Genomic DNA, 72,089 nt, shown 5'->3' on the forward strand with positions numbered 1-72,089 from the left:
CATGTGAGGTGCTGGTTTTAATCTTCAGCACCACATAAAAATAAATTAAAAATAAAGGTATTTTTCCATCTACAAGTAAAAAATAAAAAAAACCAAACACCATAAATGCAAAATGCACCTTTGTGCAGAGGAGGGGTGCTGCACTGTGTCCAAGCACTGTGAGTTGGGCACCTTGAGGTTGTAACTTGCTCTTGTCTTAGGATGGGCATTCCAGGTCTTCCAGCTGGTGGATCTTGCCCAGCAAAAACTGACCTCCTCTTGGGGAAGACTTTTTCCCAAGCTCCCCACCTAGCAGTTACTTGGCCTCCTGTCCACTTAGGACATCTCAATCCCCAGATCACCTTCTGCCACCTGTGTGGCCCACCCTGTGTGTTCTCCATTGACCAAGTCCTGGGCAGCTCCCAAAGAAGCCAGGGTACCCTGTAGACACAGGGATGCTTGCTCTTCAATGCTAAAGTGACTCTCAGGTAGAGTGTGCCCTCACCTCTTTCACCTTCAGGTAAGAAAACAATACCACTTTATTTACTGAACCTCTATAGCTGCAGAGGAGCCTGGCTCCCCTATGTATAGTAGAAAAAATGAGCTTGGCAGAGCTCCTCCTGGTCAGGGTGAAAGGTCAGAGGGGTTCAGTGTGGTGATGTGTGAATAGGCTGCCTGCTCTGGCAGGTTTAACGGAGGGATGGGGTTGATGTTCCCCCAGGGCTCACCTTTGAGGAACCATCTGGGAATAATCTTGGGCCATGTGAGGCGGGGTCTTTCTCTCTGAGGGTACTTGCTCTGAGATAGTCCAAGCTTAGCCTCAGTAATCCCAAAGGGCTCGACAAGAGAAACTGTCCCTACTGCAGGTTCCTGTGCCTCTTTAAGCTTTCTGAAGCCGACTGTAGTGAAGCATCCAGGACTTGGGCTTTTAGAAACCCACAGTGGGCTGGGGCCAGAGCACAGTCATACAGCATGTGCTGAGTATGCATGAGGCCCTGGGTTTGATCTCTAGCAGTGTATACAAAAATAAATAAATAAATAAATAAATAAAGAAGCCCCTGGCAATCCTGCTGCACAGTATGCTCACTCAGGACCTGCTGGGCTCACTGCTGATCTCTCAGGAGTCTCCCAAGACTCAGCAGAGCCAGCAGACTCTGGCCCTTGGCAGCAGAAGTGCACAGCTTAAAAGGAATTCCAGATGCCAGCTCTCTCCATTTCAATAGCTGTTGTGCCACCAGAGCACCTGTCTCATCTGCAGTAGCCAGAGATGACACTTTTGTTCCCAAATAAATGCTGAATTTAATCAGGCCACCTGCCTCCTTTACAATAGGAAAAACCACAAACATGTCTATGTATTATGCTTCAAGGCATGGGCTACAGACCTTGCACACCCTCAGCGATTTCTGGGTGTATGATCTGTTGCCCAGTGAGAACAGACTCTATTTGTTTTCAATCATTTCATGTTGCAAGTTAAATATCACTACTGTGGATTGAGTCTGCAGTCTTTTGTCACAAGACAGAAAGTCAAGTGGAAAGAAATTAAAGCCTTTTTATAGTCTTATGCTCTTGACTCAAAAAGAAATCAAGGGAAAACAAAGTTTAAACAAGGCAGTAAACAGGCATCACTCCAGCTGTAGTTAGAACCAGAACATTACTGTAGTGTACACACTTTCCCACTTAGCATCAATACATGCATCTGGGCAGGAAAACCAAGGCACTACAGACCATATGAGAACATCCCTCTCTTTTAGCTTCTACCAGTGTGTAGACGGCATCTGCATAGCCTGCATGTGGATGGGCAGCCACACAACAGCACAGTCATCCTTAAGACGGGCAGTGAGGATACAGGGGCAGTGTGCAGGATGACCCCCAGGTTTACAGTCTAGCATCTGACATGTACATGAAGATTAATGTTCTTTGTGGCTATAGCCCCAACTTCTTTCTCTCCTTGACCTTCCCATGGGTCAGAGCAGCAGGACTCCTGGCTACTGGAGTGAGGATCTGACCCCAATGCAGGGGCATTCTGCAGGAGCAACCCACAGGGGCTGGGGTGGGGTAGAAGCATACTGTTTTGGAATATTGTAGCACTCTGCCTTCCTCCATTATGAGTGCAGATCCCTCAGGAAACCACTGCTATCTCCCAAACCAAGTGGTCAAGTGATCTGCACCACAGCTTTCAGTTTCAATGAACTGAAGAGAACTTCACCAGCAGGAAACTGTACATTTATGAAGCCTCAGTACAGGAACACAAAGCCTGGGTGACAGAAAAGGAAGCTTCTGATCCTGAGAGGAGTGCATGAGAAGCCAGGGACCCCACAGCTCCCATCCCCATCATGACGCTAGAAGTGTGCAGAACCCTAAAGACGAAGACCCATTTCCAATCTTCAAACACAAACCACTACTCTGGTCCCAAACAGCACACCAAATCCTACATAGCCTCATGCCTAGACCAGAGTGAGTAGGCCTCCCCTCCTAATTTCCCAAGGGAGACGGAACAGAAGCAGAATCACTGCACTTGGCATCCTAGTCCTGAGTAAACTAGCACAGAAGGACACAGAGAATTACAATGTATTTTAAAAGCATTAAAAAGTCAGTTGATCATCTACATATTAACCCCATTCTACCACTTGTAAAAGCACTAGTTTGGAAAAAATAAATAAAGACCTTCAAAAAGAAAAAGAAAAAATGATTACCAATTTTTACTCTTTGTCAGCTAGTCTAGTCACTGCAACTTTTCTGGAGGTGCAAGAGGTGGGCAACTCACTGGATGGCAGGAGTCTGGGGTGCTACAGCTCCTGAGCTGACAGGACGTGGCAGGGAGGTAGAGTCAGCTCCTGGCTTTTGGGAAAAAGAGATGCAGCAGGTGTGGGCAGGTGGTGGGAGCCTACAGTCCCACACACTGGGAATGGAAGGATAATCAGAAATGGGGGTCTTCAGACCTGCTGGCTGAAGAGATTTTGTACATGGAGGACCTACTGGCTAGGAGCTGGGTAGCAGACATTCTGAGGTGGGGATGCAAGATTCCAGATTGCACTCAGTAGATGAGTGTGGAGCTTTCCCACTTCAGCTGCTGATGCTGGTTGAAGTTCTGGCTCTACCCAGGGCCACCCTTCTTCCCCTCACAGCTCTCCCACTGGTCAATAATGATGTCTTCCTCCTCCTCCCCTCCAGCCTCACACTGCTCTTCCTCTTCCTCCTCCTCACCACTGTGCTAGTACTGGTAGGTCTGCGAGTCCAGCTCATGGTCAAGTCACCAAGTGTCCACCTTCCAGGAGCAGCAGCAGAAGGGAGATGTCCCCCAGTGAGGGAGACTGTCCAGGGAAAGGGGACTAGGCCTCGCTGGAAGTGGCCTCTCCATGGAGTCCAGGCATGCAGAGAGTTCCTGGATGGGGATGCTCAGTTCCCTCCTTGGAGCACTGTCTCTGCATAGAGTGGGAGGAGCACCAGCCTGAGGCCAGCTCATCTCTGCACTAACACTAGGTTGTATGAACTTCAGTAAGGCCTCACTGAGCCTCAGATTACCCCCTCGGATTTGAGGATCCTAGCTCACCAAGTTGTGTGGTTATTTGGTGAAGGCACATGGACATGGAGGAGCCTGGCATACAGTGCTCTGCAGCCTGGGGCCTTGTCTGCTCCTACCTCCTTTTGGAGTTCATGGTGATGGTCAAGGCAGAGTCATTGCCATCCACCTCATTCTCCTTCCTTGTGTCCTGGTCCCATGAGATTCACTGATGTGCAGCCCAGATATGAAACACCCCCAGGATGATCATAAACACCAGGAAGTAAATGCAAACAACAATCACCATTGTGTCAGGATTCAGGATGACTGTCAAGGAGAAAAAAGGACAAACAGGTCTGCAGAGAGGTCACCCAGATTGATGCTTCCCACCTGTCATTTGGGAAGGCACACTCCACCTGACCCTCAGAGATTAGAAAGCGCCAGGAAGAGCTTTGCATGGTCACAAATTGCTTGGTCACTGTGGCTGTGGACAGGCAATCATTTCCTTGTGTGTGATGGTGAGTGGGAACCATGCTGCCGTGTTCCCAGCCAGGTGGGACAGGGATATCTGCCTAAGCTCTGTGTAATGCTTAGTGTTTGCACCTAGGTGCCTCTGAAGTCCTTCCTGTAAATGATTGAGGACTGAGCAGGTTGTGGTCTGACAGGTAAACAAAGAAAGCATTGCTCAGGGTGAACAAACTGTGGTTGGGCAGCCATGTGGCTGGCATGTTCCACAGGATTCGCAGCATGGATCATGTTACCTGCAGTGGACAGGAAGAAAGGATCACTAGGGATGAGCATCCTGACTGTTTCCAAGAGGAGAAAAGGGGCAGCAGAAGCTGTGAACAATGCTAGTCTGAGTAGTCCCCGGGCCCTGCTGTAAGAAAATGATGCATGTGTCAGTGACCAGAAAAAAACAAACAAACAAAAACAAAACAAAACAAAACACTTGTAAGAAGTTAGAAACCACTGTAAATCTGATGTTGTTCCATGTCCAAGAAACAGCACTTTTCTATTTTTTTTTATTTTTTTAAAAGAGAGAGTGAGAGAGAGAGAGAGAATTTTTTTTAATATTTATTTTTTAGTTTCTGGCAGACACAACATCTTTGTTTGTATATGGTGCTAAGGATCAAACCCGGGCTGCACGCATGCCAGGCAAGCACGCTACCACTTGAGCCACATCCCCAGCCCAGCACTTTTCTAATAACAACAAATAAACAAACAAAAACAAAACAAAACAAAACAAAAAATTTGTAAGCACTTAGAAACCACTGTAAATGTGATGTTGTTCCATGTCCATGAAATAGCACTTTTCTAATAATTCCTTTATAGTTAACTTTATAAAATAATCCATCCATGAGAGCAGAGTGGCAAAGCAACCTCAAGTCCTAGTCACTTGGGAAGTGGGTGGTTTAGACATTTCCCCTGCCTTACCCCAAAACCTAGAAACTGGAAAGCTGACACAATTCAAAAATCTTTTTTCCTTTCATGGTAAAGATGCTCAGTTGCTAATAACAACCCTGGATCCAATTCCCCAGACCACAGAGCCCTTGAGCAATGAGAAAGCCACAGAAGATGCTGATGAAGGCTTCAGAGCAGGGTGGTGCTCTCCCTGCTGTGGTCTGACAGTGACCACTGCAAGCTAGGGCAGTGTTATCCCTGTGTGTGGAGGGTCCCTGCATCAGTTCAAGGACCCAGCTTCACTGCCAACAGAGCCAGTGATATGACACCACTACAAGGATCCTTTAGTTAACCAGCTGCTGTTCTTTATAGAAGAGCGTCCTTGTGTCTCATGTGTGAAAACTTTAGCAACAACCTTGTCTCTTCCTGTGGTATTCCCTGACACTTGCTCTCTATCACCTCCCTCCAGGGTTCCTCAGGCTCTCACTCATAATGCAGCAGATGGTGGAATGGAGCAGCAGCCCAACCTGTCAGCACAGACTGCACAGGTCTAACCACAGCAGGCCAGGCTGAAGAAGGCCACCACTCCTGGGGTAAGCCTCATTTGCCATAATGAGTGTGCTAAAGTGTGTCTACAAACATCAGGGCCAAGAGACAGGGCCCTCTGTCACCACCACAGCTGGCTCTTCTGGGTAGGAGCCCTATACACTCCCCCCTCCAGAGGTGAGGCCCCTCTAACCTGGGTGTGGGTGAGGGAGATCCACCCCTCTGCACCCAGGGGAGAGGGCACTCCCCCCTGGGGGGGGAGGGAGGCCTCTCCATCCTGGGTGTTGGGGTGGGTGGAGGAGCTCCTGCCCCCCACCCCTCACCTAGGGGAGAGGGCACTCCCCAGTCTGAGGAAGAGGCCCCTCCAACCTGGGTGTCGAGGGGGTGGGAGCTCCACCTCCGCACGCAGGTAGAGGGCATTCCTCCCTCTGGGGAGCATGCCCCACTAACCTGGGTGTGTGGGGGGGGAGCTCCCACTCCGCACCCAGGGGAGACGGCTCTCCCGACTCCAGGGGAAGGTCCCTCTAACCTGGGTGTTTGGGGGGAGCTCCCCCCTCCACACCCAGAGGAGAGGGCACTCCACCCTCCAGGGGCTAGGCCCCTCTAACCTGGGTGTCCAGGGGAGCTCCCCAGCGCACCCAGCATAGAGAGCACTGCCCCCTCCAGGGATGCGGCCTCTCTAACCCGGGTGTCAGGAAGAGCTCTCCAGCATACCCAGGGTGAGGGGCACACCCACCTCCAGTGGAGAGGCCCCTCTAACCTGGGTGTCAGGGGGAATTCCCCAGTGCACCCAGGGCACAGGGGCACTCCCCATTCTAACCATAACCGTAACCCTCCTGGGGGAGGCCCCTGGAAGCTGGGTGTTGGAGTTGGGGTTTAGATCCCCCTCCACCCCCTCACCCAGGGCAAAGGGCACTCCCCCCTCCATAGGCTTCATCAACCTGGGTGTCGGGATTGGGGGGGAGCTCCCGCCACTACTCCGCACCTAGGGGAGAGGGCACTCCACCCTCGGGTGGGGAGGCACCTCCGACCTGGGTGTGAGGGGGGTGGGAGCTCCACCTCAGCACCCAGGAGAGAGGGCATTCCTTCCTGGGGGGGAGGCCCCTCTAACTTTGGTTTGGGGGAGAGCTCCCCCCACACCCAGGGGAGAGGGCACCCCCCTCAGTGGGGATTTCCCACTAACCTGGGTGTGTGTGGGGGGGGAGCTCCCCTCCACACCCAGGGAAGAGGGCTCTCCTGACTCAAGGGGGGAGGCCCGTCTAACCTGGGTGTGTGGGGGTGAAGCTCCCCCTCCGCACCCAGGGGAGGGGGCACTCCCCCCTCCATGGGGAGGCCCCTCTAACCTGGGTGTTTGGCAGGGGGTCCCCACCTCCACACCCAGGGGAGAGAGCACTCCCCCCTGTGTTAGAATCCCCTCCAAGCTGGGTGCCCAGGTAGTGGGTAGCTCCCACCACCCACCCCGCACCTAGGGGAGAGGGTACTCCCCTTTCCAGTAGGGAGGCCCCTCTGATCTGGGTGTCCTGGAGGTGGGAGCTCCACCTCCACACCCAAGTAGAGGGCATTCCCGCCTCCGGGGGGGATGACCCACTAACCTGGGTGTTGGGGGGGAGCTCCCCCTCGGCACCCACTGGAGAGGGCTATCCCGACTCCAAGGGGAAGGCCTCTAACCTGGGTGTTGGGGGGGTAGCTCACCCCCCTCTGCAACCAGGGGACAGGGCTCTCCCCCCCTCCAGGGAGGAGGCCCCTCTAACCTTAATGTTGGCTGGATCTCACCCCTCCGCACCCAGGGGAGAGGGCACTCCCCCCTCCAGGGGCAAGGGCCCTCTAACCTGAATGTGTGTGAGGGGGAGATCCCCTCTCTGCACCCAGGAAAGATGGCACTCCCTCTTCCAGGGGTGAGGCCCCTCCAACCTGGGTGTCGGGGGAGCTCCCCAGCACATCCAGTGCAGAGGGGCACTCCCCCCTCCTGGGACGCGACCTGTCTAACCTGGGTGTCAGGGGGAGCTCCCCAGCGCCCCCAGGGCATTTCCAAACTCATAAGAGTAGCATTACCTTGATATTAAAGAGGCAATAGCAAAATGGAAATTATAGAGCTCTCTCTCTTGATGAAGTGAGACTTATTCCAGATACACAACATGGCTTAATATTTGGAAATCATTCAATGTAATATAATTCAATGTTTTATATATTTATATATATTTTAGTTTCAAAAAAAAGAGAAAATCTTTTTTTGTTTTTTAATATTTTATTATTAGTTGTTCAAAACATTACAAAGCTCTTGACATATCATATTTCATTCATTTGATTCAAGCATCAACAAATTTCTACAAACCATGATTTCTACAAACATAACTGAATCAGGTGGACATATACAATTAAAATATATCAATTTTTAAGATTTTTTTGTAGATGGACACATGCCTTTATTTTATTTATTTACTTATGTGATGATAAGCATCAAATCCAGTGCCTCACACGTGCAGGTGAGCACTGTACCACTGAGCCACAACCTCATGCCTTAAATAGATCGATTTTAGGCAAGGAAATAGAAGATGCCATCAAAAGCCTATCAACCAAGAAAAGCCCAAAAGCAGATAGATTCTCAGCTGAGTTCCACCAGACCTTGCAAGAATAACTAATACCAATATTCCTCAAATTATTCTATGAAATAGAAAAGGAAGGAACCCTTCTGAACTCATTCTATGAGGCTGTTAACACTCTGACACCAATTGCAGACAAAGACACATCAAGGAAAAAACTTAAGACCAATACCCCTGATGAACATAGACACAAAAATTCTCAATAAATTCCTGACAAATTGTATACAAAAAACACACTAAAATGCAGTGCACCATGACCACGTGGTGTTCATCCCAGGGATGAAAGTTTGGTTCAACATATGGAAATCAATAAATCTAATACATCACATCAATAGACTTAAAGACAAGAATCATACAATTTTCTCTATAGATGCTGAAAAATATAGAATCATTTCATGTTCAAAACAATAGAAAAACTAGGAATACTAGTATCATACTTCAACATTATAAAAGCTGTCTACACTAAGCCCAATGCCAGCATCACTATAAATGGAGAAAAATTGGAAGCATTCCTCTAAAAACTGGAACTAGTCAGGAATGCCCTCTTTCACCACTTCTATTCAACATAATCATTGAAATTGTAGCCAGAGAATTCAGGTAAGCAAAGAAATTAAATGGACACATAATGAAAAGGAGAATTCAAACTCTCACTATTTGCTGATGACATTTATAAGACCCAAAAAATTCCACCAGAAAACATCTAGAACTAATAAATGAATTCAGCAAAGTATCAGGATACCAAATCAACACCCCAAAATCAAATGCATTCCTATATATCAGTGATGAATCCACTGAAAAAGAAATTATGTAAACAATTTCATTCACAATAGCCTCAAAAATTAAATATCTGGAAAAAAATCTAATAAAAAAAGGTTAAAAAGGCTCTACAATAAAAAGTACAGAACCTAAATAAAGATATTGAAGAAAACCTCTGAAGATGGAATGATGCTCCTCAATAGGCAGAATCAATATTGTTTAAATGGCCATACTACCAAAAACATCATACAGAAATAATTCAATTTTTATTAAAATCCTTATGACAGTCTTCATTATAAGAGAAAAGGCAATTATGATATATTTTTTTGGTAAAATAAGAGACCCAGAATAGTAAAAGCAATCTTTATGGAGAAAACTGAAACAGGAGGCATCATAATACCAGACCTTAAACTATACTACAGAGCTATAGTAACAAAAATGGCATGGTATTGGCACCAAAATTTACATGTAGATCAATGGTATAAAATAGAGGACACAGAGACAAACACACATAATTTAAATATGGTTATCTCATACTAGACAAAACATTCACTGGAAAAAAAGATAGCCTATTCTTTCAACAGATGGTGCTGGCAAAACTGGAAATCCACATGTAGCCAAAGGAAATTAAACCTCAATCTCTCACCCTGCACAAAAATCAAATCAAAGTGTATCAAAGTTTTAGGCACTAGAACAGAAACCCTGCACCTAATAGAAAAAAAAATAAGCCCAAATCTTCACCACTTCAGCCTAGGATCTGACTTTCTTAACAAGACTCATAAAGTGCAAGAAGTAAAATCAAGAAAAAATAAATGGGATGGGTTCCAATTAAAAAGCTTCTTGTCAGCAAAGGAACCAGTACAGTGAGGAGAGCACCTACAGACTGGGAGAAAATCTTTACCACATGCACCTCTGATAAAGCCCTCATCTCTAAGATATATTAAGAACTCAATAAACTTAGGACCATAAAAACAAATAAACCAACGAATAAATGGGCTAAGGAACTGAACAGATACTTTATAGAAAAAGAAATACAATTGATCAACAAATACATGAAAAAGTGTTCCAACACCTCTAGCAATTAGAGAAATACAAATGAAAACTACTCTAATATTTCCTCTCACTCCTGTCAGAATTGCAATCATCAAGAATACAGGCAACAATTAATGTTTGTGAGGATGTGGTAAAAAGCCACACTCATACATTGCTGGTGAAACTGAAAATTGGTGCAACCACTATGTAAAGCAGTATGGAGAGTTCTCGGAAAACTGGGAATGGAACCAGCATTTGACCCAGCCATCCCACTCCTTAGTTTATATCAAAAGAACTTAAAATCAGCATACTATAGTTCCTGAATAGATGAATGGATAAATAAAATGTAATATATATATATATATATATATATATATATATGTGTGTGTGTGTGTGTGTGTGTGTGTGTGTGTGTGTGTGTGTGTGTGTTTCAATGAAATATTACTTAGCTTTAAAGAAGAGTGAGATTATGGCATTTAGTAGTAATGACTGGAGTTGGAGAATATCATGCTAAGCGAAATAAGACAACCCCACATAACAAAAGGCTGAATGTTTTCTCTAATATGTGGATGTTTTTTCACAATAAGGTGGTGGCACTAGAGAAGAATTGTATTACCTTAGATTAGATAGAGGGAAGTGATGGGAAGGGAGGGGAGGGCATGTGAGGCTAGGAAAGATAGTAGAATGAAACAGACATTATTACTGTAGGTATATAGGTGATTACATGACCAATATAACTCTGCAACATGTACACTCAGAAAAATGAGAAATTATATCACATCTCTGTATGACATAGCAAAGTACATAACTGCATTCTAATGTCATATATAATTAAAATAAATAAAAAAACTCATTAAAATTGAAATAGATAAATGTAAGTCAAATAGTAAAAAAACTCAACTGAAAAATTATAATACATCGAAAATCACATAAATGGACTCATAAGAGTTTATAGTAACAAAAGACAGAATTGCTTGAATGACAAAAAGTATATAAATAGCAAATTATAATTCACAGAATGGAAAAAAATGAGTATAAACTGATATGTTAACTGCTACAGGAGAGTTCTTCCTTACAGAATTCACATTAATGAATGAAATAAGACAATTCTTTAAAAAATCACCATTACAATACTGTAATAATTGTTGCAGGAAATGACCACAATGGGTGCTAAAAATAATGGACAAAAGATTAAGGAAAATCAATATATTTGCATGGACTAAAATGAACATCAACCAAGACAATAATTAATTAAAAAAGAAAATGATTAACTTTAAAGTGGAGAATCAGAGGAATCACCAATAAACCAGGCATGGTGGTGCACACTTATAACTTGAGAGTTTGAAGCAGGAGGATCACAAGTATGAGACCAGCTTCAGTAAATTAGTGAGAATCTCAGCAATTAAGGAAGACCCAGCCTCAAATAATAAACAGGACTGAGAATGTAGCTCAGTGGTAAAGTGCTCCTGATTTCAATCTCAGTACCCAAAAGAAAGAAATCACCAGTATATGACTTATCAACATTATATATCCTCTGATATAATTCATTGAGAAGGGCACCATAATCACTATTATGTTATTTTCAGCAGAAACAAATATACTCAAAGTACCAAAAAATACCATAGAAACCAAAAATGAGTGACACAGTCCAAAATATCTGAGCAGGACTTTTTAACATAGTAAGGTCATAAAAGAAAAGAAAAGGAGCCATGGTTGTGGCTCAGTTGTAGAATGCTTGAATAGTATGCATGAGGCACTGGGTTTGATCCCTGGCACCACATAAAAAAATATAAATAAACAAAATAAGAATATTGTGTCCACCAACAACTAAAAAATTTTTAAAAAAGGAAAGACTTTTAGTCCTTCAACTAAATAACTTTTATCATTTCAAATTTTTACAGATTGGAGGAGGCTACAGACACATGACTATTAAAAGTAATGTGGAATTTTGAAACATAAATTGGACATTAGATAAAAAACAAGTGCAATAAAACAAATCATTAAGTTAAAATGATTGTAACAGTATTAGTTTCTTGATTTTTACCAGTTTTGTTAATATTAGGGCAAGTTCAGTGCAGGATATATGAGAACCTTCTTCTGGTTTTACAATTTTGCTGTAAATCTAAAATTCACTCAAAATGAAAAATAAATTAAAGATATTAGTGATACATTAGAATTCCTTTTGACATGATTACAAATGCATGGGGTATGATTTGCTCCAGTTCGTACTAAATTCTTACCCTCATCCTCTCCTCCTCCTCCTCCTTTTCCTTTAATGATTTTTCTATTAGTTACTTACATTTATTTTTCTTAATTACTGTCTTGTGGATACACATACTGTCTTGTGGATATACACTGTATTACTGTGGATGTACACTGTACTATATTAATATTAGATTTTTGAATGAAAATGTAAGAACTTTCAAAATAAAAAATACATATTTTCCTATGGCATTGCTGTTTCACAAAGCTCTAATATGACAACCGTTAGTGATACACTAAGTAGAAAGTGATATGAATTTAAAGTCTTCAGATAAAAAAAGAAAGTCAGAAAATGGGCAAGTAGAGCCATAATATATCTAGTATAAATAGTTAGATGTTTTAAAAACAAATGACAACTTAAAATTAGTCAAACATTTTCAAATTTATTTTCTCCAGTGAAAATCAGAGCAGATTCAGTTTGTGGTAAATGTCTAATTACATCTACTTTCTATCTTATTTTTAAGCCTATAAAATAATCTCAAGTAATGTAGCATTAAGTAAATCACAGGGAAAATAGAACTTATAAAAAAGTATAAAGAATTTTTGTTCACGATTTTTTTACACCATAACTTTAATTAATTTATTTATTTATATATGGCACTGAGTATTGAACCCAGGGCCTCTTGTATATTAGGTAAGCATTCTATCACTGAGCCATAACCCCAACCCATATTAGGAATTTTCTGATATGGAAAAGCACTCAAAAATTATTAATCATAACACGTACTAAAATCAAAAGCAATAATTCAAATCCTCTTACCAATTTCAGCAGGTCTGATTTTGTTCCCTCAAATGCTAAGTTTTCTGAGTCTTGACAGGTTTCTTATTTTCTTTTCTACATTAGTTATACGATTAAAGCGAAGGTAGAGAGTGGTGAGAGAATCTAACCTATACACCACTGAAGGAATTTCTCTCAGTTTATTATGCTGTAAATCAAGCAACTGCAGCTTCTTCATGTTATCAAGAGAGTCAAGCAGACTGGTAAGTTAATTTTCACTTAGAGACAGTGTCATGAGATTTACTAGACATCCCACTGCTACTGGGAGGGACTGCAGTTTGTTACTGTATATGTAAAGTTCTGTTATTTGAGTCAAGTGTTTGATTGATGCTGGCAATATGTGCATAGACCTCTTGGATAAGTCGAAACACACTGAATTCTCTTCCAGGCATATATTGCTCTTTAGTCACTTCTGCTTCACTGGATTTTTTTCCTAGTCCCATGTGCAGGACTTAGCCACTCGATTGTATTATCAACTGAAAAAGCCATCCCTAGTAGGGCAACACTTGAGACTTTTTGTCTGTCTTTGTCATCTTTCCCTTTGGTTTTAGATTCTTTTTCATGACTTTTTGTCCCCAAATCTCCAAAGACCTTTTCCACCTTTTTCCTTTCCTTGACTTATGGTACTTTGGGCTTTTTCTTTTTAGAGTGTTTTATTTCCCTAAACTACTAACTCATGGTGACTTAAACTTGGAAAAAAAACACAAACTTTTACATTATTTGCTAGCAATCAAATTCAAAGATGAACAGACACCTTTCACAACACCTGTCTGTCACATGTTGGAACTAAAAGCACTACTACCATTTCTGACACCTCATTCCAACTAGTAAAATGGTGCTGGTCAATCAATGATTTATTAGAATTTCTGAAATATAATAGAGAATATTAAATTACCTTCTGTTAAAATTTACATTAAGTAAATAGCCTCAGAAAAAAATCTTAAAGTGAAGATTGCTGTGGAGAGCAGTGACAGAGAATGGGAGAGCTATGTCTGAGATTGGGGTCTCTGGTGACCTCATGGCTGTGGCATACCTGTTACCTGGGAATGTTTCTATGCAAAGGTGCCAGAGTCCCAGTGGCTATACACTGCATGAGGAGACTCTGTCCTAGAGACTTACCAGCCTCAATCTTGATCTCAGACACACAGCTACTGGGAATAGAGGAACTCTCTTGCTAGAAAACCACAATGTTTCACCAGTCTGCTGCACCTGGACCTGTGCACCTAACAGTAACTTCAGACAATGGACTTTCTTGAGAACTGCACAAAGCTTCTAACATTGCACACTGCAATTGTGGAATGCAACTGTGAATAGTTGCATAATGTTGCTAGCCATATAAAGATATGAGTACAAAAAAAGATGCTGATGAGGAATATATAAATAAAGATTGCTGGAAGATTTCTTTAGACCTGCTTTTCCATCAGAGAGCAGCATTCCACCAGACCCCAGCTTTATCTTCAAAAACATTTGTCTGTGTGTGAGTTTTTATTTTTCTTATCCTCCTTTGCCCCTTGCTGAAACCTGCTACTTTGGACACAATGGTCATGGAATTTTGCCACCATCCTATTACTTGATACACTATTTACTGAACCCTTTATTATGTAAAATCCATTAAATTAATAGATCAGGCCCTTTCTTCAAGAAATTTGTAATCTAATAGAGGATTTGTAAATTAATATGCATATTAATTTTACATGGATATATATAAGAACAGCACTATGAGATACACACACACACACACACACACATATAATTTTTAGGTAACTAGTTTTTTTATCTTGTAAAAGAAAAAAAAACATTTAAAAAATTTTAAAATGAACAGCATATATCCACAGCCTATATTCCTAACCAGAACCCCAAAATTGCTCTATCTGCAACTAACTATAGCTTTAGAAAACAGGAAGGAGAGGGTCATTATAATACAAAATACTTGTATGAGAATGTGAATTTGGTGTTAACATACCTTATATACAAACAGAGATATGATAAATGGTGGTATAAAGGTAAATTAAGAATTGTATGCAAAAAAATAAGAGAAAATAGGAAGGGTTTCAAAGTTCATAAAAGAATGGACCAGCAGTGTGACAAAAGAACAAAAGAACAAAATGATATAAATAGAAAAAAAGTAAATAGTTCAGGTAAAAGAGTATTAAAGTATGCACTTTAATAAGCACTCTAATTGATTCTCATACAGGTATATTGGAGGGCTCACTCCTGACCAACAATGACAGAGCAATCTCCAATGATGTCTGTATTCTAGGAAACAGGAGAAAGATCAATAACAGGAAAATTACAAAAAGTTCATCGGAGAAGAAAAGGTAGGTAAAACCTTTGTGGAGGGCATCAGTCCTCCCTAAGCATTTTTAAATTTAAAATAAATTATTCTTATTTTTAACTCTTGTTAACTCTAACTCATAAAACCGCTTGGTTGGCATGCATCAAGACTCTGGGTTTGATTACAGGAATGGGGAAAAAATATTGTAGGCTATGACACCTCTCCCACATAAGACTGCAGGTTAGACTGTCAGAACAATCATGACAACTAAGTAACATAGTATATTCATTCCTCTTAGGGTGAAACAAGCTATAGAACTTTTGAGACAATCATTATCAGTGAAAACAGCTGAGAGGATCTTAGGCTAACTGCTGCTTTATTAATGGGGTAGAGTTCAAACAAGGAGAGGTGGGTGGAACACCATGAAGGGGAACACTACAGGACTACAGACCATATGAGGTCTGGGAAGGAACACCAAGGCACTACAGACCACATGAGGACATCTGTGGATATATGCTGTTCATTTTAAATTTTTTAAATGTTTTTTTTTTCTTTTACAAGATAAAAAAAAACTAGTTATCTAAAAATACTTCTGTGATTTATTATCATAGTACTGTTTATACATATATGTGTGTGTGTGTGTATGTGTATGTATGTATATATATATATCATAGTGCTGTTTATATATATATATATAATATATATATATTATATATATATATATATAATATATATATATTATATATATATATATAATATATATATATATATCCATATAAAATTAATATGCATATTAATTTACAAATCCTCTATTAGATTACGAATTTCTTGAAGGGAAGGCCTGCTCTATTAATTTTTAATGGATTTTATATAATAAAGTGTTCAGTAAATAGTGTAACCATCTCTGTGTTACCTTCTACCACTGTCTAGACAGCATCTACGCAGACTGCATGTTGATGGGCAGCCACACAACAGCAAGCCATCCTTAATACTAGCAGTGAGGTCACAGAGGCAGTGTGCAGGATGACTCCCAGGTTTACAGTCTAGCATCTGACATGTACATTAAGAGCAAAGTTCTATGTGGCTTTAGCCCCAACTTCTTTCTCTCTTTCACCTTCCCATGGATCAGAGAAGCAGAACTCCTGGCTACTGGAGTGAGGATCTGACCTCAGTGCAGGAGCATTATGCAGGAGCAATCCACAGGGCCTGGGGTGGGGTAGATGCAGACAGTTTTGGAACATTCTAGTACTCTGTCTTTCTCCATTATGAGTGAAGATCCTTTAGAAAACCACTGTTATCTACAAAACAACATGGTCAAGTGATCTGCACCACAGCTGTCAGTTTCCATGATCCACAGAGAATGTCCCCAGCAAAAACATATACATTTATGAAGCCTCAGTACAGGAACACAAGACCTGGGTGATACCAAAGGAAGCTGCTGGTCCTGAGAGGCCAGGGACCCCAAAGCTCCCATCCCAAACACAACGCTAGAAGTGGGAAGAATCCTAAAGACAAGACCCATTTCCAGACTTCAAACACAAAACACTGTTCTGGTCCCAAAAAGAACACCAAATGCTACATGGCCTCATGCCTGGACCACAGTGGGAAGGCCTCCCCTCCTGGTTTCCCAAGGGGGAGGTAACAGAAGCATTGTCCCTGAACTTCACATCCTAGTCCTGAGTACACTAGCACAAAGGACATGGACAATTCCAATGTATTTAACAAGTAGTAAAAAGTCAATTGATTATCTACATATTAACCCCTTTCTACCACTTATAAAAGCACTAGTTTGGAAAAAAATGAAGACCTTCAAGAAAGAAAAATTGATTACCAAGTTTTATTCTTTGTCAGCTAGTCTAGTCATTCCAACTTTTCTGGATGTGCAAGAGGTGGTCAACTCACTGGATGGCAGGAGTCTGGGGTGCTGTAGGCCCTGTACTGACGTGTCAGGGAGGAAGAGCCATCTCCTGGCTTTGGGGAAAAGAGATCCACCAGGGGTGGGCAAATGATGGGAGCTTACAGTCCCACACATTGGGCATGGGAGGATAATTAGCAATGGGAGTCCGCAGACCTGCTGGCTGAAGATATTTTCTACATGGAGGACCTACTGGCTGGGAGCTGGGTAGCAGACATTCTGAGGTGGGGATGCAAGAGTCCAGATTGCACTCAGTAGCTGAGTGTGGAGCTTTCCCACTTCAGCTGCTGGTGCTGGTTGGAGTTCTGGCTCTACCCAGGGCCAACCTCCTTCTCCTTGAAGCTTTCCCACTGGTCAGTAGTGATGTCTTCCTCCTCCTCCTCTCGAAACTCATGCTGCTCTTCCTCTTCCTCCTCCTCACCACTGTGCTGGTCCTTGTAGGTCTGCAAAGAGAGGGAGGTGAGAGTCCAGCTCATGGCCAAGTCATCCAGTGTCCACCTTCCAGGAACAGCAGCAGAAGGGAGATGTCCCGCAGTGAGGGAGACAGTCCAGGTAAAGAGGCCTAGGCCTCAAAGGAAGTGGCCTCTCCATGGAGTCCAAGCATGCAGAGAGCTCCTGGATGGGGATGCTCAGTTCCCTCCTTGGAGCACTGTCTCTGCATAGAGTGGGAGGAGCACCAGCCTGAAGCCAGCTCATCTCTGCACTTACACTTACTAGGTTGTATGAACTTCAGTAAGGCCTCACTGAGCCTCAGTTTCCCCCCGCTGGATTTGAGGATCCTGGCTCTCTGAGTTTTGTGGTTATAAGGCACAGGCACATGAACATGGAGGAGCCTGGCCTGAAGTGTTCTACAGCCTGGGGCCGTGTCTGCTCCTACCTCCCAGTAGCTCATGGTGATGGTCAAGGCAGAGTCATCGCCATTCGTCTCATTCTCCTTCCCTGTGTCCTGGTCCCACATGATTTACTGATGTGCAGCCCAGATCTGAAACACCCCCAGGATGATCATTAACATCATGAAGTAGATGCAAACAACAATCACCATGGTGGCAGTAATCAGGAAGACTGTCAAGGGAGTAAAAGGACAAAGAGGACTGCAGAGAGGTCACCCAGATAGACGCTTCCCACCTGTCCTTGGCTATCCTAGGTTGGCATACTCCACCTGACCTTCAGAGAGTAGAAAGCACCAGGAACAGCTTTGCATGGTCTCAAACTTGCTGGGTCACTGTGGCTGTGGGCAGGCAATCATTTCCTTGTGTGTGATGGGGAGTGGGAACTGTGCTGCCGTGCTCCTAGCCAGGTGGGACAGGGACATCTGCTAAGACCTGTAGTGTTTCCACTTAGATGCCTCCCATGACATTCCTGCAAATGGTTGAGGACTGAGCAGGTTGTGGCCTGACAGGTAAAAAAAAAAAAAAAAAAGCAGTGCTTAGGGTGAACAAACTGTGGCTGGGAAGCCATGTGGCTGGCATGTTCCAAAGGATTGGTGGCAAGGATCATGTTCACCTGCAGTGGACAGGATGAAAGGACCACTAGGGATGATCTCCTTGATCAGAAGCAGAGTGGTGACCCCTGAGCTGGTGGGTTGGCTGCAACCCTGGTGCTGACTCATGGGGCCCTCTGTGGCAGCCAAAACCCTCGTTGGTGGCTGCAGATGTTGGGCAAGGCTGGTGCTCCAGCACCGCCTGTTCCAGGGCAAGGTAGGTGGCCATGGAGTTGGTGCTGGTGGGGGGGTGCAGGCCTGCTCTGGGCCCAGATATGGCGGTCTCAGCTGGGCACAGGCATGGGGTGCCTCCTCATTGGACTTGGATGGGCACAGAAGGGATGCTGCCAGGGTGGCCTAGGGTGGGCACAGGTTGGGGTGCTGCGGCCTGGCCTAGGGTGGTCGCAGGTGCAGGTGCTGCCAGGGTGGCCTAAGGTGGGTGCAGGCTCGGATACTCTGCCGAGCAGGGAAAGACCACATGGTGAGCTTTAATTGAGTGAGATTCTGGTCCCTAGGCATTATCAGATAGAGTTCTCTTGCCCTTTATGCAGTGCCTCTTTCTGTGGATATCCCTGGATGATTAGTTGTTCACAGTATTGTGCTGTTCCACTTGTCTTTGAACAGTTGTACATAGGGATAGTTTCATGTTTGTCCACCTTTCTGGAAGTACAATTGTTATAGCAAAGGTCTGCAGTCTTTTCAATATGAAATCCCTGAGACAGAATCATTTATCCTGGGCTGGGGATGTGGCTCAAGCGGTAGCGTGCTCGCCTGGCATGCGTGCGGCCCGGGTTCGATCCTCAGCACCACATACAAACAAAGATGTTGTGCCTGCCGATAACTAAAAAATAAATATTAAAATTCTCTCTCTCTCTCTCTCTCTCTCTCTCTCCCTTTCTCTCTTTAAAAAAATTTATTTATCCTTGGTTTTTCTTTTACCACTCCCAATACAATTTACCTTTATTCTTCTTGTAAGAATTGTAAGAATTGCTGTAGAGAGCAGACTTAATGCTCACCCAGAACATTTACTGACCCTGATAACTGGCACTTGAATATTTTACAGTGTTTAGCACTGTAGTTAACAATTAAATTCCATAATGGGAAACTCTAAATACAAGAGGTATGTGCCCATTCCAAATGATCTTTTATCTTCAACTGAAAATCTTAACATTGATGTGAGTACTCAATGTGTTTAGATTTTTTTTTATGGAATAAAGTTTTTTTTTTATTGTTGGTTGTTCAAAATATTACATAGTTCTTGATATATCATATTTCACACTTTGATTCAAGTGGGTTATGAACTCCCATTTTTACCCCATATACAAATTGCAGAATCACATCATTTACACTTCCATTGATTTATATATTGACATACTAGTGTCTGTTGTATACTGCTGCCTTTCCTATCCTTTACTATCCCCCTCCCCTCCCCTCCCCTCCCCTCTTCTCTCTCTACCCCCTCTACTGCAGTTCATATCTCCCCCTTGTATTATTTTCCCTTTCCCCTCGCTACCTCTTGTATGTAATTTTGTATAACCCTGAGGGTCTCCTTCCATTTCCATGCAATTTCCCTTCTCCCTCCCTTTCCCTCCCACCTCTCGTCCCTGTTTAATGTTAATCTTCTTCTCATGCTCTTCGTCCCTACTCTATTCTTAGTTACTCTCCTTATATCAAAGAAGACATTTGGCATTTGTTTTTTAGGGATTGGCTGGCTTCACTTAGCATAATCTGCTCTAATGCCATCCATTTCCCTCCAAATTCTATAATTTTGTCATTTCTTAATGCAGAGTAATACTCCATTGTGTATAAATGCCACATTTTTTTATCCATTCGTCTATTGAAGGGCATCTAGGTTGGTTCCACAGTCTTGCTATTGTGAATTGTGCTGCTATGAACATCGATGTAGCAGTGTCCCTGTAGCATGCTCTATTTAGGTCTTTAGGGAATAGACCGAGAAGAGGAATAGCTGGGTCAAATGGTGGTTCCATTCCCAGCTTTCCAAGAAATCTCCATACTGCTTTCCAGATTGGCTGCACCAATTTGCAGTCCCACCAACAATGAACAAGTGTACCCTTTTCCCCACATCCTTGCCAGCACTTGTTGTTTGACTTCATAATGGCTGCCAATCTTACTGGAGTGAGATGGTATCTTAGGGTGGTTTTGATTTGCATTTCTCTGACTGCTAGGGATGGTGAGCATTTTTTCATGTACTTGTTGATTGATTGTATGTCCTCCTCTGAGAAGTGTCTGTTCATGTCTTTGGCCCATTTATTGATTGGGTTATTTGTTATCTTGTTGTCTAATTTTTTGAGTTCTTTGTATACTCTGGATATTAGGGCTCTATCTGAAGTGTGAGGAATAAAGATTTGTTCCCAGGATGTAGGCTCCCTATTTACCTCTCTTATTGTTTCTTTTGCTGAGAAAAAACTTTTTAGTTTGAGTAAGTCCCATTTGTTGATTCTAGTTATTAACTGTTGTGCTATGGGTGTCCTATTGAGGAATTTGGAGCCCAACCCCACAGTATGTAGATCGTAGCCGACTTTTTCTTCTATCAGATGCCATGTCTCTGATTTGATATCAAGCCCCTTGATCCATTTTGAGTTAACTTTTGTGGTGTTTAGATTTTCACATAAGGGAAAACAGGTCGGCAGCCGGTTAAGGAAGAGTGCGTTCCTGCCTTCCACAACCACTTGCTGGTCTGCATGCCTGCACATGGCCTTCTAAATTATCCCTTTTCTTCCTTTTTTTTAATGACAGTAGTTGCAAGGATTGGCTTAAATAATGTAAAAACCCCAAAACACTGTTACTGGTTTTTGTTTACTCTTATTCTGTTATCATCTTTCCTTTGTTTACAACTTTCCTCCCTTTGAAGGATCAGAAGATGCTTTCTCCTTCACAGGTTTTCACTATCTCACCCAGCTAGAATAACCTCTAATGTCTTACAGCATTTTTCTAAATCTTTATTGTAGTACTTGGAAGCTTCTGTTTAGTGTTAAATATAAATAAACTCCTTCAGACCACAGATTGTCTTTCTTAGAGACTTCAGGACATTGTATGCTCAGTTAGAGCTGAGCTTTTTGAGTGAATTAATGTGTAAGAAGACATTAACTAGCCAAGTTTGATTTTTCCTTTTCTTTTCTGCCACATATGTGTAGATGTTCTCCAGGTTCACCTGTGACCTTTTCTACCTTGTAATTTCATCAGTACTTTGGTGCTATCATTACTAAATAAACACCATCACCAGTAATCCCATATTTAACCTTGGGTCTGATTCAACCTACCATAACTCAAATGCAATACTCCACAACTGAAGTCATCATTACATTATCTAGAGCTGCATCTGACCTAGGCAAAGGCTTTTGTGACTGTTTTGTTTTTTTTTTGTTGTTGTTGTTTTTTTTTTTTTTTTTTTTTTTGGTGCTAGGGATTGAACCCAGAGTTGATTGTACAATGAGCCACCTCGCCAGCCCTTTTTACATTTCTTTTTCTTTAGAGACAGGGTCTCACTAAGTTGCTGAGGCTCGTTTTGAGCTTGCAATCTGCCTGACTCAGCTTCCTAGGCTACCAGAATTACAGGTGTGTGCCACTGTGCCTCGCCTGGGGCTAGTAGTTTTTGGTTTTGGAGTAAGTACATAAATGTTTGAAGAGTTTATCATCTATATTTTTATATTACTTTTAAGGTGATGTAACTCAGACCCTTTTGAAAGCACTTGTCTGATCCATTGCTGGCTCCATTGTTTTTACATGGAAAAAAATCTCCCTTTCTGAAAATAATCTCTTCAGCAGAGGCTGTGTCCTATAGAGGGAAGACTGTCTACTAGAGAGGGGAGAAACAGGGCAAAACACCTGACATGCAGAGGGGTGTTTTGAGTATTAAATTGACAATGCCCTTTCCAAACATGTAAGGAGCACTTTCAAATGACAATCAGTATAAGAGTGAATCTTTACGGAAGATAAGAATGAGATTTAACATTTAGCATACAGAGGAAGAGGTACAGCATCAGTACAGGGCAAAATAAAGTCTGAACTAGAAGGCAAGATAAATAATTATGTCATTTCTGCATTTAGGGAAAAATGAGATTTTAAAAGTACCTGTTGTGACTAAGTTATGTGTGTGAGTGATAGAGTGCCTACCTAGCATGTGCAAAATCCTGGATTAAATCCCCAGTACTGCAAAAACAAAATGTAGGTTTACACTGTTAAGTACTGCATGGAGGTCAAGGAGTGTGAGGCCTAGAAGGCAGTCAAAATCACATTTTAGTCTTAGAAAAAGAAATTTATTTACCTTTGGAGTGAAAAGCAATCAGTTTAAGTTTAATTAAAAAAATTGAAAACTTTCTTAAAATGCTTTACTTCTGATAATTCTTTTAATTGAATTATTAGTAAAATCTGGAGCCTGGACTTATCCTTTGACTTTTCTTCCCAATTACAATTCATATGTTTTGCTAATTGAAAATTCTAATATTGAGTAATATGTGACATTTGTCAGCTCAGAGATCCTGTTGCAAACCTCGGATTTGTTATGTATCTGTGATTCTTCTCAGCAGAACTTAAATGCAATAGACATGTTGCCATGAAGTGAAAAATGTGCTAATGCTTACCTAGAAAAGCTGTCTTTTAATGCAGTACATTCTCTTCTTCATACTGATTCTTCTCATTTTTATTGCATACTTTATATCTCATCTCTTCATATTTAAAAAAAATGTCACCTGGTTTGACTATCACTTGAGAACAACAAACTAGGAACTTTTGAGACTAACTTGTTTAATTACTATGAGGGCTATATAGTTAAGTAAAACAGTCCATATGGACCTCATTTAATGCTATGTTAGTAGTCTAGGTTTCTTTTGTTGAAATTTTAATCAGGAAAAGTTTATTTACATATATTTCCTATAATTCTGCCAGTCTTACCTCTAAGCTTTACATGAGATAGAACAACTTTTGCCTTCGAAAAAAGTAAAGACATCCACCATTTTTGGCCTGGTGTCCAGCAACCTCTGTGCTACTCTTGATTTTGAAGTGTATCTCCTTCCTTTCTTGCAGAAATACTCAGCAATAACGCTTGCACAGGGCTTTGTGTGTGACAAGTCTGCCTGTGGCTCTCCTGTTTCATTTCTGCACATCACCTGAAGGTTACAGTCTGTGAAAGTAGTGTTCTCTGAGACTCCTACATAACAACTGTGCCTGCTATTGTTTGTTGGGTGCTGTGGGACTTACAACTCTCATTTTCTCACAGCTTTAGGCTTTCCACATGGAAGACACTTGTTCTCTTTACTTCATTAGGTAGTATTAGGATCATTAATGGTTGGAGCTATTCAGATTTAGACAACTACCTCATGAAACACTGAACTTTCCTTGTTTTTTTTTTTTTTTTGTAGCACTAGGGATGGAACCCAGGACCTTGAGCATGCTAGGCAAGTAATCTATTACAGAGCTATATGCCCAGCCCCTTCTTGCTCTATAATAATTTAAAGCAGAATATGAACATATTGTAGGATGCTATAAAAATATTGTGGAATTGAGTTTTCAAATGATTTTTAGGCTGTAATCCTTACAGAATTTTATTATGGTTTGATCTCCATTGTCCTTCAAAAGTGTCATATACTGAAGACTTGGTCCCAGCTGATGGCACTACTTCCAGGAAGTGGACCCTGAAGGAGGTAGGGCCTAGTTGAAGGAAGTGAAGTCATTGGGTTTGTGCCCTTGAAGGTTGTACTTGGACCAACTCCAACCCTTCCTTTTCTGTCTCTTTCCTGGCAGCCATGAAGTGAGCAGTTTGGTTCTACTACATTCTCTTTGCCATGATATTCTGTCTCGCCACAAGCCCCAAACAACAGATCCAAGCCACCATAGGCTGAAACCAAGCAGAAACAAATCTTTCTTCCTTTTAAGATGATTTTGCTCAGAAAATATGATTAATATAGATTCTAAAGAGTCACTGCAGAATTAGGAGAGGGGTGAAGGTAAAGGAATAGAAAAGCTAGTCAAATAAATTTTTAATCCCCTATTTTTTCTCTGTAATGATAGTTTTGACATTCTGGGATTTCTGCTACAATATAGAATCAACAAAGAGCCTTTTAGGGCTGGGGATGTGGCTTAAGCATTAGCACACTGGCCTGGCATGCACAGGTCGCTGGGTTCGATCCTTAGCACTACATACAAATAAAATAAAGATGTTGTGTCCACTGTAAACTAAAAAATAAATATTAAAATTCTCTCTCTCTCTCTCTCTCTCTCTCTCTCTCTCTCTCTCTCTTTCTCTTAAAAAATTAAAAAAAGAGTCTTTTACATTCAGATTTGATGAGGACATACATAGCATATGTGCTTGCTCTCTCTCATGCTTTCTCCTCCACTCTCTCTCTCCCTGTGCACACACACACTCACACATTGCTCGCTTCAACTTTGGGCAGTAACAGCTGTGTCTCTGCTCACATTTTGGTGCCACTCCCAACCCCTGAGGGGAGAGAAGGGTGTGACTTTAGGGTGGCACACCTGTCTCAGAAATACTGTGAGACTCCAGGCCCAGAGGGCAGAGGCAGAAGCAACAGGGCTGAATCAGAGTCCTGATCCTTCCCATTGTCCAAGTCCACTCTGGCCTGGAGGATACTGGAGGTTGCCAGCTGCCAGGTGCAAGGGATGTGTCAGAATTTATTTGGGGGAGACTGGAGGGGCCTAGAAGGACATTGCTCAGCCCCAGGATGAGGTTTCTCTTATTCTGTGCCCTTGCCCTTGTCTGGGACCATTCTCATTGGACTGCACCAGGGCCACAGTGTGCATGTCCTGGAGGGAAAGGGAGGGCAGGCCAGAAAAGCATCCCAGGTGTGAGGGAGTGGCACATGGGTTAAAATCCTAGTGCAGGCTATCAAAGGCTCAGGGTCCTTCATTTCTTTGGCTCTAGGATTTAATGCTGTCCCTGCCAAGTACCCAGGCTATGCCAGTAGGGCAGAGAATTGCCACAGCCACCTCCAACAGAGCATTCTTGGGTTTCCATGCCTGTAGGGCTCCTCTACTTCCAGTGACTATGAGAGCAGATGAGATTTGGGGGAGAAATAGTGCCTTAAACTAAGTCAAACTGCAAATGTGTTTCATTTTAAAGAAATGGGAAGGAAGAAGCAGGGCTGCTACCAGGGGCCTCTGCACTGGAGCCATGTGAAAGAGCAGGGGCAGCATCCATCTGGGTTCACAGGTGCAGTGTGAGGGTCTGTGCAGACACTTTGTGTCCTAGGGGAGCTGGCAGGAGTATCTTCAAGGCAGCTTGGGGCTGGCTGGATAACCTGAGGCCAGTCTGGGAGGCCAGAAGCTCATCTTCTAGCATCACCCTCCACAGCCTTGTTAGGCAGATATCCTTTTGGAATCCTTGAAGCTGTCTTAGGACAGGACATCTGCTGATGAGGGTTTGTTTGTCCTGATTCCGTGTTTCCCCCTGTGAGTGGCCTCCTGTGCCTGAATGTCAGCTTCCAAACACTGGGGGTCACTGGGCTGTGGGGACTTCCTGGCTGCTGGGCCAGTGACGCGGTTGTAGAGCAGAGGGTATATCACTACCCTGGGATGCTCAGGCCTTTTATCTGCACATGGAACCTGGGTTGGACCACCAGGAGGGGTTCCTACAACCACCTCCATCCCCTACTTCCCACAGAAGGAGCTGTCAGGCCTCCCATAGTCTCCCTGGTTGGGATTCAGGAGTGGGCCACCTGTTAAGTTCTGAGGCTGTGGAGGTAGGCAGCAGGTGTCCTCCATAGTTAGGGACTCTGTTCCATGCTTTCCTAAGGAGGGCCTGATTCATCTGCATGTCCTCTGTGGGCTCCTGGGCCCTCTTTGGGGGTGGATGTTATGTGACAGTAAAAGCCAGTTTCCCAAGTGGAGAAGAGCCAAGATGAGGTTTTGCATTTCTGCTAAAGAGAAGAAGCTGATTGCTTCTCCTGGACAGTTGCAGGTGACAGGTCATTGAGTAATATGTATCCCCCTACATATTTGGGGATAGGCCCTTTGTCCCTAAGGTAATGCTGAGGTGGGTGAAGCTGTCCTAGTGCATCAGACACAGTCAGGATAAGCAATACATCTTATGTTGGACACTATTGCGTGGAGGAGCCATAATTCCAACCTTGGAATGTTCCTGCTTTGGTTTCTGAAACAGTTGGCAAGGCCACCAGGCACACACTGAATCTTGTTCTGGGTCCTGCAGAAGTTGCTATGTATAACATGGAGTCACTTTGAGTAACCCATGGTAGCCTGAATTATAGCTAGTCACCACCTGTGGCAAGTGACAGAACTGCCGCCTACATAGAGGGGACAAGTCAGGTCTGGTGTCCCTGTCTATCACTCCCCACAGCATTCAATGAAGTCCTGGAAGGACTTCAGGACTATCAACGTACAAAAGGACACTCAAGGATATCTCCTGGCAACTTTCACAGAATCTGAGGAAAGTCACTCTAGAACCGAGGCTACCTTTGGCTGAACCCTTGCTGGCTATGAGAAGCTGACCGTGGAGCTTGCTGGCTGTGAGGAGCTGACCATGGGACTTGCTGGCCTAAGGTTGGGTTAGCAGGTAGAAGCTGGCAGATCATCATTCCTCCAGAAAGGCAGTAGGCAGTGACCTCTGTGCTTTGGGTCTAGGCACACTTTGTTCCTGAAGCAGTTGAAAAAAGAAAGAAATGGAAAACTATGCAAAGACCAGGGCCTGAGGCAGCTGGTTGGTTGCCCAAAGCTGATGTGGCACAGCCAGCCCCCAGCCTGTGTTTTTGGAGTGCATTTGGGCTATGGGGCATCGCACACATGCTGGCCAAGCTCCAAGTGGCCTCATGGGTTAAGTGAAGTTGCTAGTGATCTAGGTTTGCACATGAGGTTTCCAGAAAGGTTATAAGTGCTAAGTCATGTTTAAAATGCAAATTGTGTTGAGGATTTTAAATACTCTCATCCAGACACTGAAGTGGCATGCTTATAATTCAGCATTCCAGGGGTAGACCAACCTGCCATTCGTGGGGGAATCACAATTCCCTGTTGAGAAGGAGCAGGCCTCCAGCACTGCTGTGGCCAGGCTCAGAAGCCTGATGTTTCTTTGGCCCTGTACCATGTTAATTTCACACTCTGGGCACAGCCAGGCTGATGGTGTCTGGAGAAGACAGACAATGAAAGATAGAAAACCAACATTGTGTCCGTCTTTGGACACTGTGTCAATGAGACTCTGGTTGTTTGTTTATGTGACACAGTTCTTGTGTGATTGATTTCTTTTCTCCTTTCTTTGTGAGACACCTCAGAACTTGGGCAAAATTTCTGGGCCTTAATAGGACCCCAGAATAGTGTTTTGACTAGAAGTTGAGGTTCCCTGATGAGTGATTTCTCTCTCCCATCTCTCTGGGTTGCTGTAGGTCCTTCTCACTCCTCCTACCATGGATCTGCATCTCTTTGACTACACAGAGCCAGGAAACTTCTCTGACATCAGCTGGCCATGCAATAGCAGCGACTGCATCCTGATCGACACAGTGCGGTGCCCCACCATGCCCCACAAAAGCATCCTGCTCTACACACTTTCCTTCATTTACATTTTCATCTTCGTGATTGGCATGACTGCCAACTCTGCGGTGGTCTGGGTGAACATCCAGGCCAAGACCACAGGATATGACACCCACTGCTACTTCTTGAACCTTGCCATCATGGACCTGTGGGTGGTCATCACCATCGCCATCTGGGTGGTCAGCCTGGTGCAAGACAACCAGTGGCACATGGGTGAGCTTACCTGCAAGGTCACACACCTCATCTTCTCTGTCAACCTCTTTGGCAGCATCTTCTTCCTCACATGCATGAGCATCGACCGCTACCTCTCCATCACCTACTTCACAAGCACCTCCAGCCGCAGGAAGAAGATGGTACGCCACATCGTGTGCGTTCTGGTGTGGCTGCTGGCCTTCTGCCTGTCTCTGCCTGACACCTACTACCTGAAGACCATGGTGTCTGCTTCCAACAACGAGACCTACTGCTGGTCGTTCTACCCTGAGCACAGCATCAAGGAGTGGCTGATCGCCATGGAGTTTGTCTCTGTTGTCTTGGGCTTCATTGTCCCCTTCTCCAACATCACTGTCTTCTACTTTCTCCTCTCCAGGGCCATCTCAGCCTCTGGTGATGAGGAGAATCAGAGTATCCGGAAGATCATCTTTTCCTATGTGGTGGTCTTCCTTGTGTGTTGGCTCCCCTACCACGTGGCAGTGCTGCTGGACATCTTCTCCATCCTGCAATACCTCCCCTTCACCTGCCAGCTGGAGAACACGCTCTTCACAGCACTACATGTCACACAGTGCCTGTCCCTGGTGCACTGCTGTGTCAATCCTGTGCTCTACAGCTTCATCAACCACAAGTACAGGTACAAGCTGATGAAGGCCTTCACCTTCCAGTATTCTGCCCAAATGGGCCTCACCCAGCTCACCAACACCACCAGAGTGTCAGAGACAGAATACTTAGTTCTGGAGCAAAACTGCAAATGACCTGCTGTGCAGAGGCCATGTCATGGAGCTTGTGAACATGGCTTATGGTCTTCATAAGAGAGCAAGGGAGCTTTGGGTCTTGATGCCCAAGTGACATGAAGAGTAGAAGGCGTGACATTGTGCATCTTCCTCTCTGTCCAGTGCTGTGTGTCAAAGTCAGCTTCAGGAAATGCTTGACTGGACATCTATACAATAGAACCTTCTGCTCTTCCTGAAATTTTTATATGTTGAATTGTATTTAAGTCTTCATTTTCTCACTATTGGCATACTGCATAAGAAATATTGGAAAGTTAAATGTATTTTAATATTGCATGGGAGGTATAATCCTGACATACTCAGATTGCTGTAGTTTTAAGATTAGTTTGACTTTAGTTTTACTAAGGGTGTCATTTTTAACTAATTTAAAGTTATGTATTTATATACATGTATACGCATATATATAAATGTATACCATTCTTCACTGAAATAGGATCTTTATAAAAGTTTTATATCTCTGTGGTGGGTTGTATTTGCACAGGATATGGAACAAAAATGGCTTCATAATGCTGTTTGGGACATTAATACTTTTGCAGAGTTACATTTAAAACAAAAGAAACTGTTACAGGCTACAAACCTGTGCATACGATGAACAGAGTCCTCTTCATCTGTAAATTATTTCTTTAATAAAGAACTTCGTTTCCTAAAAGTTCATTCCTGAAAGTGTGGAAGTGTGCCCAGCATTGAGGTAGCATTCATGATGTTCCTATGTGGACACATCTAGCACACACAGTCAAGCTGAGTAAGAATAAAGAGAGAACTGCCACAAAGCAAACTGGATGGTTAATGTGGGTGAGTGGCATGGAAGGCACAGCATTCAAAGTGCTGAGTGTGTTTTAGAAACTCTTCACGTGGTGGTGTGTTGGGGAGGGAGGTGGTGGGCAGTGAGATGTCTGGAAGCAGAAATGCAGGAAATGTGAGCTTGCATCGGCCAGGGCTCCTCTGCTCCCAGCACCAAGTGACATCCCCTCATGCAATCCATGCTGAGGGTTGAAGGCAGTGCTGCTTTCACATTTTTAGCAGACCTAAGAAAAAGCTGCACAGGAAATGCATATTTTCTATTTACCATAGACCAACTAATTACATTTGTCCCCTGTTATCTGTCCCAAGATCCCCTGAAACCTGGAAAGTACCTGACTCATTATGTATATTTTATGTATTTACTACGCATTCTCCTAGACATACACATCTATAGTACAGTTTAATTTATAAAGTAGACGCAGAGATCAACAATTATGAAAATTAGAATAACTATATAATTTTCTGAAATAAAAGTTATTTAAAACTTAGGAATTATGTATTTCTAGAGTATCCCATTTAGCATTTTGGGGGGCTGCAAGTAACTGAACTGCAGAAAGTGAGCCTGTATCTAAGGGAAGGCTATTGACTGTGCTTGAGGCAGTAACCAAACTCTGGCTTCTGCATTTCCACATGAACCTTCACTGTGAGGACTCCTTGGAGGAGCACACTCAGAGCCACAGGAACCACAGACTTCTACAGACCTGGCTTTTGGGTGGGAGCTCAAGGAAGTGTCCTTCCCACATTATCCCAGGTGAGGCCATCCACAGATGGGTCTTCTTGAGATCCAGGGGCTACTGCCCTTTTGTAAAGTCCCTGAACATGTGGGCTCATCCAGACTCACAGCCCAGGGGTCCCTGGGGGCTACAGATAGCACCACTTGCAAAGGCTGCACAGACTGAGTTCCGAGTCCAGGCAGTGTGGCATGCTGACTCCAATACGCTTGACACATGTCCACAGGTGCAGGCACACTGTCATGAATGCTGTAATAATAGCAGATCAATAAGTGAAAATGCAAGAGAAAGGAAAAATAACACAAGGAGCACACAAAGTTGGGGAAAATCATGACGTGATAACAGTTATTACCATGAAAATGGGGCCATGTCTGCCCTGAGGCTTCTAGAGGTCAAGTTCAAACAGAAAACTCCCAACCAGTGAATTGAGGAGAATGGAGAACAGAAAAGCTGAACTTAAGTTAAATGTTCAGGCCCCTCCCACTCAGTATGAACCCCTCCTAGCCCCTCCTAGGAGTTCAGGTATGTAGATGCATAGTGCTGGGTTCAGGTGGAGTTCCTTATCCATTCATAGAAGTCTCCTGTGCCACCCAACTTTAGTGACTTCTATTGCCCTTGCTGAGTGGGACCATGGACTACTTTCTTACCACTCTGTAGAGCCGGGTTACTTACGCCCATTCTGAGGTGCAGAGCAGTTAGGAGGTTTGTGGAGAGCAGGCTGTGCTGGATCCAAGCCATTCCACACTATGCAGAAGAGCACTGCCCAGACCTGAGCTACCCTGTTTTATAAAGCAGCAGATTTCCATGGGCTACATACTTCTCAGTGCAATGAGGCAGAATGACTCATGCCTTGACAGACCAAGTGGAAAACCACTAGATGCTGGGCATACAGAACTTATTGGAAAGAATTAACCCAACTGGGCATAATGATGCATGTCTGTAATCCTAGCCTCACAGGAAGCTGAGGCAGGAGTATCACTGGTTTCAGGCCAGCCTAGGCAACTTAGTGAGTTCCTGTCTCAAAATAGAAAATAAAACTCAGACAGGTAGCTCAGTGGAAACATGCCATGCTATGAGGCTCAATCCCCAGGACCACACACAAAGAAATAAGAAAGAAGGCAATGACCCAGCTGTGCAGCAGCAGCATAAGGCACAAATGGATTCATAAGTGAATCAGGTTAGTAAAAAATTACTCTCCGTTCATTCACTAAATTAAATCTGATACACATGGACTCCTGGGCACATCAGAACCTCATCCAGGAAACCAGGACCATGAGCTTACAAGACACTACAGACTCATCACTGGAACACCAGGAGAGGCACTTGGGACTGTGGGAGTAATATTTCCTTCTTCATCTTGTGTTTTAGTAATCTGACTTTTTTCTCATTTTCCTTTCATTAGCATGGGCAGAGGTTTATCTATTTTATTTTTCAAAGAACATCTTTTTTGTCTTGTCATTTATTTCACTTGTTTCTTTTGTTTGAATTTCATTGGTTTCAGCTCTGATTTTATTTATTTACTGTCTTTACTGCTTTTGGTGTTGAATTGTTCTTTTTCTAGAGCTTTGAGATGCAGTGTTAGAGATTTTGATATGTTGTATAAGTGTTCCCATTTACCTCTAAGAATTTTTTTGTATTTCATTTTTGATTTCTTCAACTGTCCATTCATCAATCAATAGTGTATTATTTAGTCTCCATTTGTTAGATATTTTACTTTATCATTGATTTCTAATTTCATTCCATTGTGATCTGAGAGAATGCAAAGTATTATCTGTTATTTTGTAATTATTAGGACTTCCTTTTTGTGTAAGATATGGTCTATTTTAGACAATGAGGCTTGCTGTGGAGAAAAAAAGTACATTTGCTCATTGATGGATGAAATATATATATAATATCTTTCAATTCTAAATTATTGATGGCATTATTTAGTTCTATGGTGTATTTAATTTGATTTTTTGGGAAAAAAAGATTCTGCTAAGTGGAAAAAAGATGAGCAACTGAATTGGAATAATATTTAGAAAGGTCATACCTGACATAGGATTTGTATCTGGAATGTATAAATGCATAAAGAGATGTATACACAATTAAAGTTATTGAGGTGTACGTGTGTGTATGTGTGTGTGTATGTGTGTGTGAATTTATGGATAGAATTTTATTTTCAAAACTAACCTTTAAATTATGTTTAATTGCAAGTGAATATTTATGTTGTTTGAAACATTTTGATTGTTTTGTGGTCCTGGTAGTTGTACACAGGGACATGTGTGTTCTTTGCAAGAACAACAGCACTTACATCACATCCCAAGCTTTTGCATGTTTGGAGACAGGATGTCTATATATTCCCTGGCTACATGGGAAAATGACATCAGCCTGCCTCAGCATCCCAAAGATCTGCAAACACAGATGTGGCCCTCTTCAGCCAGGGCATATTGAGTCATTTAGGGAGTAATTGGACTGAACCAATACTTCAGAGACACTAGAAGTTATCATGGTCAATGCATATGGAAATTTTTTCTGCTGAAGGAAATATTAAAATTACAATGGAAACAAGGAACTTCTCACAGTTTACTATGTTATGTTGTAATAATAATTTTCCAAGGAACACTGCACATCATTTTTTGTGTTCACACACACACACAAAAAAAAAAAAAAATCACAATATACCTTTACCAGTGATCTCCATGCTCCTTTACTTTCCTTCCTCTTCATTTATTGTATTGGGATGCACACTGTTTTTGAAGCCTCCCTCCTTGTGACTATTATACCTCACATATACTGTCTTTGCTTCCCTGGTGCTACCTCATCTATTGATCTGCTTTTGTACTGGGTAGTAACTTCTTTCCCTGTAACTTATGCCTTAACCCTCTCTAGTCCCTTAGAGTATAGACTTCAGAGGGCTGCTTTTCCATCACAATGCTGTCAACAGTTTATATATTTCCACCCAAAATTGGGTGTGAGGTAAGAGTCTGATCCAGTATCAGGTGCCATGGAGGGTGACTGTTCTAAACGTAGGGATGTACAGAGACTTGATGAGTGATGGGATCAGCCAGAGGCAGGGAATGGTGAAAGTGCAAAAGGCTCGATCATTAACACAGAGACAAGGATTAACTCTATGTATTTGTCTGATAGGTAATACAGGTATGATGTTGCTCATGGCTGGCCTGTTGAACCACATCCCCAGCCTTCCTTACCATGTAAATATTCTTGCAAGGAAATATGGACCATTTTGGGTTAGCACCTAATCTATCTTCAGGTTCCTTTCTTGTTTTCTGGAACCTAGTCTGAAGCTTAATGCAGCTTTGCCTGAGCAGATATCAACAGTGGTCAAAGGCATTAGGGAACAAAAAATACAAAGAAAACCAAGAATGTCCATGAATCACCCCAAACTGTCCTAATCACACTGAGCCATTATTCAATATTGCAAAGAATGTATTTGTTCTTTAAGTAATTGTACTATTGGATTCCTTGCTATAAGAGCTTGGTTCTTACCCTATAACATGCACTCCATATACTATTCATAAAAGGAAGTTGTGTTAATTAGTGTTCTGTTGAAAAAAAAATGAGAGGAATAATGAAGTTTAACTGTATAATAAAGAACTAGGATTGCATATAACTTTAAACAGAATATGTGCATGTTTGTGTGACACACACACATCAGTTATTTATTCTTCTAATATCCTTTAACCAGAACTTCCATGGTGTACTTTTCATTGATATTCTTTACTTAGTCCACAGTCCCCTTAATAAAGGATAATCTCCTTCTCAAGTTCAATTCTGCATTGCTCATATTCTGTGTCTCATTAAAGTGTGTGACCCAGTGTCAAACTTTCCTTTATGAGAAATTTCATTCTCAACTGTTAGTTTGCCTTTTAAGTACATAACAGTTACTTTTCTGGCCTTTCCAGCTACCTTTTCAAAGAGAATCTTTCTCAGAGTCCATTTTTTAATTTCTTCTTTTCGTATTATGTAATTTCCCTGGTGGTTCATGTTCATTTTACCATTCCTCAGATTATGAGTTATATGAGGACAGTTCCGAAATCTCATTTCTATGTCTAACTTTTATGTCTTGCATTTCCAACTGTCTAGCATATATTTCCAATTAAGTGTTCAGCCAGTAGAGCAAACATAGATATTCATACATTGGAAAGATTTTTAAGGCACTTAATAGAAGACATTGTGCTAGGCATTATAATGACCAGTAAAAAGCATAAGGCTCCTGCCTCATGAAGCTTATATACTATGGGTCAGGAATTACCTAAAGGCCCCATGGGAAGGGGAACAGAAAGTCCAAGGATGTAAAGATCAGGATCTTTCTAGCTGAAGGGGGAAGTAATGGAACACATAAGAAGCAGGCACAGGATTGATTTGCATGACTTGTAAGCCAGAAATGTTTAAGAAAGCTTGGTCATCTTTGCCTTGGAAAGGTTACTGTGGATCTGGGAATGTATCACATGTTTGGAGAGCAATGGTGAGTTAAAGACAAAGGTTATTTGGAATGTTTTGTAGACAAAATGGACAGGATTGGGTTATAAGTGAATATGGGGTGGCAGTTAAGAGATGACATGAATCATTTCAAGGCTTCTGGGCATGGACCACTGGAAGGATTGTGGCACCATTCACTGAGGTGGGGACTGTTGGACAAGGACCAGGGGTAAAAGCTAAGATAAGTGCTAAATAGGCAGCTGGTTATCTTGACTGATACTTTATAGTATCTGGTGTGGAGATGTGATTTTTTAAGTTTTATATGATGATGATAACAAGGCTTGGGTGTGATTTCCTAGGAAAAGAGTATATAGTGAAAAGGAGCAAAGTCAAGACAAAAACTCCAGAAACTAAGGCCTAAGTGTTAGAGATTGTGCCAGAAGATATGGCTGAGAAGGAGGGGCAGAATAGCAGGAGAAAAACCAGTGGTGGAAGACAATGTTTTCAGAAGAAGGAAATACTCAACATTGTACATGCAGCTCAATGAATTAAGGAAGAATTCCAAAATAGTCAAAGGACCTAGTGGAGTAGAGGCCTTGAGAAATTAATACTACAGATGGAATGATGGTGTGGAAGCCAGTTCAGAGATACCTGAAAGGGAGGGAGAGAGAATAAAAGGAGAGGGCCAGCATATGTAGCTCTGGAAGGAAGATGAGTTAGGAAAGATGTGAGGAGGAGACATGGGATCCATGGTGGTGTGTCTTAATTGGAGCTTCTGGGACACGTTTAAATGTGCATGGGAAGGGTCCAGTTAGGAGGAAGATGGAGATTCATAAGTTTTCTGAGAGGACTTTGGTTCGAATTCCCAACTCTCCACTCTTCCATAGTCCTCTCTGATTACCCCAAATGGAGATTCGTATTCCAGTACAAGTGAGAATACAATTGTAATCAATATTTAAATTTAATTCTTTCAGATTTACCCAAATAGAAATTAAAGGTGTTTACTGAGAGTGATAAAAATTCTGTGAATGTTTATGTGTGAATATGTGCACATTCAAGCGTGTTTGGGAAGGGGTGTTTGTAAAAGTTTCAAGACTCTAGGGAAGTAGTATAGTCATATGTCACTAATTTGAAGTTTTGAAAACAATTCCAAAATCAATTTCATTATTCCTTTATCTTTCACATAAAAAAGCGCACACTTTGAAAACATTAAATTGTTATCACAACTTGAAGCAAAACAATTTGCAGGGAAAAAAGGAACACTTTTCCATTTAAATCAGTCTTGGTATTTGCAGGTAAGACAGCAGATGTCATCAAACTCGAATGTCTAAACTTTTGTTTATCAAATGTAAATACAAAAATACTTAAGGAAAGCAGCTTACATCAAGGAAGAGGTCTATAGCATGCTGTCACCCATACTTAATAGTCCACATGGAACTCCTTCTTAACAGAGACTTGGAAGAAGGAATGTGAAAGAATGCTAAGGAAAGCCATCTACCCTCAGGGGTAGATGGGGTTTCGTCATGGTCCACCATTCTGTCCTGAAACACTGAAGTTTGTTTCCACAATGCTGACAGGATGCCTGTAGAGCAAGATTGGCACAGAGTCAAAAGAAGAATTGCTGAGAAGACTGGATCATGAAGAAATTTCACTGTGACCAGAATCTGAAAAATTATATACAGTACCACTGGGAGCCAAAAGATGACCTGCATGAGAAATAAAACGACATAAGTTAGACATTCTAGGTTCACAACATCAGAATGAAGTTCACCAAATACAAGCAACAAAGAAAGTAGCCTTGGATTATCACCATTGAAGTAGGGTTTCATTAACAAAGTGAATACAACATTAATGTAAGTGTTTAATCTGATGGAGCTAAATCATGTAATTAAATGTTAAAAAGGGACACATACATCTGTGTTTGAGTGTGTGTGTGTGTATGTGTGTGTGTATGTATACTGTCATAAGTGTATTTATACTGTCATAAAAGCTATGAAATGATGAAGAAACCACGGCATAACTTGAGTATTTTAGCTCCCTTGGCTTTGAATTACACTAGTATTATAACCCATAAAGGGACACTCAGTCTGGGGGCAGTTACACACACACCTGCAATCCCAGCAGCTCTGAAGGCTGAGGCATGAGGATCATGAGTTCAAAGTCAGCCCCAGCAAAAGTGATGTGCTAAGCCACTCAGTGAATCTCTAAATAAAATACTACGTAATACTGTGGATGTGACTCAGTGTTTGAAATCCCCTGAGTTCAATCCACATCACCCTTCCTACCAAAAGTAGAAATTGGGCTGGAGACAAAACACATTAGTGCTTGCCTAGCATATACCCATGGCCTGGTTTGAATTCCAATATTGGGAAAAAATAAAAACAACTGAGTAGACTTGAAAGTGAGATTTTTTCCAAACTTCAAAGTCATTAATCTTGTTTTTAATTTTTAGAGTGATAAGTGCAGCAGAGAAAAATTCAACTGAAGATTGTCTTCAAAAACAATAAGAAATAACACCTGAAAAGTGTCTCTTTGGAATTTTGCTACTCATTTTTCAACATTAAGAATGTATTAGCAGTATGGGGTTGTGGCTCAGTGGTAGAGTGCTCACCTAGCAGGTGTGAGTCCATGGGTTTGATCCTCAGCACAAATATAAATAAATAAATAAAAGAAATGTATTGTTTTGAATCACAACTAAATAAAGAAATGCATAAATAACTGAAGAATGTGTTAGCTGAACCACATGAAAAGATAATTGTTTAGGATACAAGGTGTACTTTCCCCAAGACCATCATTGTAAAATGCCTCAACACATCTCCATTTCCTGTCCTAAACAGATCATATAACATTAATGCAGAAGAGCTCTTTGAAAACATAAAACATGCTGATACTCCAGATTTATTTTTTCATTATGTTAATATGAGTCTTGATTATCTTTTGTTGTTATTTTTAAAGAGACTACATTTTAGGTAATCAAAATCTTTTCTTTCTATGGATTCATTCTTATATTAAAAATAGTTAATTTTCTTCCACATAATTCTCCAGATTCACCATATCCTTAAATCTCCTTTGTTACTATAATATTTCTGAAAATATCAAGGAAGAGGCTTGTTTTGATGTGTTGAATAGAAAAGAAAAGCAAACTTTCTCAGGATTTACTTTTTTCTTTTCTATAGTGTATTAAGGACACCACAGTAGATACATATCCTAAATATATTATTTTTATGTATAAATATTTAGAATATATATATATATATATATATATGTATTGTAAGTGCTCCTAACTGAAGTATGTTTCCAACTATATAATAATCAGGTACTTACTCATTTAGAGTTTACACCTGGGTTTAAAAGATTTAACATATTCTTATATGAAATATCTTTTTATAAACAAAAACTACAAATTCTAATAAGCAAAATTTAAATCCCTCCCTGAAATTTTGCAAAAAAAAACCCAAACCCAAACCAAAAGCAAAACAAAACAAAACAAAAAAAAAAACAATATGAAAGAAAACACTGCTTAGAAAAATCATCATTCAGATGGAACACCTGACATTGGAGGAATTCTCCCATTTCCTTCATCTATTGAGATGAAGCAAAACTGGGGTGGGAAAGAGAGGAATCATCCCATGGGTCAGTGATGCCTTGGTTTTCTAATTACTGTTTTCATTCTCGAGAGAAGAGGAGGTACTGGTAAATACTCAGAGCCAGAACATCTTAGCTGACTCCACTACCACCTAACAATCAGATGAGAAATGAATTGAGACATATCCACCATTTAACAAGGGCCTAGAACAGACACCCACACAAAATGCACAGATGCCTGAAATATATACAAAGAAAAGCAGTCATTTGTTGAGTGAGTGAAATCTAATATTTGATTAACCTTTTAGATCTTCCTTGAAATAAAACTAATTCTTAGCTCTTTTACTAATGATTGACACCTACACTTTAAATTAAAGGGCAGGAGGAGGAAGGGACATGGAGAGTTATGGGGAAGAAAATTATCATCTATTTTAACATAAGAAAGTATCCATATAAGGAGAATATTTATATTGCCTAAAACACAAGACCCATATTAACACAGTGGAAATATAAATCAGGAACATCAGTATTTTTTGTTTCCAAAGAGCTCTTTTTCTGTATTAATGTTTTTTGATCAAAATTAGTTAAAAGGAATTTTCACATAAAGAGTATCTTTTATACACAGGGCCAATATAAACCTTAAATTTTAGAATGATTTTATATTTATTAATTTAATTCTATTAAGTATAAGAATAATATTAAAAAGAAATACAAAAAAAATTTCCAAGTCTATTCACAGAGGGAGGGCAAAAACTCCATTGAACATCATAAGAGAGATAATTAAAAATTATTATAATATGGATGGAAATGATAGCTGTAAAGAAGTGGGAATGATGGAGAAAATCAAAGGGGCAAGGGTTAAGAGGAACTTTCTCAAACAGTGAATGAAAGAGCTGATACTTAAACAAGCACAAGAAAGAGGAGCAGGAGACACCATGCAAAAACACTGTGTCATAGAGACAATGACAGAAGACCTCAGCAGAGGGGTGGGCCACTGCAGGATCCAGTAGCATGAGGATTTAAAGTGGCTCAACATTATTTTTCAGAAATAAAGAAGTCAAATTTTACTTTGAAATAAAATTATTTCATTAATTAGAATGGGGAAAATTTCCTCTTATTACCTTTAAGTTACTATTTTATATAACATTGCTTTAAATATATTATACTAAACATAATAAGATGTCAAGTAATTTTTAAAGCACATGTAATTTCATAAATCCAAAATGAGCTAAAATATATTGAGATATTCTGTATAGAAAGTGGGAGACAGCTTCATATGTAGGCACACATGCATTATATAAAATATGGCTTAAAAGCTGTTTTTAGCTAAAAGGAAGACTGATCATCTTCCAAATAAAAATGTCAGCACAGGAGACAGAAGTCAGCCAGCAGGGAATTTAGGAATACATATCTGTTGAGACTAACAGCAATGAAGACACATGTAGTTTGATTTTTTCAGATAGGAAGAATGACACAAAATATTTAAAAGAGGACTGATGTCAAGTAAAGGTGTTCTTTTCTCACATTCCCATAAAACTCAACAAGATACTTGCTGGTCAAGAGGAACAGGGAAAGGATAGAGTTCGTGAGTGCTCCAACACATTAATAATGTCCAACTCACAGAATGCAGGAACTCCATTACTGTCAAATAATTTTATCTAAACAAACTCTTTGCTATCCATCCCCCTTTTAAAATTTCTTTAGTTTTATTAGCATTGTTTCCTTCTACATATATGTAGAAAAAGAGAACCAATCCATTACATAAAACTTACTTGTTTTACTTTCATATAAAGGGCCTAAGCCAGTAGATAAGTTACTTTTTTAACATTTTTTTTTAGTTATAGGTGTACACAATATCTTTATTTTATTTATGTGGTGCTCAGGATTGAACCTAGCACCCAAACATGCTAGGTGAGTGCTCTACCCGTGAGCCACAACCCCAGCCCTAGATGAGTTATTTTCAATGGGAAAAATTAAAAATATTTTTTGCTGTTTAACATTCAGGCAATAGATGTATTCTCATTGCTCCCAAGTTTCACAATCAGTGATTCAATAAAAAGAAGTCACCTTCATGCCTACCATGCACAAGGCCCAGAGTTCCATCCCCAGTACCATAGTAGAATAAAAAAGAAACATAATCACTTCCACACAGATCACATAGCTGAAAATATTGTGACTATATTTCTACAATTCATTGATTATAAGGCAAAACTAGTTGAAAAATCATATATGAGCATAAACTCATTACTAGAAAAATTAAGTTACTAAATGTGTAACTTGTACATTTATTATTGTTCTAAATGAAAAATGCCTTTGTTTAGTGGGCATTGATTGAGACTAGCCCAAGGAATTCTACATGCTAGTCAAGCGCTCTTACACTGAGCTATATTCTGAGGTCCTTCTTTTTTAAAAATATCTATTTTTTAGTTTTAGGTGGACACAATATCTTTATTTTATTTTTATGTGGTGTTGAGGATCCAACCCAGTGCCCTGAGCATACCAGGAGAGCGTGCTACCACTTGAGCCACATCCCCAACCCTGAGGTCCTTATTTTTTATTTTTAAGAAATACATGTCTCTTTGTTATCCAGACTGGTTTAGAACTCCTGGGCTCATGATCTTCTCCCCTAGTCCTCCTGTGTAGCCAGGACTAACTACATATGTGATCTATCAAGTCTGGTTCATAGTTAGGCCAGCCTTTTAAAATGCTGAGGACCTACACCTCAGGCTAAGTTGTGGCCCACTCGGTGGTAGCATTATTGTTTTAAATAACAGCTGAATATGTGTCTGGGAACCATATGGGCTGTGGATATACATGACAGTACAACATCCAGTCCTGTGCCCTCTGACCTGTGAGGCCCCAACCCCTCAGGTTGCACATTGCTTTGTGAGTACTTTGGTAAGAAAACAAGCAATGCAAATTTGAACTGCATCTGCCCATGTTTCCTGTAAATGACTACTGGCTGCAGTGGAATAAAACCAAACAACTTGAGTGTGTCCATCGTCTTGTCCTCTGTACACTAACTCAGCTGGACACAAAGACTTCATCAAGGACAGGGGAAAGGTTAGTGCGCTTGAGGACTAGAAACCTACTTGTCTACACTGGGCCTTATCCTGTCACCATGCATGTCACTGCACAGGAAACAAACACACATTGTAGTCAGAGTTTGCAACCATTTCCAGAAAAACTCACGTGTGTTGGTTGCTGGCTCACACTACAGAAACATCATGTGAAGACTCTCCTCATCCATCTCCAGCTCCAGATTGGACAGGTACTGCTTCACTTTTAGAGCTATCTGCCCATCTTCATAAAGCTTTTTGGTGTTGATTAAGGAACTTCGGCATGCCCACATTTTAGGACCACCTGTCTGAGCCACCTCCAGCACTGTTGCATTTGTTCTACCCTGGCTGGGAGACCTGAAGCATGGAAAGGTCCATATGCAACTCATTTGAGCATGGGGTGATTTTACCTATTGGAAACTTCCAGAAACTATATACGAATTCTACATTTGAATGGTCACATGCCTCATTCCCTAAGCAAACTGTTAAATGGATCAAAGAATACTGTAGATGATAAATCTTTTTTTGTTGTTGTTTAAAAAGAATTACACACAATACATACAGAACAATGTGTTTGGAACTCATTCTGATTCAATTAGGAAATTCTAATATTCTCCTCTACAGAGCATTCAAGTGTTTATATAGAAGTCAGAGAACAATTATATAATTAAGCTCATGAAAGAATTCAAGGCTTTAATCATTAAGCCTTGTATTATCTTTTTTTTTTTTTTTGAGTACCAATAAGTCTTTATTCATTGATTTTCCCAGGGAGAGGAGAAGAAAGGGAAGAGTCAGCATGTGTGTTATAAAATGATTAGAAAATAGGAAAGGAAGAAAGTATCTGGGTACAGCAAAATCAAATCATAATATAAAACACCCCAATGGTGGGGGGTCACCAAAGCCCAAGGGGGCTTAGTCTCCTGTATTTCAGGAATGAGGGGAAGAGATCAGGGAAAGAACAGACAGATACACACTTTCCCACCCTCCCTCCCTCCCTCCCCATAAAATTCAAGATTTCACACAAAGCTTTGGTTTCTAGCAGTAAACACAGAGCTGCATTCGTCCGTCTCCTATTAAACAATCTTGTGGCCACTTTGACATAAGTTTCTTGCACCTGAATAAAAGTTCCTGAGTGACTTGAACATACATTCATATTTTCTTTCCTGGTCTCCTGACCCCACTTTGTAGGTGGAAAGCCCCCAATTGCTTCTCTCTACTTTAGAATTACAGATTAAGTAGGTTTGATCCATGCAAACAGTAGTGTGGTATTTGGCATGAATTGCATCAAGAGCTGGTCTTGACTCTGGAGGTTAGGAACAAGGGGCAGGGGATCCCAGCTTCTTTAGGAATTCTGCATAAGTCATTTAAGAGTTGTAGAGACACTCAAAGGATTAAATGTGTGTGTAGGTTTTCTTTTGAGGAAGAAGGTAGGATAAGAGTCAGGCTTTTAGGACAGAAGATCTGGCCCAAAATAGCAAACAGGGAAAGAGGAACATAAAAGATGGTTTAAGACCCCCATTTAAAGAAGAGGACCCCCCAACTTATGTTTCAGATCCTTTTGCCTGGTGCAGAACCTTCTGTCAAAGATGCTTTGGCTATTTTTCTCTCAATACAAAAAGAAGTTTGTAAACAATAAAACCCCAAAAGAACATGGAGAAAGACCAACACATTATATTTACACAAACTAGGCCACCTAGCAATCACCAACTCAGAGACTCAGTAAAGTCCTACAAAGCCCAGACAAATATAATAACTAGAGGGGGGCAGCATCTGGGGGAGACAAGAAATCAGGATCAGACACACACCACCCAATGCGTTCTATTGCATTTATCCCGTTTCAACACAGTGAGGTAGGTTTGTGGTGATCTCACAGCATGTAAACAAAACCCCCTTTCTTTCCTCTTTTAGCTACCTTGACACTACTCATAATTATTGCAGCAGGGCAGGACACTGGCTCTGGGCGCCACAAAGAGTCCTTGCTATGGGTCTCCCTGGAAGCCAAGAGTTTTGGAAGGTTAAGGAATTTAGCCCTTTATTCATATAGCCTTCCTAGTACAGCACAGGGTGGGATAAGGGTACTAGTCTTTGAACTCATCCTTACTCTCTTTTTTTTAAAAAAAATTAAAACAAAAACATATATACACCCTGTTGTACATGGTAGGCCTAGGCTAATCTGGTGAAGGATGGATCTGTAAAGCAAGTTCCATGCCCTAGCATTAGACAACCATCACTTTACTTTGGCTTCCTCTCTGGGCCCCCACCTCTCAAACTTCTCTGCACCACTTTTTTTTTTGTTTAGACTAATTCCAGTCTTCCAGTACAAGGAGATCAAGTCATGGGGCAACTCAATTAAAACCTAGTCTCCTATGAAACATTTAAGGTGGAGGGGGTTTCAAGAGGACAGTATAGCAGAAAAGTGAGCTCTAATTGGCAGAAATGAGGTAGTTCAATAGGCTGTGCACTCCAAATGGTTGCTCTCCATGGTGATAAAAACAACAACAAAAATTATTCCTGCTGTGCAGACCTGGAGCTGCTGCCGCCTTATCCCTGAGATTGCTCAGTGCAGGAATGAGGGCCTTAGATTAAAATATACAAAAATACAAAACCAGAATATTTATATTAAGGGGGAAAAAAGTTAAAATGCACAAGATACGTCATTCGCACACAGATAGTGCAGCTGGCATCCTGGAGAAAGTGGGACCCAAGGTGCAGTTATCCAAGGGAGCAAATAAATAAAATCACATTGGCCCAGAGAGTGGAAGTGAGCAAGGAGCAGTGGGTCTGTAGCTGTTTCCCCAACCACCCCTTTTGCCTATCCTCACGACCCATGACTTGGGACAGTTTCCAGCACTATATCCCAAGATTGGATTATGAGGAAGGAAACAAGATGTGAAAACCCTGCTTTGCTCCTGAGATTCTCCCACAGAATGTGGGTTGGGTCCATTCATCTGATCTTCTGTGTTAACTGTTTCATGCCCTGGCAAGGGAAATATTATTACATTTCCTTCTTTGAAAGGAAAACAACCTCCCTATCATCCAGGCCACTTTCAAAAGCTAGAGGTTTTGGGGTGAAGACTCAGATAAAGCACACAGGTTTTAAGGTGGCTTTGCCCGAAAGCCCTAACTTGCATTTCTATAGAGCATGGTTGGAGTTCCTTTGCCTCGCCCCTTCCCCCCACTGAAAGGGAAGATGGGATGATGCGGGGAACCCCGGCCTGAGAAACTTGGCACTGCCAGCTACCCCCAACCCACCCTTATCCCCACTTTCTCCACTCTGCCAATTGATGCCTGCTCCTTGAACTCCTGATAGCAAAAGAATAGCCCCCACCCGCTATGGCTCAATTCTGGGCCTCTGCAGGGAGCAGGGCAGGGCTGTGGACTTCTTCTTCTTCCTCCCGGAAATAGGCTGGCTTGCCCTGGGAGCTGGGTGCCTGCTGGGCCTTCAGTGGACATGAGGCTACCATATGATTGATGCTTTGGCAGAAGTGGCACTTTTTGGGCTGGGGTGGCAGCTTGCATTCCTTGGCATGATGATCTAGCCCACCACAGTTGTAACACCTGTCTCCTTTGGATCTGCGTTTTTGCATGTTCTTTCCTTTTGGCCGCCTCTCACTCCCAATACAGAACACACCACCAGGGCCAGTAACACGGATGGATTCCAGGCCCTTGGCAGACTTCTTAAAGGTAAACTCTACTGCCTCGCCCTCCTTCAGGCTCCGGAAGCCCTCCATATGCAGCTTACTCTGGTGCACAAAGACGTCCACTGGGGGGTTCGAGCGCGACCCGGCGCGGGCGGTCATGGACAGGAAGCCGAACCCCATGCGCACGTTGAACCACTTACAGATGCCGGCACCGTGCAGCAACTGCGGCTCGTCTGCTGCCCAGGCCGCGTCCGCCAGCGCCTCCTCGGGCGCCTTCTCCGCCGCTTTGGTGCAGCCACCTGCAAACTGCTGGTTGGACACCGAGCCCATGGTCGTCTGCTGAGCCCGTGGCCGGACCCCTAGTCGGGCGGCTGCTGGCCCCAGAGAAGTCCGCAGGCAAAGGGGTGGTTCGGAGAAGAGCCTTGTATTATCTTTACATCTCCTAAAAAATGGTGTTTTAAAGATTCAAATAAAATTAGTTCCACTATTCTCAATTGTTTTCATATTCCTTGGGTTGAATGTGATGCGTTTTTATAATAATATAATAAATCTGTTAATATAACAATCATGCAAATGTGATCATCTACACACATAAACTGTTTAGCACATGAATTGTTAAAAATCATTTTTTTAAATATTGTTTTATATATAATGGAAACTGTATTTCATTAATCTGTAAACATATGATTTTAACTCTGTGGGCACCTGTTACATTATTCATATGTACTAAAATATCTGTGCAGTAGTATTTAAATTGCACAATTTAAATATTTTCTAATATTCTTCTTCCCTTCCCCTCCTTTGGGCTCTCCTAATTTCAAGGCACAGATTATATTATTTTTTTTCTCAGAGCCTGGAAATATGTCTGGCCATAGTTCCCCAAATAATCATCAAACATTTCACAGATCTCATGGATCATGACTTCAAAAGCACAGGCCCCAACAGATTACACTTGAAGTCAGTTTGACATCTAAAATTCTGTTAGGGAAAGAGATTTCAAACAATGCAAATTGTCAAAAAATATAGCAGGTAGGAAAATAATGCAATGAACTGAGCAAGAACTATGTGTGGCTATACAAGTCCTCCACCACCTCTCTCAAACTCTTCTCCCATTTCTTCTTCCTTTACATGAGAGCCATGGAGATTGAAGCACAGGTGCAAAAATAGACAAGGAGTTCACAAGTTCAGAAATAAAGGTCTAAACATTTGCATAAGCCCTTCTACAAGCCCACAAACATTAAACTGCATAATCATCCCACACACACCACCTTACTAGACACAATTTTTCTGGTTGAAATGACAAACATATTTATTTTTCTTCTAGAAAAAGATTGACTTATTTTGTCTCCTAGTCATTTTTTACTAAGGTGACATCTAAATCTATCATGTGAATAAGAAGACAATACTGTTTGGGATATTTACATATTTACAAGAAAGTGTTCTAAAAATAAGGAATAAATATCTGTGATTCATGTTTACTTAAAAATAGTTGAAGGACAAACTTTTTACAAATAGTCAAAATTACACATGATGCCAAGTTAGACATCTACTCCAAATGAATTTTTGATGGTGATTCTTGGTACATCCTAATATATTGTCTGCAATTCTGCAGATATAAATATGTAAAATTTCTTCATTAGTATGAAAACTCTAAGCTTAAGCTCTCTAGTCCTGTATGTGCCACTGGAGGTGAATCTCTCACCGAGTCCTGAACATGAGACCTGGGTCAACATTAACTGAAGCCATTCAGCCAACTTGCCAGATCTCTTTTGCAATCATCCTTAGCTTCTCAAAGTTGACCAGCCCATCTAGGTTTGAATTGTTTCCTGTAATTGGCAAAGAAGAAAATGGAAATCACATGGCATCTATTATATACTGCTACAAGTGAAGGTGGAACTCCCCTACCTTGCATTTACCTTCATGAAGGAATGTGAGATCCTTCTTGATAACTGGGAATAGAGGAATTATGGGAGGTTGCAGGTTTTGACTTTTGAGGACATCACATTATTTTGCCATGTTCCTGGAAGGGTCAAATAGGTCTTGGAGATCCTGAACTAGCTTTTCATATTTATTGGGAAGTTTATCCCAGGTTGCTCCCAGTCTTGCCACTGGTGCCAGGTTTAGGCCACTGAGAGAGGAAGAAAGAAAAGAGGGATGCATGTAAATGTTATCTTCTGAAATGGATGAAGCAAAACACTGCACTGCTTATTTACTGACAAATACATCTGCATGGATGCTTTCCATGTCTGGCAATGTATAGAGTGGTGCAGAGGAAACATGGGTAATCCTGGGTGATGAGAATGCCAGATAGAAGCAGAGTCAGGGCCAAGACTGTGGGTTGGATTCTTCTTCCCTTTATACTCCCCTGATCTGTGTATTATCTGCTAGAGTGTAGGCCCCATATGTTCTCAAAGGGCTGTGAGTATGAGCTCAGTCCCTCCTCCATAGTGCTATTGAAAGTTGATAGAGGGTGTCTTTAAGAGGAGGGATTAGAGAGATGTCTTAGGTCACTGGAGTGTATCCAAAAGTTGATGCTGAGACCCTGAATTCTTTCTTTATCTCTTTTTCCTGTCTGAGGCATGAGGTAAGTAGCTTTGCTCCACCACATGCACCTGTTTCCTCAACACAGGCTAAAAAGCAACAGAGGCAAATGACCACCACCTGAAACCTCCCAAACTGTGAGGCAATATAAACCTTTCCTCTTTATAAAAAGCTTCTTAGCAACATTGTTACAACAATGAAAGCTGACTAGCAGACCATCAGCAAAACCTCTAGAATACAAGTATTGTTGCTTTTCCTCCAAATAGAACAGTGTTTTGCTCACAACAAGCGCATTTAATAAAACAGAGTAGGAAAATGTTCTCCATTAAGAAATGAAAACAAAAGACACAAAAATAGTCATGACACCATGATCAAACTCCCAGCAGATAAAAATGATTAACTTTACAGTCACTTTTAACATTAAAATAACTATTTTTTTTTCATTTGCAATTTCTACTAGGTTCAGTCTAAGCACTTAAAGGGGAGGAAAATTACCATTTATTGTGATGCAACTCCATGCTCTCCAATGGAATTCCACATACATCATATCAATTAATCTTGAAAATTCCTTGTGTTATTATTATTTTAAAAGGAGGTTAATTGATGTTCTCAGCAGCTCAAATAGTTTGCACACAGTCCAAGATAAAAAAAAAATAAATAAAATGTGATGGAATTCAAATGTCCAATCTCCAAATCAACATATGAGAGGTTCTTGAAGGTAAGAATTAAGAATCAAATAAAATAACTGTTCACTGAGAGTCAATGACAATCTAGCAAGAGTTTGATTACCAGCATGGTATTAAAAACCTCAGTCATTTATAAACTACCAGATTTTATAAAATTATATGATATCCCTAGAAGGAGATGATTTCTAATCTGTAACCTACACTGAATCTTAAGACTGATATGTGCTCTTACCTGATGATTGCAAACATTGAGTTAAAATTCTTGTATTCCCTAAGGTGCAAGGCTATCTTGATAAAATGCTTAATGAGCTTCATCCTCTTCAGCTGGTTTGTCTCTAGAAGAATTTCAGATGCCACCTAAAATGTCTCCTGGTTAATGACTTCTTCAAATTTCTTCAGGTTGTGACAGCTGGATTGTGACTTAAGTATAAATAAATCATCTATATATTCAGTAGGCTAAATGTTGCAGAAGAGTTCAAAACTCTACATGGAGAGCTGGGTGGCAACTTCCACAGTACTGAGCTGAAGGAGGGAAACTTGACCCTCTCACAACAACTCCTGAGCATCCTCATCTGAACAAACCACTTCTGTCTCTATGTTGTTTTTCAGATAATACCTGTGAAGGCAGAAGTTGATAGATGTAGTCCAGCCTAAGCAGAAGCCTCATGATATCTGTAAAATGTAATCCTACTTTCTAGGGGAAGCTTGACAGAATACAGAATTGAAACCTGGAAGAGCTCTGTTTACCCATGATGGACAGTGCAGTTGCTGGATCCATTGGTAGAAAACAGAACCCAGAAGTCAGAAAAGGAAAAGAACAAATTACTTGGATTTCATTATAACTGACTGAGATACTTTTTCACCATTCCTTTTCTGCTGTCTAAACAATTCCATCCTTTTTTCTATGGACAAGATAAAATAGTTATTTCTAAGTTTAACAAAAGGCACAGTCTCTATGTGTGAGCAGAAAAAGTCAGATCAGGTACATCACTCCATTTTGCAGGAATAAAAAGAAAATCTGACCATTGAGGGGCCCAAATTAGATCAGTTCAAGATCATTTAATTAAAAAAAAATCCCCAAGAAACCTAACAGCTATTCCTTCATGAGATCTTATGACAACAACCCTAAAGCAGAACTCAGAGCTAGTCCATCTCATTTTAAGCAACTTATTGAAAACAGCATTTAGTTATTTGCTATTTTCTATTTTCTCCCTTCATCCCAGCCTCCTTCCTTCCTTCCTTTTTGGGAGGGCAGATGTTTTCTCTAATTAAAATTCTGTAAATGAAGAAAGAGTGGAAGTACCATTAAGCTGGTCTTTTGCAAATTTCACAAAATATCTCTGGCAGATAACAATGTATACTGGGCTTTTGACATTCACAGATAGAATGCTCTCCATTTTGATTACACATTAAGCCCATGACAGAGATCCACACATATATTTTTTGAATAATGAATGTGAATCATGAACTTGCAGCTCGATAGTGATATGAAGAATCCCATCATGATTACAAATATATCAGTGTACATTCAAATGATAATTGAGAAAAACCAACTTCCTAAAATAAAACTATTTACTACTGTTGAGGTTGGAAATAAAACTGAAGATTACGAACACTATAGTTGATAGCTATAAAACAAATTTTGAGCAAAGTCAATGGTAGTTTACATCTATAACAAGGAAAATTCAAGCATAACAGAACCTTCCAGAAGACAAATGGAATAATGTTATTTTTGTAAAAACCCAATTTTCAGTCTATATTGGATCTAGTAATTATTTGAGATCCAAAACCTAACTACTTCTTTCCATCTTCTACTTAGTTGTGGTTTGAAAGTAAAATTACATATCCCCAACAACAGAAATGTCACTGAAAAGAATGACAAAATCAGCACTGCCTTCTTCCATGTACCATGGGGTACAGGCACTTATACAGCAATCAACCAAGCTCTGTAGCAACTGGAATTTGGTTCCAGCATTCAGGGGTGGTTTCTGTAGTGTAATTTACAATGAGTGACAAGACAGAGTTATTCTGCCACATACACTGTCATAGATATCTCAGCCTAAAATAATGAAGTTCCTTGAAAATCAGGTCTGTGGGAGCAGATGATGATTGAAAATGATTAGAAGCACTGTTTGTGAATGCACACATATAAATAGGAGGAAGCAGCAGGCTATACTCTGTGACTGCACCTCAAGCTCCCTCTGTTTTATCAGCAGGTATTCTAGAGGGCAAGACAAGGGGGAGATTGCAAAATCACTCTCAGGAACGGACGCCAGAGACTGGGTGCAGTATGTATACCTATGCGTGGTCCCAGTTTCTCAGGAGGCTGAGGCTGGAGGAACATGGGTTAGAGGCCAGCCCAGACAACTTAGCAAGATCATGCCTCATAATAAAAAGATTTTTAAAGGGCTGTAAATGTAGTTCATTGGTAGTGTGAATCCCCAGTACTTGAAAAACAAAAACAAAGCTGTGATTTCTAGATTTGCTCAGGTAAAAGGTGTGCCTCTTCAGCATGGCTTCTAGCAAAAGGACTGATTGTGGTCCTTGGTATGAGATGATCTTGACAGCACAGGCCAACCAGTTCATGCCTAATCATGCCAGTCACCCTCAGTGATGCAGCAATTCAGACTAAATATATTAAAGGGCATTTTCCAGTTCAACCACAGATAGAACATCAAACAATTTTTATGCCAGTTTAGCTCTCTGTGGTAGAATGTTCATCTACACCAATGAGTCTCGGGTGTGTTTCTCTGACCAGCAGAATTTCTGGCCTCAGGAGGTCAGAATGTCAGAGAGCAAGGGCTGATGCTAACATGCAGGTGTGGAGGTCAAACCTCAAACCATAAAGTCTGACATGCTTAGGAGTCACATGTAGCCCCAGAGCTTGTGTGTGTCTGATGCCAACCTTTTACCTTTTCCCAATGGATAAGATAAATAATGAAGAAAGGATGTGAGATTCACTTCATGATAATCATTTGGGAGTGATCTGCTATAAGAAAAGGATGTAATACATCATTAATGTTACGAAGCCACTTTTTGTTATTCAGGTCCATCTGCTTCTGACTGCAGGGAGGTTGCTAGGGCTCAGAGCACAGAGCAGGTAAGCTCAATGTACTCTTTGAACTGGGATCTGGGAGCAAGGTCTTGGTACTGCCTCTTCATATCCTGCCAGGAACAACCCCCATGAAGTAGACACCGGCATGCTGGAAGTCCCTTCCATTCATGTCTTAAACTGGAGAGACCAGAGTAGCCACTGGCCACAGCCCACAATGGGCGACACTGTGGCAGCAGGGAAATGTGGTTACACATTTTTGAGATGGTGCCTTCCTCCACCCACCCCCCAGCAGTGATAAGACTACAAAGGTAACAGCTTAGCTTGCAGGCCCTCTTATAAGTGCCTGGAGTGCAGTGTAACTCCATGTCTCTGTTACCTTCCATCTGGATGGCCTGTCCACAGTTCTCACGTTGCCCTCTCTTTCCCTTTAGATCTGTGAGTGTTTGCTTTATATGTTTAGGTGCTCCGATATTGGGTGCATGAGTATTTAAAATTGTCATATCCTGTGGCTGTACTGGCTCCTTTATGACTAGTCAATGATAGTCTTTGTGTCTTTTTATAGCTGGTGAATTAAAGTCTATTTTATCTGATGTACGTGTGTTCCTCCTGTGCTTTCCTGGTTTTCATTTGCATGAAATATGCTTCAAAGTGTAAGGGATCAAGCCTAACCCTAACACCTGGGAACTTCCTTAGAGTTCAAAAGCTCTGCCTTCTTCCTGAAAACAGTCCCTTGAGAGAAGGGATGATGGTTGGCCTGGGGCAGGCAGAACACACAGGAGGCTGAGCCTGAGTCCCCCATGGATTCTTCCTCACCATCCTGAGCTAGAGGCTAAGGAGTGGGCAAGAGAGGAGTTGGCCTGGATCTAAAGAGAGGAAACGGGAAGTGAGAGGGGACCATGTCATTTGGAAGAGAAGCCTAGGCAGGTCAGAGAAAGCCAGGCACCCTTTCCTAAAACTAAGTGGAGCCAAATTTCTGATCGGTGGCTAAGGTGAAAGAGGGAAGAATATAGGTGTCTAGGAGAGCTCGTGTATGGGAACCCCACTTCTGAGTGAGGATGAACCCCACTCCTGGGTGGGCAAAGAGAAAAAATAGCTTTAACAGGTATAGCATCCACCCCTGCCCCAGAACTTAACAATTACTAGGAACCACCCAAAAAGGGCTTGAAACTCTTATTGTAATTCAAAGTGCCTTCTGGTGCTTGCCATTCTGGGATAAAAAGGGTGCTTCATCAGCAGGTACTACCCTGTGTATCCAGTGATCTACTGCCAAATCCCCCCTGTGTAGCCATCAGACTCCTGACCCCACAGTGCTCCTCTACCCACTCTGATTCCCTAGAGGGATCAGAAAGTCTTCCATAGCGCCCTTCAAGGGAGCCTGGTGCACTACTTGAGCCCTCCTCCAAACTGAGTGCTCAGCCTTCCCTGCAAGCCAGAGCCCCGACAGTCTCCACAGAGGGCCATCCACAAGCAAAACTCTTCTGGGACACCCTGTAGCTCCAGCAGAAGAAGCCAGTAGCCCTCTGTCATTGTCTTGCTTGATCTGGAGACCAAAAGAAATTAAGATATTCAGGCAAAAGAGCACTCTGGAGTTCAGAGACCAGACAGGTCAGAATGTACTATGATCCTATAGACACAAATACGCACCATGCAAACTGGCATTCCTAATAATGGCCTTTGGTAAACAGCAGTGTGCTACAGTGTTCGAGGGGTTCATCTTGGCTTTAAAATTAAAACAGATAATATAACTTGCACATTCAATTTTTCTATTTTTCCCCTTAGAGCTAATCTTCACAGATTGTCAGAGATGATAATGATTATTGTTCACTCTGGAAGCTTCTACCTGGGAGAAGACAGCAGAAGGAAACTGCCGAACACAACATTGGCCCAGTACATGGATTCAGGAAGTGCTACCTATGACCAAGGTGGACCATGATGCAGTGAAGGAAGTGGCTGGTAGAGGAGAGGGTGAGTGAGGAATCATTATTGAACGGTTATGAGCAGGGCTGGGGAGCTACTCACATTTCTGGAAGAGCAAGACTGATAAAGTCCCATGGTGACATCACTCTACATGGGTAGAGGGGGAGTCACTGGGAATTTAACCCAGGGGTACTTCACTATATAGCCACATCCTCAGCCCTATTTTGTATTTTATTTATAGACAGGGTCTCACTGAGTTATTTAGTGCCTCATTGTTGCTGAGGCTGGGGCTTTGAACTTTCAATCCTCCTGCCTCAGCCTTCTGAGCCACTGGGATTACAGGTGTGCGCCACTGTGCCTGGTTCGTTTTTCACTTTTTTTTTTAAGAAAGGATGTCACTAAGTTGCTTATGGCCTTGCTGGGTTGCTGAAGCTGACCTTGAACTTGCAGTCCTCCTGTCTCAGCCTTCTGAGCCACTGGGATTACAGATGTGTGACACCCACATCTGGATTACTTTACATTTTTTAAACTTTATTGAAATTTATTTTTTGCTTAAAAAATAAATGTTTAACAGGGCATGGTTGTGCACTCCTGTAATCTCAGTGACTCAGGAGACTGAGCCAGGAGGATCACAAGTTCAAAGCCAGCCTCAGCAACTTAGCAAGGCCTTAAGCAACTCAGCAAGACCCTGTCTCTAACAAAATATATAAAAGGGGGACAGGGACTATACCTCAGTGGTTAAGTCCCCTGGATTCAATCCCTAATACAAAAAATACATAAATAAATAAGTATTTAAGCAAGTCAAATAATGCATGGGGCATATCACAGTCAATCCTTTTTTCCTTCCATATTGTCAGTGTTCTCCAGAGAAACAGAACCATTAGGATATATGTAGAGACGTATGGAAGAGGGCTGGGATGTAGCTTCAGGGTAGAGTACTTGCCTGGCATGCTGGAGGCCTTGGGTTCAGTCCCTAGCACCTCAACAACAACAAAAACACATACATAAAAGAAAAGCTGCTATGGAAAATGACTGCACAAACACAGAGGCTGAAAAGTCCCACCATACAACAGCCACACTCGAGAGAACCAGTGGCGAGGGGTGTGATCCAGAGCCCAAATGCCTGTGAGTCAGAGCTGTGACCCAAAGCCTGAGGACCAGGATGACTGAGACAAGAGCAGAAGGACATCCCAGCTCAAGAAGCAAGAGAGAATTTGTCCTCCTCTGCTCTGTGGGGGTGGGGGTAGGGGCCCTCTGTGAATCATATGATGCCCAGACACGTGGGTGAAGGCAGATCTACTGAGTGAGCTGCTAATCTCTTCTAGCAATATCCTCACAGACACACCCCAAAATAATGGTTTATCAGCTATCTGGGTATCTCTTGGCCTCATCAAGTTGACACATACAATTAACCATTTTGAGTTTGCCATTTTTCTCTGTGTTTATTTAAACATATCTAATGATATTCAGATAAATGAGAGTTTGTCCAAAAGACAGTTCTGTTCACTGGATACTGATATTTGTATCTCCAGGGCCAGGAAAGCAAACATACACCAGTCTTCAGGGCTGTGGCCAATCACCGAAGCTCTCATGTCATGCAATCCACTGTTCTCAGCAGCTTAACTGTCGCCTCATCCTTTCTGTGAGCAAACCCATGAGACTGGCATTATTATCATTCCCACTTTACAAAAGAGAAGACTGAGGCTGAGAACAGTAAAGTGGTTTGCCCTTTAACCATGAGATCTGGGAGGACAGAAACCCCGATGTTTTGTTCATCACAATATCCTCAGTGCCCAACACAGTGTCAGGCACAAGTTGACCTCAATAGATAGGTTTTTGCTGTCCAGGTCCACGTGGGTAGCAATAGTCAGGTCAGGTTGGAACCATGTTCTTCTGACCCTTTAGCTAACACACTGCATTGGCAGTGGTACAGAGTTTTGCATTGTGGGGGCTCCCCTTAGCCCATGGGAACCACACTGAAGCTGCTCTCTCTGAGCTTGTTCAGACAGGAGGCTGGTGTCTCCTAGGCAAGGCAGGTAGCCTTAGACCCAGGGTAGAGCTCCATCCTGGCAGAACTGCCACAGTTTCATTCCCTCTAACATCCTCGCAAAAATGACTTTGTGTTCAGCATGTCTACAAAGGAATACAGGCAGGAAGGCTTCCAGGAGCCTGGTCAAGGGTCGCTTCATCTTGGCTGATTGAGAAACAATGAACAAATGGACAGAGGAGCGTGTTCCAAACACCTGTGGCCAGGACATTCACTGCAGCTCTCAGTTTACTCCCTGAACAATGGCAGGGTGACAATAGGAGAGGACACTGAGGTTCAGAGGTGCAGAGACTGTCCGGGGATGAGCCTGTGTAGTCTGACTGCCAGACCAGAGCCTCTTTCCAGTCAGCAGCCCACGAAATTCCTTCCCTTCTATTTACCTGCCCCAGCGTGTGAGCCCACAGGGTCCCCAGGGCCATCTGCTCTACTACTAACTCCAGACTCCGTGTCTTTCCATCTCAACCTGAAGCAAAGGCAACCTAAAAAGATAGGAAAGATGCATACAGGAGCTTGCTAACAACTGCCCCCTAGTATACGTCTATTGGTATAATTTTTTGTAGCAAAAGTTTTGAGTAATATTGAAGTCAACTTGACCCACTGAGCTTAAAGGAGAAGAAAAGGCCTGGCTGTGGGGAGGAAGAGCAGGTACACAGAAGAGCTCCATGACTGAGGACAAGGGGTGGGGACAGCTGAACACTGAAGGAAGAGACAAAAGCTGTGTTCAGATGGGCTGGGGACATGGAGGGAGAGTCCTCCCTGAAGGAGAAACTTAGGCACTGGTGGCTGCGCCACATACAGAAATCTGCAGAGGCCCAACAGGAAGAGTACCTTGCCGGCGGCCCAGAATGCAATGCTGGCGACCCAGAATGCAAGATGCAGGCAGTCCAGGCATGCAGGCGGCTCTCTGAGAAGTGGGTCAGGAGTGTAAGGTAGGCAGGTGACCATCTGAAACATTCTGGGCAGAAAGATCAGTTAGGAACTTCAGCAAGGGCAGTTATGGGAAGGTGGCCTTTCCTGAGACAGGTTGGACAACAATAGTTTTACTATGATCACATTGACTCACACTCAGCTATTGCTACAGGCAGAGGAGCCCAGCCAGGAGGGAAAAGAACACCGTGTGCTGTGGTGTTCTTTTGTTTGTGTGCTTGTGCTCATTGTACGTGCTGCCTGAAACCCACTCATTAAAAACAACCAACTTTTTTTACAGCTGGATTTAACTGGGGGCCATATTCACTTCTGAGACAAGTGACTTTTTGAGACTTGCTGTACCTTTTGGAAGCCAGACCTCTGACAGTTTCCTTCTTGTCCTTCCCCCACACCTGCCTGCCCCTCTGGAGCGCACACTGGCACAAACCTGCACATATGCCCCAGGGTTGCATTGTCTCTTCAAGGTGCTTCCGTGAGCCCTGTCCACACTGAGGGAACCCAGCCAGTCCTGCAGATGCTCCTCTGCTGCTCCTCCTCAGCAGGAATTAGGCTGCTGATTCTCAGGAGGATTGCATCTGAAAGCATGTGTTGCCTCCCTGGTATTGTGATGCCGTTCTCTGATTCTACTGCTGCTGCTCTGAATAATCAGTATTAAAGAAAAAAAATAAGAAATGGTTAAGCTCTTCATTGGTCTTCTGTGCAGTGGCTCCAGCGAGCTAACACAAATAGAGTCCTGGATCAAATTTGATTATTCCTCTCTTCATTATCCACCATTTTTATCCACGTACAGTAGCAATAGCGAGTCTTTCAAGGATCACACCAAGCAAATCCCAAGTTACAGACATTTAAATCCAAAAATCCGCATTCAGTTGCACCTGTTCTTTCCCAGCTACTGTGGTGAATTTGGGATTTGGATATAACTCCTGGAAAGTGAATTTTTAAAGTAAATGGAGGCTTGTTTTGAGATTGAAAAGTTATTTCAACATGTATCACAGACAGCACGGCTGTGGATGGAGTCTAAACACAACAGGAACCCAATTTGAGATCTGTGTCTCTGTGCCATGCATTCAAAGCCATGATCTACACTGAGCCTTGCCATGCGGTGAGTGACAATGCTAGGAGGTTTAAAAGATTATTTTTTAATCCACTGGAACTCAATCCATGGCCCCCCTATCAGTAACATTAAAAACTATAATGGACTGAATTCTCCTACCTCTTTTCTTCAAGATTCTCCAAATGTTTTTGCCAAATGGAATGAACCAAAGAACAGATTAATTTCTAGAGCTAGAAAGAGACTTAGAGATTAAACAGGCAAACTCCTTATTCAAATATGAATCTTGAAAACCAGAGAAGTTCAGTGATTTGGTCCAAGCCTCACAGCCACATACTGGCAAAGCAGAACTTGAACCCAGACCTCCACATTCTTAGGTTTGCACCCTCGTGCACAGCCGGGGAGCTTCCTGGAAAGGCACAGCTGCAGCATCAGACCTTGCATTTGAACAAAACCCTCAGTGTCCTTGTGGCCCTGAAAGCCCAAGAAGCCCTGATTTGCCCCTTACCACTGTCCTACAGTTCTGTGACCCTTGTGCCCCACACAGTAGCATTTCTGAACATGCCCAAGAAAGTCTCAAAAAGTAGGTACAATGATGGTGTAGGGGGCTGTGACACACCTCAGCAGCACACACAGGCCCCAGATCATAAAGAAAAGAATAAACAAATAAGTAAATTAAAGATTAATAGTGTGAAAAGAACACTCTCTGCTGAAAGAAAAATGCTATAGTACATCTGACTGTGGTTACCGAGGGCAAAGACACAATGAGGGTACTGTCTGTGGCTTTCATGATGAACGGACACCATACATTTGAAAAAACAGGGCCACTCTCCTGATTAAGCTTATACTCAGGTAGGAAAGAGAAATCTGGTAACCAGGGAACAAAAATAAACCATTAAATTATAAACTGGACCAGTTGTGGTGACATGTGCCTGCCATCACAGCAGCTCCGAGGCTAAGGCAGGAGGATCACCAATTCAAAGCCAGCCTCAGCAACTTAGCAAGGCCCTAAGCAACTGGGTGAGCCCCTGTCTCAACATAGAAAATAAAAAGGGCTGGATGTGGCTCAGTGGTCAAGCACCCTGGGGTCAATTCCCAGTACCACATGCACATACATAAAAAGATTAGAACAGAGACACATGCAGAGGGAAGGACACAGGAAGGTATGGGGAGAAGGCAGCCACCTCAAGCCAAGAAAGAGGATCCTGAAGAAACAAACCCTATTACACTTGGATTTCTAGACTTCTCACGCCCAGAATTTTGAGAAAATCAATTTCTGTTGTTTGAGGCACCAACCTAGCACCCTAATACACACACCATGGAAACACCCTCCAGATCCAGATTCAAAACACTTCCCTCCAGCACCCTGGCAGAGGGGAGTCTGACTGCAGTAAAAGCTGGAAGCCCTCTTGGCCCCTGAACAGGAGACTGTGCAGGCAAGGAAAGACTGGCAAGGAGCCCCCATTGACCAGCCGAGGAGGAGACGGCCTTGGGGTGTGTTGTGTGAGCAGAGAAGCAACCTCAGGGTTCAGAAGCTTTTGCCCAAATCGAGGTCAGGTAGTGGCGAGAGCATGGTGGTGAAGGGGACTGAAAACGTATTTAGGAGGGAATAGAAAAGCAACAGTGTGAACAAAGTGAAGAAAAGCAAAGCTGACTCCAAGTTTTTATCCAGGGGATGGCTATCTTTGGAACATGGTTTGCCCCTCCAAAACTCATGGTGAACTTCAATTCCCAGCATAAGGGTGCTGATGGGCAGTGGGGCCTCTGAGAGGGGATTTGGTCCTGAAGAGGGGTCGAGTTGAGGAAGCTCTCAGGAGCAGGCTTAATTCCCTTGAGGGGAGGGAAGCTCACTTGCTGAGTTTGGACTCACAAAGAGAACAGGTGGTGTAAAGCATGGCCACCTCACAAGCTTTCTCCTAGCTTACTCCTGCTTACATGTCCCCTTTCTGCCCTGCGCTGAAGGAGCACAAGGCCTTCACCAATCTGCAGCCACCCAATGTTAGATTTTCCCAAAATCATGATCCAAAATAAAACTTATTTCTTTATAAATTTCCTAGTCTAATGCATTCTGTTATGGCATCAGAAAATGGACAATGATAGGGACCAAACTGACTTAAGGGTTGATAATGAATATTGGGTTATCGGAGGAAAAGAGTCAGCAGGGATGGGACATGGTGAATGCCTTTTGAGACATGATAGGTTTGAGGGGATGACATCATGTTCAAGTGCAAATGACATGACCAGAAGATGGGAATTCAGTCATGCACCACATAATAAATTTGGTCAAGGACAAACTACAGATACAACAGTGATTCTATAAAACTATATTTGCCTAGCAACAAAATCATCTTGTTTTCCATATATACACTCTATGATGTTCACTCAATGACAAAATAGCCTAACATGGCAGAATTTATCCCTGTTGTTAAATTATGTATGACCAGCTAGTGTACTGTGGTGCATACCTATAATCCCAGCTACTCAAGAGGCTGGGACAGGAGGATCCCACCCTGGAGGCCACCTGAGCAGCTTAGTGAGATCCTGTCTCAAAAAAATAATGATAAAAATTTAAAAGTCTGGGGATGTAGCTTGCTAGTAGTGTGCCCAGCATTTAACCCCTGTACCTCTTCACCCCACATGCACAAAATGATGTCTGACCATTGAGTGGCCAGATTGTCAGGAGGAACCCAGAGAATGCTGTTCCATGAAAGAGAGAGGAAGACATTTTCAAGAACAAAGAAATTGCTATTTGAGTCGAGTACCACTGAGAGGTTAAGTAACAAAGGATTGAAAGTAAACCCATTGAATTGAAGGACACACAGACCACTGGTGACCTGACAAATGGAAGCCAGATGGCCTTGGGTTGAAGAGGTAGAGGGGGAGGTGACATGGAAACTGAAGCAGACAGCAGTTTGGTTTTGAAGCACACTTGGATTCTAAGCACATGTAACCAAAGAGCATAGAGTGGATCCTTGGTGTCTGAAGGGCATTGACTCAAGGACATCCCATGGACACCAGGCTCAGAGGTGTTCAAGTTTCTCATGTGCAATGCATAGAGCCTACCCACAACCTCCCATTTACTTTAAATCATCTCTCGGTTCCTTACAATACCTAATACAACTTTAAATGCTATATAAACAGCTATCACACTGTATTTTTTAGGGAATGATGAGGAGGAAAAATATCTGTCCATGTTTTGTACAGCTGTGTTTTTTCCAAATATTATTGATCTGCAGTCATTTGAACCCTGGGATACGGAGCCCACAGACATAGAGGGCAGACTGTCATATACAGAATAATAAAATTCAAAGGCCAATTTTTCCTTGGAATGAGAAAATATTCAAGAGGAAAAACCTATCTCACTTTGTGTTTTATCTCACCTTCTCCTGTGCCCACTCTCCTAGCTCTCCAGGTGGACTCCGGGTTCTCTGCTCTCTGGCACTCCATGGCTACTCAGTGTTCAGTACCCTGACTGCTTTCAGGGAGCTGTCCTGCTGGGGAAGGACCTGATGAACCAATTATCACTACCTTGAAAATGAATGGGTTTAGAGTTTGCTTTGTCACTGGATGTGGTCCCTTACCCAGTTAGATGCACTGAGGACATGTTGGGAAGTGCAGGTGTGAAGTAGGGAACACTGTGGGATGGAAACAGCATTAGCTATCTGGATGCTCAGAGGACTGTTTTCACCTCGCTGGGACCCCTCTTTTTCATGTATAAAACAGGGTCTGAACTTAGATCTGCTCTTCAGGCCTTCCCAGCTCTGGCACTGAGGGTCTCTGTAGCAAATGTGGACCAGTGGATGGCACAGTCCTTGGAAGGAGAAGAAACGAGAGAAGGATGCAGAGAGAGATGAGAGAAACAGGCATTTTTCTTGCCTTCAACAAGATAGTTAAAAGTTAGGTTGAACTAGAATAAATCAGTTGAGGTGTGTAAATCAGATCACATTGTAAGTACTTGGAGAAGCTGCTACTTAAAAAAGAAAAGGGGTGGGGGAAGAACTCCTGGAGGCAATCTTCAGAAGAGTCCTTTTGTAGAGAAAGCAAATGCCTCTGGACTCATCCTTTCTTAACCATCTAAATGTTCATCTCTCAGGTTTCCATAAAGCACAAGGTGCAGGTGTGCTTAATAACACCATGAAATACAGAAGTAGTTGAGATGCTCAGCTAAAGTTGAATGCTTGACTTCCTCTCCGTTCTCTCGCTGACTGTATTGCCTTTGAAAAGCACTTTTCTCTGTACTCCAGCTTCTGAAATCACCCTGATGAAGTCACGTTGGGTAGCAGACAGCAAAGATCTGGGCAGGAGATGATGGGCCTCCAAAAGAATGTCTCTAATTAGGAACCCTGGTCTGGAAACCCAGGTGTGAGACAGAAACAGTGAGCAGCTCCTGTCTAAGCTCCAGCCTAAGGAGAGCACTCCAGGAAGCCAGCGGGGACCTCCCTTGGGATGATGCTTCTGTTGTTCCCCACCCCACCCACCTCCCACTTCCAGTCACCCTTCCTGCACTCTGAGAAGACAAGCCATCCAAGTTGATCCACCAGTTGGCCTTCTACCCTAACACATGGTGCTCCATGCTTTATTGGTATGGACAAGGTGTTCCTGCCACTGTGTCCCTACATAGACCATATTGTGGTGGCAGCCCCAAACAAAGGCCTTCATGCTCTTCACCTTTCCTCCCTCCATCCATGGCCTCTCTTCACTCAACAAATCTAGACAAAGCCTCTGATCTCCTGCCAGCAACCATTTGTGAGCTGATTAATACTTACGTCTCACTCCATGCCATGCCAAACTGAGCGGGTTTGTCTCCTCCTGTGTTTCCTGCCCATTCTGAAGAGCAAGAGCTGCACAGCTGCGCAGATCTGTGGACCCGGGGCCGGCAATAGACATGAGATGATTAAGGAAGATAATGATGAATGAAGGGCTAGCAGGTGAAAAACAACATCTTTGGAATCCCTATTCATCTGCCAACTGAGGTCTTTTTTACATAGAACCTAAATCTGACATTTCAAATTGATTCTTGAATAGCTCACATGCAATTTTTAGACCTGGCAGTGATTTTAGGTGGACATTGCCTAGATGGGGAAACTGAGGCTTGAAATATGGAGATGACTTGCCGAAGGTGTCAATGGCAAAGCCAGGGCTGGGGTGAAGGTCTGACACTCAGGTCACCACCTCAGGCTGCAGGATTATTTCCAACAGCAGGACCCAGGTTGTGTCAACAAACTCATGTTGTACCCCTGCCAATGTAAAGAACAAGATCAGGCCACACTGGTCTAATCTGAACCTTGTCTCTAAAAGGACAGTGACAGCAGATGGACAGGAGAGGCATGGTGCTTGAGGAAGTAGTGCTACAGACAGAAGCCAAGACACCTCTCCTCTCTCCTTACATGGGGGTGGGGCAGGCACGAGACAATGCTTCACATGTATCTCCTTCTGGAGAGGGCTCCCTTTTCTAAGAGGCATTTCACTTCAGGATTTATTTCTCAATAGAGTGAAGAATGTGAGGATGGAAGGAATGTCCAGCAAGTGGGCCCTGGTGGTCAGAAGAAACTGGGGGGGGGGGGGGGGCGCGGAGATACTCTCTCTCAATGCACAAGCCAGGAATTGGAGCTGCGCTGGGAGGGATGCAAATTTCCTGGTAGCAGAGCAAAGCCTGCCCCTCCTACAGAGTGCAGAGTTTCTGACTCCCCAATAAATATGCAAAGCAAACCAAGAGCCCTTCCTAGCTCAATAATTAGCTAACATCTTGGCATGCATGATCACAACAGGGTTCCTTGCCTGAAAGTGTATGAACAAGAAAGGGGGCTTGGTGGTCGAGGCTGGTCAAAGACCCCCTCTGCCAGCTTCACATAGCTTCACACAGGTCCCAGACATTGGAGCAGTGATCCATGGAAAACAAGGCATTGCCTCACTTTTTATACTCAGCAAAGACTCATGGGTCCCTTGTTAACAAGAAAGGATCTTGGAGGAGACTCGTCAGCCCAGCCCCACAATGCACATTATTTATACATACTTTCAAAACAGCATCTGCTGACTAATGCCACAGCACACCAAGTGCTGTGCTAAGCACTTGGCTTGACAATGACTAAGGTACAGCCGGGCCACCAACATGGGCACCAGCTAGCAGTGAAAAATAGAGGCCCACTCAGCTGACCCCAAGGAAGTGGGAGAAGGGCTACACAAAAGAAGGAAAAATGAATTAAAATTTCCTACTAACCTACTATGATTCAGTAACTTTATCCCATTCCTTCATTAAGTCATCAAATAGACACTTATTAAGTGTCCATAGGAGTTGTGCTAAGAATACAAAGATGAACAGAAAAGGTATTTGCCCTTGAAGGAATCAGACTTAAAAGGGAAAGATGAGTAGGTAAACAAGAAATTAAAAACTTACCGTTGGTATTTCAGAAGTCTGTGCACAAAAGATATTCAAAGAAGTCAATGCTAAGAAGCATCTCAAAGTATCTTAGGCTTCACACAAAAGAGGCTATTTATATGAAGTTCCCGAACAAGCAGAATTAATCTTCTATGAAGAAATGTAGAATGAGGTTTGCCTGTTGGGGGGATGGTGGCGAGTCCTCATGCTATAAAAAGGCACCTGAGGGCCAGACAATTTGACTCATGTCTATAATCCCATCAATTTAGGAAACTGAGACAGGAGGATTTCAAGTTCAAGGCTAGCCTCAGCAATTTAGTGAGACCCTGTTTCAAAAATAAAAAATAAAATTGTCTGGGGATGTAGCTCAGTGGAGTACCCCTGGGTTCAATTCCCTGTACCAAAACAAAAAGGACAAAACAACCTGAGCAAACTGCCTGGTTTGACAGTAAGGTCATTTATTGTGATAGAGGTTTGATTACACAGGTATACACGTTTGTCAAAACTCATCAAACAGTACACATAAGATGTGCACATTTCATTGTTTGTAAATGTCCCCTAAAAAGGCTCTAAGGATGATAGAGAATAGATATATAATAGTTGTTTAGGTGATAGATAGAAAAGGATCTTGGATGATAGAGAATGATATATAATAGGTGTTTAGAAGGAGGATTTCTAAAGCCTTCATTTGAATTGCATCAAAAAATAAGATGGGGGGCTTGGGATGTGGCTCAAGAGGTAGCACGCTCACCTGGCTGCATGCGGCCCGGGTTCGATACTTAGCACCACATACAAAGATTTTGTGTTCGTTCTCTCTCTCTCTCTCTCTCTCTCTCTCTCTCTCTCTCTCTCTCTCTCTTTCTCTTTAAAAATTAAAAAAAAATAAGATGGGGTTGAGGTTTAGTTAAGAGGTAGAGTGCTTGCCTGCCGTGCACAAGGTCCGAGTTCAACCCCTAGCCCTGGAAAAAGAGAAAATAAAAAAGATGGATGGGTAGATGGAGGCAGAGATGCACAGAAATGTGTTAAATCAAATACAGCAAAATGTCAATTGTAAAATCTAGGCAGTAGATATATTATCTTTCCAAAATTTTGATAATTTTCAGAATAAGATAATAGGAGGAAATGGGTGTTAAAGTTAAATTGGGTTTAACCTGCCCCATTTCCAACTCTCCAGACACAGGGTATGCCTCTTCTTCTACCAACTCCTCCATAAAATAGCCTGGATGCTAAATATTTACTTGCCTTCCTGGCTGACAAGGCTGACATGTGGCATAGTTCTGGACAATGAGGTGTTAAGAAAAGTCTGCTGGGTCTTCTGGGAAAGCTTGTGCTTAGGTGGTGTTGTCCCTTCCCAACTTGAATACAAATGTGTTATCTGGAGCTAAGGTAGCCCCTTGCAGCCAGGAAGGAAACCTGCAAGAATCAGACACCCACCCTAACATTATTAAGCCACAGAAACAACATCCACCCCTGCTAAATTCCAGACTTTTTGCTGTGTTAGAAAAACAGTTCCTTATTTGTTTTAGCCACGCAGTCAAGTTTTGCATTAATGGCAGTTCAAACATTCTGAGCATGAGGCAGAGAGGTAAAAAGCCCAGTCTTCAGTAACTGCAAGTTGTGTGATGGCTGGAAACACAGTTTAGAGAGGAAAATGTAGAGCAAGGGGTGAAACTGCAGAGTTAGGAAGAGGACAGACTCTGAGGGATCTTCATGCCATAGTAATGACTTGGGAGCTATGGAAGTAGGCCTGTGGTGGAGCACTTGCCTGCATGCTTGAAGCCCTGGTTCAAAGAAGACTTAGGATTCTCTGGAGGTAAGGGTGACAGAATATGGGGGGCCAGTTCAGATCACCTTTCAGAGCAATGATTTTCAAACTTATGATTACTATCATTTGGGCTAAAAAATACAAATTCAAAGCCCACATCCAGAGAGTCTGATTGTGGATCCCAGGGCCACACCCATATCCCCTCTCCTCCTCAGCAATTTCCATGACCAGTTTTGCATACTGACAGCTCTGACAGCTTCCTGTCCCAGTATCTCTGGGTTTCTCTGCCTGAGGGCTTCCCTGGACACAGGGTATGCCTCAAACCTCCTTGCTTATCCCTGAGACATTTCAGAGGCATGTGCTTCTCAGAAGAGCTCCTGGGGGTGCAGCACTAGTTTCCCAGAGTGGCAAGTAGCCTTCTGCCTGGAGCTGCCTTTCCTTCCAGCCCTGTCTCCCTTCCCCAGGCCCCTCTCAGGTGATACAGCCATCACCTTTCAAACTCCAGGCACTGAAATCCTGTCCTAAGGCTCTGCTGTGGACAGAGCCCAAAGGAGGGCACTGATTCAGAGCTATGGAGGCTGCACTTATCTTGCCGATTTCTGAGCTGTCAGGCACCAGGCTCAACCTCAGTCCCTCCTCCACAAGCAACTGTCCCAGTTGACACTGTCAGACACATGTGTAGATTAGAGTGAAATTCTTCAGTGGCAAGCAGATTTTTCAGTTGAGTTGATACCAAGAGATTTAGCTAATTCTCTAGCTAATTCAGTTCTCCATGAAAAGTTTCCAAACATAAGCATTTTCAAAGATAAGTCCTTAACCACAAGGCCCTCAAATCAGCTTATGATGTTGAAAGTAATAATCAGGAGATTGTCCAAACCCCACTACATAAATACATACATAAGAATAAGCAATCCTACAAATTATTTTATGTCTAAATTTATGAAGACTTAGTATCTATTCTTCAGTTGTTTTGAGGAATTTATCTTTTACAGAAGACAATTAGATCTTATCAGAAACAGTGATTTAAATGTGTATATGGCATGCAAAAGCTGTCTCCTGTGGTTTCAACATTGCCTTACTAGAAAAGAGCTCAAATATTTTCAGACCATCATTTGCTCTCATGTTAGGATTTTTTCCCCTCAGTACTAGGGATTGATTTCAGGGGCTCACTTATGCTAGGCAAGTGCTACTCCCCTGTCCTTTGTAAATTTTTTAAATTTTAAGACAGGCTCTCACAAGTTGCTCAGGCTGGCCTCAAACTTATCATCCTCCTGCCTCAGCCTCCTGAGTAACTGAGCTCATAGGCTAACCTTAGCATTCTGAGGGAAGGGTGGGTGGAGAGGAAGAAGACACAGGAGGGTTCAGAGCAGGAGGAGCTGGGTTTCTCTGATGAGCCAATCTCTAAGGCCAGGAGCGTGGGGTCCTCATTTTACAAAACTCAGGTAAGCTGACTGCCTAACACCTGTGGCAAACACCCAAGGTTCCAGCTACTCAGAAGACCTGGTGAAGAATCACATAAGCCCAGGAGTTCAATGCTAGCCTGGGCAACAAAGCAAGACCCTTTCTCAAAACAAACAAAAAACCCAAGTAAGTTGTCCAAGCAAGAAATAAAGTGTCCTCTGTGACCTCCTGGGAACAATCCTTAGGGATGTGCTCTGAATGTAAAGGGCTAATTGAACATGGTAAAAATAAAGGAAGTGTTCCTCTGAAAAAAAAGGGGGAGCTACTGAACTGGTGACTGTGGTGGAGCTCTGGCCTCAAAGGTGTGAGGCCCTGGGTTTGATTGCCAACACCGCAAAAAAAGGGGGTGGGAGGAAGCAGTGGTGATAAAAGGAACACTTTGATAAGTCCTAAATTTAATTTTAAAAGACTTGAGGATGGGAGGGAGGAATTAATTTAAAAACAGGCTAGAAAAAAATGAAAGGCCATTTTGCCTTCTTTTGAATGTATACTGCCCATCACTGCCTGCCCCCAGTGCCCCAGGGCCTGTCTTCCTACAAATCATGCACTCTCTTGACCTGTCTTACCTCTAGCCAACTTTAGGTTCAATGTCAAGGGAGTCATCCTTCCCCAAAGTCCATAAAACCACTTAACTCTAGGTCCAGTGGACCTTCTCCATTTGCTGCCTAGCCCTCTAGCCCTGTGGCTGGTATTCAGAGATTTCTCAGTCTTAAGAGTTTGGGTTTGAAAATGTCAACTATACCTCAACAAAGCTGTTTAAAGAGTGTGATGAAATGTTTAAGAAAATGTAGATTCTTTTAAAAAAGAAAGTGTCCCATTATTGTAAGCTATGGGCTATGGGTTTTTTGTTGTTGGTTTGGTCTGGTTTGGTGCTAAAGATTAAGCTCAGGGCCTCAATGCTGGGCAAGCACTCTACCCTCTACTACAACTCCAGTCCTTATGAATTTTTAAAGTAATTTCCAGGAGCTGGGGACATAGTTCAGTGGTAGAGCACTTGCCTAATACACATAAGGCCTTGTATTCAACCTCTAACACCACACACACACACACACACACACACACACACACACACACCCAGGAAGGAAGGCTTTTTGACTTGCACTGAAATATTTGCATGCCAGTAGTGATGGTGAGCAGCACACACATGCTGCTCCCTGTATCCCCCACCTTCCCTGTTTTGCAGGGCTGCCCCATCTCTGTGCCTTTGCTAGGAAATCAGTTTCTCAGTCACATTAGGGTGTTAGACCGAATGCCACTGAAGACAGACAGGATGTTCTGGAAATTTCCCATTAAAATCTTCAAGAGATAGAGGACTGGCTTCAACCCTTCCAGCCAATATCATTTTACTTGTTGTTCTGGGGAAAATGAAGACGCAAACTGTCAAAAAGTTAGTGTGGGCTGCAGGGAAAGCTGTTGACTGATGGGGGATAATAGAAGAATGCAAAAATACCACCACATCAGCTTTTATTTAATCCAAGCAGAAGAGAAGGGAAGGTCTGCATTTCTACGCCCCGAGTTAGTGCTCCTGTGTGTGTATGAACGCATGTTTGTGTTTTCTATACTTGAAAAGTAAGTGAGCTACATGAGTGAAGGCGGAATATGGAAGTGATTCAAATGGGAGTGAGGAGGGCTGGATTGTGGCTCAATGGTAGAGCGCTTGCCTAGCACATGTGAGGCATTAGGTTGGATCTCTAGGAGTGGTGGCACATACCTTTAATCTCGGTGACTCAAGAGGCTCAGGCAGGAGGATTGCAAATTTGAGGCCAGTCTTAGCAATTTAGCAAGACCCTCAGTAACTTAGCAGAACCCTGTCTCAAAATTAAAAATAAAAAGGGTTGAGGATATCTCTCAGTGGTAAATTCCCCTGGGTTCAATCCCCAGTAACCCCCCTCCACACACGAAAGTATCTATTCAACCCTCTTACTATACACTTGCTACTTCTCATTCTCTTATTTAATAAGTATTAACTAAGCACTTACTGCATGCCAACTATAGAATTAGTTTTTTCTAAGGTTATGAAGATGTACCAAAGTTAGATCTTCTCCTACAGGGTTTTCTTTTTGATCAGAAAAATAAGACATGCATATGGCTGTGAACATTGAGTGTGAGACCATGTGCTGTCAGAGTCTGAAGACCAGGAGAGCAAGCCTGCTGCTGGAACCCAAGCTCTGTGGTGTTGTTGCGGTGTGGAGTTTGATCGTTACTGGTGAGGAGTGCTGGTGGTCAGAGAATGCACGCAGAGTAATGGTGTGCAAAAAGGCACACGTAGCTTATCACTTATTCTGCCACCAGTTTGAGGTTTAATCCTAATTACCTTCCACCATAAAGGAAAGCCAACTCTGTTTATTTCCATTGGCAATGAAGGCTGTTGGGCAACTGAAAAAAATCTGCTCTCTCAACAGGCAGCCAGAGACATGGCAGGGGCCTGGGGGCTTCAGAACTCTGAATCCTCAGAGATCATCCAAGAAAATGAGACCCGTAAATGTACACAAATCTCATCTGTAAAAGAATTTGAAAAATAGTGCGGCCTGTGAAATGTACACAACTTTCTCTCTTTTCCTTCTCTAAGCCATGCTTGTGACACCATAGGACACACAGTCACAGCCACATTCTTGGAACTAGGGAAAGCCTCCTCATTCTTTGGTTGCTTTCCATTCCACTTACCACATCCTCCCTGTGGCCTTGGGAAACAACCTCAAAGTGCTGGTTAAATACGAAGTGAGGATGTGTTGAAGACATTTCTTGCTTTTTCTGTTGGTTGCAAGAATTGACAACATTTGTTGGGCACTGTGGATATGCCAATGCACATGCCTGTGTGTCAATATTGATATGGATATAGATGTTACAGGGCACATCAAGCTTTGGTTAATAATACAAATCAGGACAAGAAGAAAAAAACTAAGCTGGGTACGCATAGGCCTGTACTCAATCCCAGCTATCTAGGAGGCTGAGGCAGGAGGATCATAAGCTTAAGGCCAGTCTGGGCAATTTAGAGAGACCCTGGCTCAAAATAAAGAATTAAAAAGCTGGTCAGGTAGCCTAGTGATAGTGTGACACCAGATTCAACCCCCCATAGCAAAAAAGAAAAAAAAAAAACTAAGTGGAAGAAAAACAGAAATAATTGATTTTTAGACTCCAAAGACCAAAAAAAAACTGTTTACTGATATGAGACCTTGTGTTCTATGAGGGACTGCAGGACACTGTCACGTCACACAAGGACCTCCCGACAATGAGCCTTACCAATCAGTCTCAAAGCCTAGACACACTGTCGTTTCAGTTACCTCTCTTCAGTCATTCACACTTGTGTTCAGTCATCAAGGTTCATCTTGCACCCTCAGATCACCAGCCAGTGATAAAATGCTTGGGTACACTTTTAATAGCATATATATAGGTATATATTGGCAGGGGTGCTGGGATTGAACTCAGGGGCACTCAAACTGCCACATCCCCAGCCCTATTTTGTATTTTATTTATACACAGGGTCTTACTGAGTAGCTTAGTGCCTCAGTATTGCTGAGACTGACTCTGATCCTCCTGTCTCAGCCTCCTGAGCTGCTGGAATTACAGGCATGTGCCACCATGCCTGGCAGCTTGTATATTTTGAGTGAGCTACATGAGTGAAGGGGGAATTTGAAAGTGATTCAAATGGAAGTCAGGAGGGCTGGGTTGTGGTTCAGTAATAAAGCACTTGCCTAGCACATGTGAAGCACTAGGTTGGATCCTCAGCACCACAGAAAAATAAATAAATAAAGTAATTTAAAAATGGGAGTCGCGAAGGGGTTAAAAGTTTGTAAAATGGAAATTTCTTTTGTGTTTGAGAAACTGGCTGAGGAAGACTGGAGGGAAGAAATCTACAGAGGCGTGATCTACCCTGCCTTTCTGGGGTAGGGAGCACCCGGCGCCCGGGTGGGTACTAGAGTACCTCACTGTGATGGTTCCCAGGGCTGCTGAGAACCATCCATTCACCTGGCTTGTTGGGACTCCCAGGCAGCCCTTAAGAAATCAAATGCCCATTTAAAATGGGAGGACCACTTTCATTCTCCCACCACTACAGTCAGGAATGGTGGGTTACAGCCCTGTTTAGTTCTCAACTTGCTGTGGGAGATATTAGAAAAATCATTTATTTTCCAGAGTCCTCAATTCTCCCTGCTTTAAGTCAGGAGTATTGAACTAAAAGAGTTTTAAGAAGGGAGACTACACAGGTTCCTGTAGGAGCTAGGCCATGTAGGCCAGGACACATGTTGAGCTGGAGGGAGGCCTGCAGGGCCAGCCAGGGGTCATGGCCATCACCTTAAAAAGCCTTTCCCACATCGGAGGACATTCCTAATTCACAGGCTCATCTCCCAAAAATAACCCCCAAGCCTTCAAAAATGCTCCCAAACTTAACTTGAAAAAAAAAAAAACACAAAACATAGTAACATAAGAAAAAGTAGCTACTTTGGAAAAGATATATTACATGCAATTTTACAAAATTTCTTAGAAGTAGGAGGGGAAAGCAATCTGACATCAGAAATTAAGAAGCACTCAAAATAGTTTAGGTAGGAAGAGTAATTGAAGTGTCTTGAGATTTTTAAATCTTTTGAGATTTTATATATATAAAGAGAAAAACAAAATCTATCAATATTTAATTCTGTTAAACTGCTTCGTACTTAAATATATTTCAAAACAAGGTCAAATTTCTATAATAAACTAAAATGTTGTCAAAGAATAAAGCAAGACTAGCCAAATCACAGTTAATTAGGCACTGTATTTATTTTTGTGGCACTGGAGACTGAGACGGTAGGGACTCTCTACCACTGAGCTCCATCCCCATCCCTTTTTAGTTTTTATCTTTGAGACAGGGTCTCACTAAGTTCCCCAACCTGGCCTCAAACTTGCAATCCTCCTGCCACAGTCTCCCCCATAGCTGCCATTACAGACATGTTTCTCTTAGACATTTTAAACCCATTTTTCCAGCAAGATGTCCTATTTTTAGTGCCTAATACAAATTCTA

At 42.3% G+C, this 72,089-nt stretch overlaps 1 protein-coding gene and 1 pseudogene across 1 annotated transcript; one reads left to right on the forward strand and one right to left on the reverse strand.

Annotated features, from left to right (window-relative positions):
- Positions 1 to 27,909: 27,909 nt before the first annotated feature.
- Positions 27,910 to 28,998, forward strand: LOC143389576 (atypical chemokine receptor 3-like). Its single transcript, XM_076842546.1, has one exon. The coding sequence runs from the start codon at positions 27,910 to 27,912 to the stop codon at positions 28,996 to 28,998; it is 1,089 nt and encodes a 362-aa protein (XP_076698661.1).
- A 15,969-nt stretch (positions 28,999 to 44,967) lies between these two features.
- LOC143389610 (protein lin-28 homolog A pseudogene) lies at positions 44,968 to 45,600 on the reverse strand (annotated as a pseudogene).
- Between the last annotated feature and the right edge of the window lie 26,489 nt (positions 45,601 to 72,089).

The sequence above is a fragment of the Callospermophilus lateralis genome, unplaced genomic scaffold (assembly GCF_048772815.1).
Source record: "Callospermophilus lateralis isolate mCalLat2 unplaced genomic scaffold, mCalLat2.hap1 Scaffold_63, whole genome shotgun sequence".
Taxonomy (NCBI): Eukaryota; Metazoa; Chordata; class Mammalia; order Rodentia; family Sciuridae; genus Callospermophilus; species Callospermophilus lateralis.

Excerpts from the sequence above, each read along its gene's own strand:
- LOC143389576 (XM_076842546.1), top strand. The coding sequence starts at position 27,910 with ATGGATCTGCATCTCTTTGACTACACAGAGCCAGGAAACTTCTCTGAC.